This window comes from Bos indicus x Bos taurus, chromosome 12, assembly GCF_003369695.1.
Source record: "Bos indicus x Bos taurus breed Angus x Brahman F1 hybrid chromosome 12, Bos_hybrid_MaternalHap_v2.0, whole genome shotgun sequence".
In the NCBI taxonomy this organism is placed as follows: Eukaryota; Metazoa; Chordata; class Mammalia; order Artiodactyla; family Bovidae; genus Bos; species Bos indicus x Bos taurus.
Window position 1 is genome coordinate 30,535,050 of NC_040087.1, and position 72,089 is coordinate 30,607,138.

At 41.6% G+C, this 72,089-nt stretch overlaps 1 protein-coding gene across 1 annotated transcript; it reads left to right on the forward strand.

Moving 5' to 3' along the window:
- The first annotated feature begins 5,753 nt into the window (after positions 1–5,753).
- On the forward strand, positions 5,754–54,497 carry UBL3 (ubiquitin like 3). The gene is made up of 5 exons (XM_027557496.1): positions 5,754–6,853; positions 42,258–42,366; positions 46,759–46,845; positions 51,212–51,289; positions 51,590–54,497. Exons 1-5 carry the CDS (start codon positions 6,812–6,814, stop codon positions 51,640–51,642), a joined length of 369 nt encoding a protein of 122 aa, XP_027413297.1. The 5' UTR covers positions 5,754–6,811; the 3' UTR covers positions 51,643–54,497.
- The last annotated feature ends 17,592 nt before the right edge of the window (positions 54,498–72,089 follow it).

Genomic DNA, 72,089 nt, shown 5'->3' on the forward strand with positions numbered 1-72,089 from the left:
CAATGCAAAATGAAAAACCACAAGGAACAGGATTTTTTTTCAACCAAAGGACAGCAAGGAGATCCCACCAGTCAATCCTAAAGGAAGTCAACCCTGAATATTTATTGAAAGGATTGATGTTGAAGGGCTTCCCCAGTGATTCAGTGGTGAAGAATCTACTTGCAGTGCAGGAGCTGCAGGAGACTCGGGTTCAATCCCTGAATTGGGACGATCCCCTGAAGGAGAGCATGGCAACCCCCACTCCAGTATTCTTGTCTGAAGAATCCTATGGACAGAAGAGCCTACAGGGCTACAGTCCATAGTCTCAAAGAGTTGGACATGACTGCAATGACTGAACACACGCTGAGAATGCACGCAGGGATGCTGAAGATGAAGCCTCAATCCTTGGGCCACCTGTTGGGAAGAGCCAACTCATTGGTTAAAGACCCTGATGCTGGGAAAGACTGAGGGCAGGAGGAGAAGGGGACGACAGAGGATGAGGTGGTCAGATGGTATCACCAACTCAATGGACATGAGTCTGAGCAAACTCCAGGAGACAGTGAAGGACAGGGAGGCCTGGCGTGCTGCAGTTCATGGGGTTGCAAAGAGTTGGACATGGCTGAGCGACTGAACAGTAAATTAGCATACACAGTCTGGGACAGATCCAAAGTTTTTAAATGTGAGGGGTTTCCTATCTGGTTGGAGTGTGTGTGTGCGTGTGTGTGTGTACGTATGTATGTGTGCTCTTCCTGATCACCCCACCTGCTCAACTAGCCTTCACCCAGTTCAATTCCAGACACCTCAAAGCTAAATGTGCTTCATTTCCTGTGTGCTTTCCTAGTGCCCGGTGCCAGTTCCCATGGTGGCATTTATCAACTCACCACGTGGTATTTTAAATTTCACCTTCCCCACCTCTATCTCTTACTGGACTCTGAGCAAAGAGGGAAATGTCTTGAGATAAAGAGACTCGGGCTGTATCAGAGGAGAGGTCAACATCTGGGTGGCTGAATGAGCACAGTGGGGTCGGGAGGGGAGAGCAGGGCAATGGTGATTACTCCTTTAATCTTTATGACTGTGGCCACCTTTGCAAATCACAGTACCTGCAGGTTACCACTCATTATTAAGGCAAGACTGACAAAGAGAAAGGAAGCTGATCTTACCCTTGAATGAATTTTCATTGGAGTAAGGCTTCTCTGGTGGCTCAGGTAGTTAAGAATCCACATGCAATGTGGGAGACCCGGGTTTGATCCCTGGGTTGGGAAGATCTCATTGGAGTATAGCTGTTTTACAGTGTTGTGTTTGTTTCTGCTGTATAGCAAAGTGAATCAGCTATACATATATCTCCTCTTTTTTGAATTTCCTTCTCATTTAGGTCACCATAGAGCACTTAGTCGAGTTGCCTATGCTATGCAGTAGGTTCTCATTAGTTATCTATTTTATACATAGCAGTGTCTATATTAATATGTCAATCTCAATCTCTCAATCCATCCCACTCTTCTTTTTCCCCCTTTATGTCCATCCATTTGTTCTCTATGCCTGTGTCTATATTTCTGCTTTGCAAAGAGGTTCATCTGTACCATTTTCTAGATTCCACATATGTGTGTTAACGATACTGGATGCTTGGGGCTGGTGCACTGGGATGACCCAGAGGGAGGGTATGGGGAGGGAGGAGGGAGGAGGGTTCAGGATGGGGAACACAGGTATACCTGTGGCGGATTCATTTCGATATTTGGCAAAACTAATACAATATTGTAAAGTTTAAAAATAAAATAAAATTTAAAAAAAAAGGAAACATCCCTTTAAACCTGAAAAAAAATATATATACAATATTTGTTTTTCTCTTTCTGATTTACTTCACCCATGTGACAGTCTCTAGGTCCATCCATGTCTCTGCAAATGGCACAATTTCATTCCTTTTAATTGTCCCACTGTATACATGCGCCACATCTTCTTTATCCATTCCTCTGTTGACGGACACCTAGGTTGCTTTGATGTCACTGCTATTGTGAATAGTGTTGCTATGAAAATTGGGGTCCATGTATCTTTTGGAATTATGGTTTTCTCAGGGAATGTGCCCAGGAATGGTATTGCTGGACCACATAGGAAAGAGGCTGAACTTGAAGGAATTTGACTTACACAGTGTTTCTCAATTGTGGCTGCACAAGTGAATTACTTGGGTAAGCTTTGAAAGATAGTGGTGTCGTGTCTGGTTCAGGAGAGTCTGACTTACTTGTGCTGGGGTAGGGGTGGGGCATCCATCTTTTTAAATGGCTCCTAGTAATTTTTATAGGAACAGGGTTGAGAATGTCTGGTTAGGGGAGTGTAAGGTTAAAGGGCTAGACATAATTGCGACTCATGTGTAAGGGAGCTCCTCAGGAGCGAAAACAGGCCCGGCACGTGTCTGCCTGTTCCCTTGCCTTAGACAATGTAATTATTTTTTTCACATCCCCAAAAAGGCATTCACAGCACAATTCTTAAATCAACAAACACATAGTACATTCATTCTGTTCTGGAAAGAGTAAAGACTAAAGGTCGGGGGACTTCCCTCTTGGTCCAGTGGCTAAGACTCCGTGCTCCCAGTGCAGAGGACCTGGGTTTGATCCCTGGTCAGGGAACCAGATCCTCTGTGCTGCCACTAAGACCTGGCATAGCCAATTATATATATATATATATATATATATATATATATATATATATATATATATATATATATATGACTTAAAGGGAAAGTCCTTTACTAGACCAGTAACTATCAAATTATCTCCTGTTTCAGAGAAAAAGTCCTTGATCTTTTATTACGGTAGGAAATTAACATTTATTGAGGACACTTCTATGATAGTTTTCACATTGGCATTAGGGGGCTTCATATACGTTTTCTGGTGAGAAAGAAACGTAGTATACTTCTACAAAGTAAAATCTCAAACTGACTCTTACACTGGAACCAAGGAAGACCAGGTCAGCCTTGGCTAACATTGGATGGAGGTGGCAAAGGGGCTGGTGGTTGCCAGTGGCTGGAGGGAAGGGGAATGGGAGGTTGTTAACTGATTTGGAGTTTCAGTCTCATAAGATGAAAGAGTTCTGTGGATGGATGGTAATGACGGTAGTACAACAAAGTGAATGTTAATACTGAATTGTGTGCCCCAAAAAGGTTAAGATGGTAAATTTTATATTATGTATATTTAACTATAATTTTAAAAATAAAAAATAAATTCATCCACATAAAGTATGAAATCCAATGGTTTATAGTGTATTTACTCTAGAGTTATGCAGCCATTGCCATAATCTAATCTTAGAATATTTCCATCACACCTGGCTCCACCCCACCGCACCCCACCTCCAAAAAAAAAAAAACCCTTATACATGTGAGCAGTCACTTGGGAGAGATATTTTTAACAGATCATGGGTGTCATGTGTTATTCTTCTGGAACTTGACTTCACAGACTCTTAGAAGCAGCTTAAAGACTTTTAGTCCAATCTCTGCAGATGAAGAAATTGAGGCTCAGAGAAGCAAAGCATCTTAGCAAAGGTCACACAGCAAATTATTGGGCAGAGGCAAGGCTTCTGATTTCCCATGGAGTTGCTTTTCTCAATACAAAAATGCTGTGTCATTCACTTCCTTTAGATTGTTGCTGACAGTGGATTGAAGGTATCAAAAAGATGCTACCCTTTTTCACTGTGGACCCAGGGACTCTTTCTCCAGCCTCTCATCTTACCCACCTGAATCGGGAAGTACAGAGTAAAGACAGGAGAGTACAAAAATCTGCAGTGGTGTCCGGTCATGCTTCCTTATGCCTTAACACTATTAGGAAAGAGCTATAATGAATTGTATGGAGAAGAATGTCGCAGCCTCTTAGAAGAATGATTAGAAACACAGCCAGGTGCGGGGACTTTACTTTTGAAAGATGTTGCGTTTTGCTGTGGCAGCAAACAGAGCACCATGTGTCAGAGATGCCAAGGTTTTGGGCTGGCGGTGGAGGTCATTACCCCTCTTGTCATTGTATGATTATTGGGAAAGAGCTGAGGAAGTGGGTTGAGGCTTCTATACATCCTGCTCTCTTGTCTTTCTTGTCTTTCAATTACTTTCAGACTCAGCAGAGCCTTGGGCAGGGCAGCAGGTGGACAAAAGTTGGGATTTGGAGTGGGGTGGAGGACGAACTTGGTGAGCTCCTTGAAGCATCTTCGGCAGTCCTTATTTCCTGGAGGGCTGGTGGAGAGGGTGCTGAGGTTGCTACACATGGGGAATGAGGCCAGGGAGATTCACGCAGCTACAGACTTAGACATATCTAGATCAAGTCCTGAAACCTACTCCAGGCAAGGTTTGGGTCTCTTTTGTCTCCTGTCCTTTGGTCTTTCTGAGAATTTGACCTACCCTCCTCCTCCCTCGTTACCACCCTAACTCACCCCAGGATGATGTACACCCCCAGGAGTGTTTGGAATTTCTCCAGCCAATCTATTCGAGAGGTAGGTACTCTAAACTTCCTGAGAGTTTCCATCATGATAGACACACCTGACTGGAGAGATTGCTGGGGGAATGACACAGGCTCCTAGCCAATGGAGGACACTGCCTGAATTAGTCATCTTTTAAACTTCCGGTACCTCGCCAAGGACCTGGAGGGTTTGCTGAATGAATAAGTAGTAACATTTCACATCAAACGATGCATATTATTTACAAAGTGATTTATTTCCCATGCATGGACTCATCCTCACAACTGCCCCTACTTGACCCCTGGAAGGTAGGCAAGACTGTTTCACAGATGAGGTCACAGAACTGGAGGTTGGAGAGGTGGCTTTCAGACTCTTAAGTCTGTTGGCATTTTTATATAGGTATATTGAGATGGCCTTTCCTAAAACACTCGAAGCACTAAGAGAGATATGAGTCAGATAGACATTTGCGGTCTCTGCATTTTGTTCCTAAATCTGGGGAAGACATATTCTTCATCTAAGTTTCTCACCGATGGTATTATTTTCTGTTGTTTGCTAATCACTGCTGCTGTATAAGTTTTCAATCACATTTTGAGTTAAGTGGGATTTCAGGGCTAGCCTGGTAAACTTGTGTCACCCCATGTGGTTTGGAGTACGTAGCTGTTTCCTGACAGAGATTTTGCATCATACACTATTGTGTCTAACACAGTTTTTGGTTCATACACTATTGTCTTGAATGTAGTTTTGGGTAATTTCAATTAACTGGATTGTAGTTTTATGGCCCTGGGTCGTCAAGAAACACATGTTCAAACATTCTCCCTGCTTAATGATATCCTTACTCTTGCTGAACTTCTATGACCGTATTGGAAATCAATGATTGCTTCTGATCCTCCAAATGTATTGTTGAGGAGAGACCTAGATGAAATCACTATACGAAATGCTTTGAGATTGCAGGATGTGGAGAGCGCGCTGTCATTAAAATGAGTGATTCTGCTTGGAGGTAAACCATGTTTTAAGTCTGAGAGTATTTTGTGCATGAGGGAATTTCTCTGTGCAGAATCATTTTCCATCCCCCACCCCCAATAATTCTCAGTATCACAGCCCTCCTGGCAGCAGGTATCTCCCTAAACTCCTGGGCAGTCGTCCGGCTAAAGCGAGTTTTCCTCTCCTAGCAACTGTTGCTAAGAGGGGCGTGGCCTCGGAGTCCGACTAGAACGCGTTTGGTGTCCCGTTCCCCACCCCCACCCCCACCACATAGACTACATTTCCCGTGATGCTCCAGGGTGGTCTCCGTAGTGACGCACTCGGTGTTCGCGGAAAACTGGGGGCGGGGGGGGGCAGGAAGGCGGAGGCGGTGGTTGCGAGGAAGGCGGGGCGGGGGGGGACCGTGCTCTCCGCGGGTCCCCGGCTCGCGCTCCGGCAGCTGCCGCCGCTGCCGCCATGTTGGCTTGAGGGGTGATGACAGGAGGCGGCTGCGGCGTCGGGGACTGAAAAGTGGAGGAGGAGGAGGCAGAGAGACGGAGCTCTGAGAGGAAACGGTTCCCGGGCTGAGGAGAGGAAGGACCCGGCCTCTTCCGGGGTCCGGCCGAAGTCGGCGTCGCGGGGAGCTCGCGAGGCCGGGGAGGGGAGCGGAAGGCGGAGACGGTGGGGGGGAGGCACAGGCGGAGGAGGCGGGAGAGGAGCGCTGGGAAGCCGGAGACGATGCGCCCCGAGCCCCGCGGCTGCCCGGAGGCGCCCGCGGCCTGAGCCCCAACGGGCCGTGGGGGTCTCGCTCCTGGCCGGCCGAGCGCCCCGCGCTCACCCCCGCCACCGCTCCCCGCCCGGGCTCTCCGGCCCGGGCTAGCACTTCGGCTGCCAACGAGTTAAATGCCCTTGAGCGCGGGTTTCCGCGGCCCCGGCCGCGCGAGTTGAGAGCCGTTTGCCCGCTCCGGCCGCCGGGGACGAGTCCATGTGTAGCCACATAAGTTCTCTGTGTGCCGCGGCGCCTGGTCATTCTCCCGCTTCATGAGGACTCGACTCGGGAGCGAGTGTGAATCACGGCGGGGCTGGGAAAGGAGGAAGGCGATTTAACCCCCTCCCACCCCGCTCCATGTCCGTGTGTCACTCGGCTCGGTCCACCTGGCGCGGCCGGTCCTGGGGCTGCTGCTGCCGCTGCTGCTGACTTCGGCGACCCGGGAGTTGCTCCGCTCCGGCTACAGCTCTGCCGGCGATTGTTCCTCTGCGCCCGGCCAGGCCGGCACTTCGGCTCGGAAAGAACTTATTTTATTTTAAAAAATTATTTTTGGAGAGCACATCTCGAACCAATCAAGATCTTGAAGATTGATTTCTGTTAGCTTGAAGACTAACAGAAGACTCTTTTTAATTTGTTGTCTTAAAAAATTTTTTTTTCTTTGCGTAAACATCTGGGTATATGTCAAACGGCAAGATGTCCAGTAATGTCCCGGCGGATATGGTAAGTGAAGGATTAAGAGTTAACGACAGCCTTTGATTTAATTGTGGTTTCCAATCTCGTTTAATCAGAAAGGATGCAGGCGTAGGGTGAAGGTTTGCGGGGTAGGGGTGGGGAAGCCACGGTCCCGGGAGATTGTGGAAGAAGTTGGAGGGTCTGGTGTCGCTCTCGTTGAAAGCGCTGCGTTGAATACGGATCTTCTCACTTGGTTGCGTTTTCTAAATGGTTAAAGACAATGGAGAAGTTGGGAACATGTAGCAAGGTGCCTTGAAGTGGAGAAAAATCTCTTCCGCTTTGCTAGAAGCCTCTGAACACTTGTGTCTGAAAGCTTCTGAAAACGGCAGAGCTGAGGCCGGGTGTCCCTGCTAGATACAGAGGTGGGCATGAAATCGGGAATCTTGCTCTGTGACACTGGTCATGAATGCAGTAGGTGCAAGCCGGATATTTCCAAGAAGTGGGGACGTCTTATCTCGGCCAGGATTTGCTGTGAGCTTTTCGAAACGTTTGGGAGAACAAGCACGGCACAGAAATAGACGTTTTGGAATGTTCACAAATCCAGGCTGACTGTATTTTGGTACTTTTAATGAATATTCCAGGACTTTTAGTACCAAATATTTAGTAGTATGACATCACTGGACTTTTAAAGGCTAATAAAACACATTATTGATTGAACCTTGATCCTGGAATGTTAAGAACTGGAAACCAAAGTACTCTTGTTTATTGACGCTTTTCTTTTTGTTCATAAAGTAGGTTAAGCTTATGAGACTGTTGACTAACAGGAACTGTGTAGGCTTACAGCGCTGGGAAGGTGGGTTTGTGTGAGGTGAAATTACTCTTTGCTGTCTGTCTTGGGGACAAACGTAATGCAATTAACAGGAAGGGGAATAATCTCCTTTATGAAAGAATTGAAGTTAACATAGTTATGCTCATATATTCGAAGTTAACATTTGAGTGTTTGTATATTTCGGTGAAAAAACAAAATTGAACTTTGCTGAGGATTAAATTTTAAAATGTCAGACGCTTCAGTTAGAGTGAACCCCATTTACGGGCTGTAAAATTAAATTAAATGGCTCTAAATGGCATATTTTGACCTTGGTTTAAAGACATTTTGCTTGTGTTTGATTTCCCTTTCAGTGTGCTGTTTAAATGCAAAGGAACCACAGTGTTCTGTCTCTTGGGTGGCCACAGAGCAACCCAACACTCTCCTTCCTGAGTCTTAAAACTCGAGCATTGTCCTTTTAGTTTTCCTTTCCCTCCTGGGGTGCACACTGGAGCATAGTCTCCTGCCGGCTTAAGCCTAACCAGACTGGATTTCCTTCACCCTGTTGGTGAAGTTGCCTAGATAGGTCTCTGGACGGAGCAGGAAAACCCACTTTCCCCGATGGATACTCTGTGGGCTCGTACCCTCCAGCAAAGACTTGCTGTCTGGCTAAAACCTCCATTTTATATCATCATGCACAGTGTGCAGTATGATCACCTTATATACTATATATCTGTCACAGAAGTTGTTGTGCAATAGATCTGTGAGATTAAAACAGTGCAACAGCTTTCTTTATTTAGGCCCAGTGATGAGAAGGAGCTGAATGTGCGTAGCTTCACTCACAAATTGAGGTGATTTGGAGAATACCGTTTCCAAGTCAGAGAGGAGGTTTGGAAGCTAGTGTTTGGATCGGGGTGCCGGGAAGGGATGGCAAGGTTGTATTAATAGCTCTAGTTATCAAATACAACTGTTTCTGTTTTAGACTGTATTTTAAGGCCGTGATGATTCTGTGGTGCTTTGAGATCCCTTGATTAAAGGTGATAGGCAAGGGCAAAGCAGTATTATGTAATAAACATATAATTCCTTGGTGATGCTGTTTCAGAATGTGTCTAGGGTACAGCTCAGATTAGATGATTCTGAATAATTTTTATGTTTCATTTTTTAGCCATACAACTCGCTGGAGGCCTTGAGGGTTTTTTTCCAGCATTAAAACCTTTAAACCGTCATTTGCTATTACTCACATTGCATTTTTGTTTAAGAAGTGTCTTCCTTTGATATGTACCTAGAATTACAGCTTTTTGAAATATAACATGATAAATACCGGTTAGAAGTCGTGGACTCAATACTTCATGTTTGTTAAAGTTTTCATTATCAATAATTGACAGTCTGCACTTACATTCTGACTTAAAGTGAGGAAAATGTCACTACTCTTGAAAAGCATCGGCCTTCTCAGCCTCACCTCTCCACAATCTGATACTTCCCTTGCAGCATAATTCTAAATTGATTGGGATGCATATTCTTGCAAGTATGAATACATACATTTGCTAGATGCAGTAAGCATTTTAAGTTTCTCATTGGTGATAGTGTGTGCTATTTAGAAACAAATGTTACGCTTTTTCATCTGTTAATGATGCTTGTCACCTGTATAGGAAAATCCTATTTCGGAGAAGAGGTGGGGCAGTGAAATTATAATAAACCCTGTCATGGTTTCAATAGAGATAGTTCGCTCTTGAGTTCTAATAATTGCTAAAGCAGTTGTTGTTTTTGGTAAAGTCTCCTTACAGAAATTATTGTGACTCACTTTTTAAATCGATTTTTTTTTTAGCATGACTTTTTTTGTTACTGACATTGAAAATTTATTTTTAAACATTCAGTATATTTTTTTGTGTACCATAAGGAGTCTCTTTTTCTTAGAATCCAAATATAGCAAGTCAGTCTTTTAGGGCAGGGTACGAATGGTACCCCTAGTGAATGGATTTGCTATATTCTTTACAAAAAATAATTTGCAGTTGATACTTTTTCAATTAACATTCTGTAAAGATGTCCTATAAATGGTATAACAGTATTTACTTAAAACATTGGCTTTTTCTTTGCTAAAGGTGATTGAGTTTAAATTGAGATTTACTGACATTTCAGTGTAATAACTAATTTGTGAGAAAAATCTGTAAATATCCTGTCCTGAACCCAGTGTCATTATAATACATTGTATTTAAGTGATTGATTTCCCCCCTAGGCCCAAATCAGAGCTCATGATGGGGCTGTATTCATTGTTTATACTTGTAGCATGAATTATGTTAATGATTTAGGCTTTCTGAAAGAAAATGTTTAGTCTTTGTATCAGTAATAAAGCCTAAGGCTGGTTAGATAAGCTGGTAATTTTGTTTTCTGGATTTGGAAAGTTTTCAAGATGTAAATTAATATATAAAATTTATTATATAAAAATTGGAACTACTGTTTGGAGCTTTGGACTGAAATTATACTTTATGATATCTATAAAATTGAAAACCCTTTGTAAGAGAGACATTGACAGTGTGAGAATAATGGCAAAGCAGTTTTGGTTATTTGAAGCATTTTAGGTAATAAAGAATCCTGTACCTTTTTAAGCTTTGAATGTGAAATTGTAGCATATGTAACTATGTTTAGTCTGGGATTAAGTGAGTTAATGATAATTTGATTTTTTTCAGTGCTTAATGAATATTTTTATTGTAATGTCATATCTTTTCCACTTGTGAAAGAAATATTGGAGCCCTCTAGTGGACAGGAAATTATTCAAATGAATTTCTTTTCAAAGTGAAGTTTTATCACTTTTCTAAGTTTAATAACAGATACAGAGTATACCAGGGGGAAAATGTCATGCTCGAAAAAGGTTTAGAGAATAGAAGAGTTTTAACTTCGGAGAAAGAGTTATATTAAGATCCAATGCCTTAAATTTTTCTCTTTACTTACAGCTCTTTTAAATTTTTCTTTCTCTTGCTGGAGCTCTTGTTCCTAATATGAGTTGGAGGTTTTATGAAGGTTAAGGGTGGATAAGTACCATTTATATATTAATATCTGTATACTAATATATACACACACACATGCATATGTAGGTGACTTGATGAACAACATATTAAATAACATGTCTCTTATGGTATATTTCTCTAAATTGTTTTACTTTGTGTCTTAAATTTGGTATCTTGAGTTAGACAGTTTTATTGAGAAAACAAATAACACATTATTTCCCTCCATTTTGAATGACTTTTCCTTTCCAGCTCTGAATCCTATTCCAGCTCATGTCCCTCTCTTGTGAAACTGGTTTTTAGTCCATTCTAGTCCACACTGATCTTTCCTTCCTGTGAACCATTTTCTATTTCACATTCTTCAGTTCAGTTCAGTCGCTCAGTCGTGTCCGACTCTTTGTGACCCCATGAATCGCAGCTCGCCAGGCCTCCTTGTCCATCACCAACTCCCGGAGTTCACCCAACATGATGTCAAATTTACATGAATATATGTCTTGTGTTTATTATATCTACCATAATTTCTAAAACATTTAAAAACTGTTGAATGATTTTCTTGACTTAAGGCATTACTCTTTCTGTTATTTATGGGAAACATAAATATTGTCCCGTACTACTACGACTGTAGTAATGGTGTTAAGCATGAAGTCAGTGATATCTGATACTACTTTGAATATGAAAAATGCATTATTAGTGTAAGTTTTGAAGTTATTTTAAATTAGTGGATAAAGTACTGATGGCTCTACTAGTTTTCATAACATGAAATAGTAAATACATTTTAGGAGACTGAACTTCAACGTGCTCTTTAAGAATTCCTCTCTTTCTGGAGGGGGAAAATTGAAAGTGACTAGAATTCATGGTAACTGGAGACCCTGGGTAATAAATTATTCTGAATCAGTAAATTTTTTGAATACATGTTGGTTATTTTGGGGAATTTCCCAAAATACTGGATTACTGTCCTGTTTGCTTACATGTAATATGAGACACATAATTTAACTTACTTTTGGTGACTTAGCCATCATTTGAATAATATTGATTCAGTTCAGTGAAGTTCATTGACTGTTTCTTTGTAACGTACTGTCATTATTCTGAAAACTACAGCTGTCTTAGCTCAGCATCTAATACAGCTTTTGAAGCTTTGTGCCCGTTGACTACTAGTAATTGACAAAGTGAGATGAGGCAAGTCAATTTGAGAATGAAAATATTAGAACTTCTAGCTTATTTTGTGCTCCAAAAAAGAAGGAGAAATTGAACTTTTTTTTAAATTAATACATGGATTGGGTCTGAAAAAACCTCCAGGCTTCTCTAGGTCCACATTCTAATGAACATTTTCCTGAGGGACAGTATGAGAATTTTGTAATGTAGAGATAGCAGGACTATCGAGTTTCTCAAGGTTCTTGCAGTTTTTTATGACACTCTTTTATATCGGTACTTTAAATATTATTTTTTCATTTTTGGCTGTGCTGGGTCCTCCTTGCTGCTCAGGCTTTTCTCTAGTTGCGGCGAGCAGGGGCTGCTCTCTAGTTGTGCTGCACAGGCTGCTTGTTGGCTTCTCTTGTTGCAGAGCGTGGGCTCTAAGGTTCCCGGGCTTCAGGAATTGCAGTTTCCAGGCTCTAGAACACAGGCTGAATAGTTGTGGCGCATGGGCTTAGCTGCCCTGTGACATGTGGGTTCTTCCTGGACCAGGGATGAAACCAGCGTCTGCTGCGTTGGCAAGCAGATTCTTTACCACTGAACCACCAGGGAAGCCCTAGGTACTTTTTAAGAGAATCTTTGATACTTTGAATGGAAATGGGGAGCAGAGGTTCACTGTTAAAGTACCTCAAAGAGTTGTAGAACTCAAAACTGAACAACACATTTTTATTTTACTAAAGATGAATATCTTAGATGCTGATCAAAAATAGTCATATTCAGTAACAGTGCTCTTAGTGTTAAGAGTAATAGTATTTTTAGTGGTTGTGTGATCAAAACAATGTTTAACATAGTTAATTAAAATTAAAACAATAAATTTTAATTTTGTTTTAGTGTATTTTATAATTTGCATAAAATGTATGGTTTATAAATGAATATATTATATATATTGGCATTGTATGCTGAAGTATTTTATGGTTGGGATGTTCAGTCAAACTTTAGAAGCTGTAAGATGACTTCAGATTTCTAAGTATTTTGAGTTCTGTTTGATATAGTGTTCCCATCTCCTGCCTTGTTGAGTATTTTTCTGTGGTCAGTATGCCTAACTGTCCCTCTCTAACTTCATAGTTGCTGATTCTAATTTGCTGTGGGTGTAGAAATCAGATTTCCAAAGTTTATTAGGACAAAGTGTGTTAAAAATGAGTAAATGACGTCCAAGTGGGATTTTCAGGCATTCTTATGGGAAAGTGCCTAGTCTTTTATTTCATTTGGTCATGTCTATTTTGGTTGTTCAGAGTTCTGTTTACTTGAGGGGCTTATTTCCTGGCTTAGTTTTGGAGAGATGTAGATTTTTGCAGGGATGAACTAGATAATTTAAAAAATAAAATTACACGAGGAGCTTTATTTTGAGCTCCGAGGGGAGAGATGCTAATATTTGTTGTGTCCTAGCTGTTTCCCAGGCAGATGCTTGGCATTTGACAGGATAAGATTTAGTTTCATCCTTTCAGTGACCCTGGAGAAATAGGTTGGTAAGTAGAAAAAGAAGCGGCTGTTACCCGCCTGGTGAAGAGCACCAGGAATACATCTGTAGTGGAACAAGTCAAATTTACTGACTTGTAGCCACGAAGTCACAGAAGAGGGTATCGCAGAGGTTCTCGCTGGGGTTTGCCTCATGATGCTGATGAGGGAGCCGGGGAACAGGAGACTAGCTCGGTAGAATGCTGCAGACACAGAGTGGAAGTGGGTTAGTAATTGGATCTTCCAGCGGTCTTGGTTTAGGAGGCAGGAAAAAGGAAGCGGGCTGGAGGAGCTGTCAGTCACTGTGAGCCCCAGTGTGGCCCTGGGAGAGTTTATTACCTGTTGGTCTCCTGCGGGCCTTGTCTGTCTCTGTCATAGAGTGATTGTCAGCAGAGCTGTTTTTACTTTCTCTCAGCCTAGGTTCAGAGAGGGTAAGGGTCTTCTTTGGAATCACATAGCTAGGAAAATACAGAGCGAGGGTAGGAATTTGGGTTTCATGGCAATAGTGATAAACACCCTAAGCCTTTCCCCTGTGTACCTGAGCAGACAGTGCTCACCCCTCAGGCCCTCTGTTCAGCAGAATACCTGGATCCCCTCCCAACAACTTGCTCCAGGTATTTTTGCAAAATGCTGTGTAACCTATGGGTTGGAGTGATTTTAATGCAGGTGGGTTTTTCCCTGGTGACTCAGATGGTAAAGAATCCACCTGCAATGCAGGAGACCCAGGTTCAATCCCTGGGTTGGAAAGATCATCTGGGAGAAGGAAATGGCAACCCACTCCAGTGTTTTTGCTTGGAGAATTCCATGGACAGAGGAGCCTGGTAGGCTAAAGTCTGTGGGATAAAAAAGAGTAGGACACGACTCAGCAGCAAGTAACACACTTTTCTTACTGCTTAAATTCAAGGGAATTTTCTTTAAACTTGTTGGAGCTTTGAGTCCTCTTGTATATATATTATACAATAGAATTTTTTTCCTATAAACTTACCACTTTGAATTCAAAGACTGCTGCTGCTGCTACTAAGTCGATTCAATTGTGTCTGACTCTGTGCAACCCCATAGACGGCAGCCCACTAGGCTCGCCCGTCCCTGGGATTCTCTAGGCAAGAACACTGAAGTGGTTGCATTATATATGTGACAGACACATGGGTTGATTTAGTGCTTTTAGGGTATTTTGTGTTTGTCTTCCTACTAGTATCTGCTTATGTATGATGCAGATTCTTTGTTAATTGATTAAAGTCTAGCAGCATTTTTTTATGGTCTAAATAAAAAATATATATGGGCAGTCTTCTATAACTAGGTTTTCAAAAGAAAATGTTCTTTCTGTTGAGGAAAATTATCTTAAGTTAGGCAATATATCGTGTTTATGAACATAAATTAACATGGCAATTCATTATGTCTAGGCAAAATGCTCTCTCAAGACAGATGTTTGATTTTGTTTACTCTCTTCTAAAATTAGTGTTTTTGCCATAGAAATGCTCCTGATTTTTTCATTTAGTCATATATCATTAACAACTATCCATACAAATAAGTATAGAACCATGTTATAATTTTGAACGGATTCTGAATGACGTACAAAAATTGTTTAGCTATTCCATATTCATAAAGCATTTAAAAGCTATTAAAAACAATATTGTAATGCCTGTCTTAGAGTATGTCTCTGTGCCTTGTCTGATTATTTTCTTAGGATAAAATTCTTAAGAATGTAGCAGCTGTGTGTTCAGATATGTGTTAACAACTGTGGTGAGGTAGGGATACACGTTTTACTAATTTTAAAGCATCCTTGATTTTCTGGATAAACCTAACTTTTTCATTTTGAATTATCTTCTTAATACGCTACAATATATTTCATTTACATTGTTTTCAGTTTTGTTCATGAAAAAGATTGACTAGTGATTTTTAATTTCTTGTAAAGTCTTTGACATATTTAGCTGTCAAGGTTATTCTGACTTCAAAAAATGACCTGAGAAATGTTTTTTATTCTCTGAGTTTGTGAAAATTGATCTTATTGCATCCATTAATGTTTGGAGGAGTTCACTGGTGATGGAATTTGGAGTCTTCGTGGGGGGAGGGTTGAGGATTATTGATTCTGTTTCTTCAATTCATGTGGGACTATACATGTTTTCTATTACTTTTTTGTCAGTTTTGACAAGTTTTGCTTTTCAAGGCATTTATCTATTTTATCTAAATTTTTCAATGTGGCTTCAGATTTATTTTTCTTTTTTTATAATATCTCTATTATCTTTTTGATGTTTGTAGTATCTGTAATGAAATGTGCTTTTAAAATCTGATTGTTGGTAATTTGTGCTGCTGCTTACTCTCTATTGACTTTGACAGAGTCAGTTTTCAGATTTCATGTCTTGCAGGTCTTCTAGTAATAACTAGTTTTGTTTGCCTGGAAGTGTATTTATTTACCTTCATCTTTAAAGGGTCTCTTCCTTTAGCACCTTTAAATTATTTTATAATTTCTGGCTCCCACTGTTTTTATTAAGTCAACTTGTGGTCTTACTATTTTTCCTTTGAAGTTAATGTGTTTTTCTGTTTAGCTTCTGTTGAACTTAATGTGTTTGGGCTATTTTCAAGATTTTATCTTTGTCTTTGGCTTTTAGCACTTTTACTATCGTGCGCTTATGCATAGCTTTTATTGTATTCTTTATGCATGGAATTTGTAGAGCATTTTGAGTCTATGGCTTGCTATTTTTGTCATTTTGTGAATTTTCTAAGCTGGAATTCTTTTCTAATTTATTTTTTAATTGAAATATAATTGAATTAAAATGTGTTAATTACTGCTTTATAGCAGAGTGACTCAGTTATATTGATACATGTATATACATTCTTTTTCATATTTTCCATTATGCTTTTTCACAGAATATTGAATATAATTCCCTGTACTATACAGTAGGAACTTGTTGTTTGTCCTTTCTATATATACCAGTTTGCATCTGCTGATCTCTAACTCTCGATCCAAACCTCTCCCACCCCTTTCCCCTTGACAACTGCTAGTCTAGTCTCTGTGCTTGATTCTGTTTCTGTTCCAGAGATGGGTTCGTTTGTGGCATATCTTAGATTCCGTATACTAATGGTATCAATACGGTATTTGTCGTTCTCTTTCTGACTTCCTTCACTTAGTGTGAAAATCTCTAGTTGCATCCATGTTGCTGCAAATGGCATTATTTTGTTCTTTTTTATGGCCCAATTGTATTCAGTTGTATATATGTACCATATCTTCTTTATCCATTCATCTGTTGATGGATATTTCGGTTGTTTCCATGTCTTGGCTATTGTGAAAAGTGCTGCTGTGAACGTTTAGTCCACTTGAGTTCCATCGCTCAGTCGTGTCCAACTCTTTGCGACCCCGTGGACTGCAGCACACCAGGCCTCCATGTCCATCACCAGCTCCTGGAGCTTGCTCAAACTCATGTCCGTTGAGTCGGTGATGCTATCCAACCTTCTCATCCTCTGTCGTCCCCGTCTCCTCCAGCCTTCAATCTTTCCCAGCATCAGGGTCGTTTCAAATGAGTCAGTTCTTCACATCAGGTGGCCAAAGTATTGGAGTCTCAGCTTCAGCATCAGTCCTTCCAATGAATATTCAGGACTAATTTCCTTTAGTATGGACTGATTGCACCTCCTTGCAACCCAAGGGACTCTCAAGAGTCTTCTCCAACACCACAGTTCAAAAGCATCAATTCTTCAGCGCTCAGCTTTCTTTATAGTCCAACTCTCACATCCATACATGACTACTGGAAAAACCATAGCTTTGACTAGACAGACTTTTGTTGTCAAAGTAATGTCTCTGCTTTTGAATAAGCTGTCTAGGTTGGTTATAACTTTTCTTCTAAGGAGCAAGTTGCACTCACCATCTGCTGTGATTTTGGAGCCCAAGTCTGTCACTGTTTCCAGTGTTTCCCCATCTATTTGCTATGAAGTGATGGGACCAGATGCCATGATCTTCGTTTTCTGAATGTTGAGCTTTAAGCCAACTTTTTGACTCTCCTCTTTCAGTTCCATCAAGAGGCTTTTTAGTTCCTCTTCACTTTCTGCCATAAGGGTGGTGTCATCTGCATATCTGAGGTTATTGACATTTCTCCTGGCAATCTTGATTCCAGCTTGTGCTTCCTTCAGCCCAGCATTTCTCATGATGTACTCTGCGTATAAGTTAAATAAACAGGGTGATAATAAACAGCCTTGATGAACCCCTTTCCAGATTTGGAACCAGTGTGTTGTTCCATATCCAGTTCTAACTGTTGCTTCTTGACCTGCATACAGATTTCTCAGGAGGCAGGTACAGTGGTCTGGTATTCCCATCTCTTGAAGAATTTTCCACAGTTTGTTGTGATCCACACAGTCAAAGGCTTTGGCATAGTCAGTAAAGCTGTGAACATAGGGGTACATAGACCTTTTTGAATCAGAGTTTTGTCCAGATATAGGCCCAGAAGTGGGATTGCTGGATTGTATGGTAATTCTGTTTTGAGAAACTTCAATAATGTTTTCCACAGTGGCTACACCAATTTACACACTCAAACCAACTTACACTCCCACCAACAGTGTAGGAGGGTTCCTTTTTCTCCGCACCTTCTCCGTAAGCTGGGGTTCTTCAAGTACTTTTTCTATTCAGTTCTTTCTTTCTGGGACTACAAATGCATGTGTGTTAGGTCATTTCAGTTTTCATTCTTCTTCCTACTCTGTGTATCTATTTGGATATTTTTGCTGAACTGTCTTCAAGTTCCCTTATCTTCTCTGTCCAGTATACAGTTATACCCAATTATTAAGTTCTTAATTTCAGTTTTTGTATTTTCAGTTCTAAAACTTATACAGATTCAAATTCTCACAATGTTTTACCTATTTTTATTGAGTATATAAGCATTGTTGCAATGTTTCTGTCTGATAACTGTGATACTAATCCCTATCACCCATGAGCCCATTTCCGTTGTCTAGCTTTTGATCATTTGATCCTTTTTCCCAATATGCCTGGTAATGTTTTAATAACATTGTAATGAAACATTATAGTGGGTCTGAATGATGTTATCTTTCTTAACATAAAAAATATTAATATTCTCTGGGAGGTAGTTAGGTAAACATTGATCACTTTGATTCATTAGTGATTAATAAGAAATAAGCCTGAATTCAGGGTAATCAGGAAATTCAAATAGGCTTCTAACACATAGCTCTTTTGAGGTCTTATTTAAAAGTTTGAAGTGTTTACCAAGATGCTTCTTCCTTGGCAGGCCCTGAATTTTAAATATGAGGACTGATAAAAGCTCTGCTTAGCTTTTTTGGCCTCTTCGCAACATCTTTTTGAGGAGCTTTTCTGCATTTCAGTCCATGTTGTTTATGATTCAGCACATTCCTGGAAGGCAAACACTGAGCAAGATGTTGCGCTCCTTCTTTGCAGTTCCTTTTTATCTGGGATCCTCAATCCTGCCTCCTCTGGTGTAGCACAGAAGTCCAGTTTCTGCCTTCCCAGCCCGGCGGGACTGCCACAAGCTCCCGGCTCCTGTTCTGCCTGGCCTGGATGCCCTGTACTGGTAACTGGCAGATGCCTCAAGGGGAAAACGGGCCGTCCGTGTAGCTCTCGGTGGTTTTCTGTGTACCTTCAGGTAGCTCAGTTTGTTTGTTTGGTATCTTAGGTCACTTTTGTAGTTGCTTTCAGTGGGGAATTTGGTCTGATATCGCTCTTCCTCATGGCTTGACCTAATTGCCCTTTCTGTGTGTGCTTTAGTTCCCCTCCCTCCCTTTTGGCTCTAGAATTACCAAGTTTTTTTTCCCTCTCTCTTTTCTATCCTGATAGTAGCTATGAGTAGCTAAAATTAATTCAGTACTTAACTGTGTTACTTACCATGGCACCATCAGCCAGGCAGTTGCTTAAGTCAGACATCTAGGAGTCATCTCTGATCTCTCCCTTTCCCTCATCCCCCAAATTCAATCCATTTCAAACTGCGCCTGGAATTCATTGACTCCATCTCTTCTCCATGCCACCACCGCATTGCCAAGTACCATTGCTGTCTCCTGGACACGGCATTAGTCTTGCAACTAATTGTTCTGCTTCTGTTTACGTTCCCCTGTGATACACTTTCCAAAGATAGCTTAAGTGATTTTTGTGAGACATAAATTGGATCATCTTTCCTTCTGAAAAAATACAAACAGAAAACTTTAGCAGCTTTCCATTGAAGAATAAATTTCCATAGAATAAAATCACAGATCCTTAAAGAGGCCCTTTGGAGTCCTGCATCATCTGGCTCTTGCCTGTCTCTGTAATCTTACCTCCTTTGACTTCCTGTGCTTCAGTTATCCTGGGTCCTCTCAGACGGGTCACAGGTTCTTTCCCACACCTGGACTGGGCCTGAAATCCTCCTCAATGTCCTCTGTGCCCTACAGCTGTGGGCAGTGCCGTCTTGCTTCCTGTCCTCAGAGGCACTGTTCCTGCTCACATCTAAAATTGAATTCCCTCATCCCTCGATTTCTGACTCAGAACCCCACGGGCTCCCTCTGTAGCACTAGTCACACTTGGTAATTCATTAGTTTGTCTTTAGATTTGTTTTAATTGTCGACAATTCTGTTAGGTAGGTATATCTCTTTCATTGGCCACTGTGGCCAGTAAGTATGATGCCTTTTATATAGTAGGTTTTTCATAAGTATTTATGGGCTTAAGAAGTAATTATATTGTAGGCACTGTGCTAAGCTAATGACTTGAAACAGATTTAATCCTCAAAAAAAAAAAAAGAAACTCTCAGAACAAGTTTACCTACAAGGTAGGTGCTTGTGTTAGCTGCATTTTATTGATGAGGAAGATGAAAATTAATGATATTTTGTCACTTTCCTTAAGCCAGCCAGCTAGGTGGGCCCATTTTGTGTTCTTGGATATTTTTGCATTTCTAACTTTTCACCATTTTAATATCATCTTCATTATATCTTAAAGGTAACGACTGTTATTATACTTATATTCTGGTATTTCAACTTTAGCTTCTTGCATTTGCTTAACATTTTAAAATAACCAAGATTTCAGAAAGGAAATTAGAAATTTGTAATGGAAGTTGAAGAAGTATTAATAAGATTTAAATACTTGAAGTGGTAGATTTGCAGTGTGGCTACCAAGTATTATGAGTGATTTTTCAAGCCGTAAAATCTCTCTCATTATTTTGTGACTAAATAGAAAGCCTGTGTTACTATTAAATGCATATATTTAATATATATAAAAACATATATTTGAAGAAAATGGTGTTTGAGCCTTTTGTACTTAAAGGACTATTACATAGATTTTTACCTTTAGCACTCAATATAATCGATATAACTTCATGTTAGCTGTCAGTTTACTTCCATACTTATTTGTCTATGGATAATAGTCTTGCTCTGTTTATTTCTTTCTGTTATTCAGTTCATCAGCAAGTATTTGTTGAGCATGTGCTTATGCCAGGCACGTTTTTAGGCTCTGGTGTGCAGCAGTGAGTGAAGCTTGCACTTAAGTAGTAGGGAGATAGACATTAAACACAATGAAAAGTAAAATACATAGTGTGTGAGGTAGCGGCATTTTTTTCTCCAGGGAAGAATAAGGGAGAGGGTTTGGAGAGTGCTGAGGGACAGTTGCTGTGTTGCCCAGTTTTACAGAGGGTGATCGGGGAGACCATTGGGAAGGGATCTGAGGGAATTGCGGGCCATCCAGTGTCTTGGGGGATCACATGCCAGGCAGAAGGAATATGTCCTTGTTTGATTTCTTTGTTCCTTTTCAGTGTCTCTCACTGTCAGTCCTTCCCTTAAATTTTTGTGTTTCTCATAGTTTTTGTTCCCTGCCCTTCTGTGTCATCTGCGTGATCAGTATCTTCCTCACTAGTTTGTGCAGCAAGCATTTATCGCCTGCCGGTGTGCCAGATAGAATTTTCTCTGATGTCAGCACACACACAGTGTCTTTTGAATGAATTTCCTGTTCTTTATCTCCACTGCCTCCAGCCATGTTTTCATCCAGATATCATCCCCCTTTATCTGCTTCTATTTATCTGCCTTTCACCCTTTCCCCAGGTTTGTTTTTTGAAAACACAGATCTCATTACAGAGATCTCGTTGTTTAGCTCTTCTACTTAATTATGGTTGGCCAGTCCACGCCCCGCTCCTTAGGTGGCGGCATTAAGGCTCTTGGCAGCTGGGCTCCCATCTAGCTTCATCTGCTGCAGTTGCCCGCTGAGTGTGCCCTGTGTGGGGCTATAATGAACCCTCTGCTGGCCCACAGACCCTCAGTCACCGTTCCTGCTTCTCTCATCCTTGCTTAGCCTGCCCTTTCTGCTTTGGGGCACCTCCCCCCTTCCTTCTTGCTTTATTTGCACCGAAGACTTGTGCTTTGTGGCAGTGTTAATTCCTTGGTAATGCCTTAACTACTTGGTCAGGCGCTTCGTCATTCTAAGTATAGCACATGCTAGGAGTTCCAAACCAAAGGGACAGTGGAGGCACAGCTGTTTCCCTAGGAAGGACCAAGGGGAAAAAGAGTGGCAGCACGGCCTTTTCCTTCCAGGGTTGCCAGCAAGGTGAAGCACCAGCAAGTGTCCTCAGAGGGACAGAGCCAACACACATCCTGTTCAGGTTTCAGCGTCTCTGGTTCCAGTGAGCCCAGAATTGCTAGGTAGTGATGAGTCTCAGCATTACCTGTTGTACCATCATAACAGCCGGGAAACAAGGTCCAGTCCACAGGAAACTAAAGTGAAAGGATTGCAGTCCTAGCTGATTAGTCTGGAATTCCGAGGGCTGGGCCTCCCAATCAGTCCTTCTCTCATCCACGGTTTTACCTCTACTCTAGCACGTGTGAATATTTTTGTTTTGTCCATTAGACAGACTGTGTACTCTATGAGGGCAGAGAGAAGCCTTATCTTCCTCATCTCTCTATACCCCTGTTCCTATAATAGCACTGCGCCGGTTGTATAGAGAATACCAGGTGAATGTTGAGCTAGCACTGCCGCTTTGGCCAGTAGAACATTCTGCAGTGTTCGTAATATTCTGTATCTGTGCTGTCCAGTAGAGTAGCCACTGGCTGCACGTGGCTGTTGAGCACTTGGAAAGTGGTGTGTGACTAAAGAATGGAATTTTAAATTTTATTTAATGAATTTAAATATGAATAGTTACAGGTGGTATTGGACAGTGCGGTTATGTAAATTTTTTTTGGCTTGTATTTCAGATGGTCCCAAACTGCTCAGCTTTTGGTTTTACTTTTTGTAATTTTTGTTCTCTCACTGTCGGCACTTTTTGCTACTGTCATTGTGTACACTGTCATCAACTTTCTTTTAACTTTTTGGATTTTGGTCTACATGACATAGAAAGACATGTAATCAAGCTAATGGAATTCTTTTAGAAAGAGCAAATGGTAGAGGGGCCTGGGAGTCATCTTTGACCTTTCCTAATGTGGAATAAGAGGTAAGAATGTGGAATAGCCCTCAGAAAAGAAGAGAGAAGACTAAAAATATAAATTAGTGTGGGCATTAAATTGAAGAAAAAAATACCTATATGACATTACATGAATTCACGAAGAGATGAGAGAGCAGCCCAAAAGTATAGTGCCTCTAGTTACAGGTAGGATAATTTTTTAAATGAGAAAAGGAACGGAGTTATGGTGAAAAAATGTTTTTTAAAGTTTGACTCTCAGGAAAGCCATCCAAGGAGAAACCCAGGCAAGAATAGCTGTGGGCAACAGCAGAGATTGCAGGGGTGATTGGATAAGGACCAATTAAAGTCCTTCTTGTGTAATTTGGTAAAGGTTGCATGGATCTTAACTCATTGTCAGATATTTTACTGTAGTCAAAACATTGTTTTCATTATAATTCATAGAGTTTTCTTCCATATTGTGCTAGACATAGAAGAATTCAGCATGTCCACTTTTTTTTGAAGTCTCTGCAGTTTTTCAGTTTCTGTGTCCATATCTACCTTTTCTCAACCTTCTGTGTCAAAATATTTTGCTTTGCTATTATATATAATCTGGACAAGCGTTAATAATACTTGCTTTCTGCTCTGAAGTTGATCCTTTTTAATCCTGCCCAGGTCAGTCTCTCTGTTACCTGGTGGGAGGGTTGTTGGTTCAGTAGCAGCCACTGAGTTGGTGCTCTGATGCAGGGTTTAACTAAGAGGTGTTTCGCGTTTAACTAAGAGGTGTTTCGCGTTTAACTCTTTACACCCAGAGAAAGACAGGTTTACTAAGAGACTGAGACATCTAGCCTCTCCGTGGTTCTGTCAGACTCCCAGCTGGCCAAGGAAGCAGGCAGAGTGCTCTCAGACTTCCCAGAGCCCTGCCTGCCTCACTCCTGTGGGATTTAGGACAGACTGCCAATGAAAACAAAAAACTGGAAAAACATTCTCCCTAAATATCTTCATTCTGAAGTGGAGATGGGCTCATCCTTAGGTTGTTTATACTGCAGAGTGCAGATGTAAGCTTATTATTATATTTTTATTTTCGCAAGTGATATCTGAAATCTCAAGTAGCACCACTAGCTGTATACTGAAGTCTTCCTGGAATAGCTCAAGTGGCCATCACAGTCTACTGTGAATTCCCTGCACACATATACATACACCACATCGTCTTTATCCATTCCTCTGGTGATAGACTTGCAGGTCATTTCCGTGTCTTGGCTATTGTGAATAGTGCTGCTGGGAACACTAGAGTGTATTTTTTGCTTTTTAAAATGCAGTCGTCATCTTTGGGGAGTGTGTGGAGTCTAATATGGAGCACCAATGACTAGAAACACTTTGCTAATTTTAGTTCAGTAATTCCCCTAAAGTGAAAGCAAAACAAAAATTCACTTAAATCAGAATATTTTATTTCAGTAGAATCAAAGGAGGAGGCATTTGAGTTTATTGAATAATATTTGAGATTTGTAGGAATGCTTAATATCTTTCTGCTCTTAAAAAAGCTCTCATCTGTTGTTGTTGTTGTTTTTTTAAGCTTTTCCCTTCTCCAACTAGTACTTTGCTTTATCCTGTTTCTAGGTTTGGAAATATATACGTAAAGATAATAACACATATGTATGTATATATGTTTATGATTTTTTTAAAGAACCTTATACTTTAAATTTTATTTACTCTCCAGTCATCTGTCAAAAATAAATAAAAATGAGTCTCTAACTGTACTTTACAAATTTTCAAGTACAAATAACTGTACTTTACAAAATGTATACTTTTTTTTTTTTTTTGGTCTTCAGAATTCACATTTGTCTAAGATTATTGACTTACTGAGTTCGGGCTCTGCTAGTTTATAAGCTATTTTGTCTGCCACATGTATTCCACCAAGGTAATGTATTCCAGTGATGGTACTAATTATATCAAAATTAAGAACATCAACACTATTTCTCAGCAGTCCTAAATGAGATTAGATTTCTAGATCTTCTAATTTAAGTGATTTAATAAGACTGTAGAGGACCAGTTGCAATCACCTGGCAACTATTTATGAAACATTCTGAATTTCATTTAAATTCCTTGAGAGCCACTGTTAATGATTCTATTTTGGGGATTTATGTACAGTAAATTCATAACATGTATTTCTTTACAAAATCAGTACACAATACTAATATAAACTGAAAGTAAGTTTGAAGAAAGTCATAGTTTTTATTATGGCCTTGTAGTAGAGAAATACAGAGCAACTAAAAGCTTACCGGCATACTGAACTTTGCTATCTGTGGAATGCATATTCAATGAATAAAAGATACACAATAGAAAATGGTAGAAAATCCAACCAAAGAAATTAGCATGATCCTTTTGGAAAGGATTGAATCTCCCAGTTCTAAGTAAAATTTAATATCTGCAAAACAATAATAACACCATCTCTTACTTTAAGAGTTTTAAAGTTAGACCTTGGAGAAGGAATTGGCAACCCACTCCAGTATTCTCTCCTGGGAAATCCCATGGATAGAGGGACCTGTCCATGCTATAGTCAGGCTATAGTCAATGGGGTCGCAAAGAGTCAGACATGACTGAGCAACTAAACAGCAAAATTAGCCCTACCGCTTTGGCAGAATAGCTTCCTAAGCAGTTTGTTTAGTTTACCCAAGAACCATGACTGCTGTGAAATGGCATAGTATAGTTATAAATAATAAACACAAGTTCAGTCCTAATTTGTGTTGCAGTTTTATACCTCGTAGGTATTTTATTTTTCTCTGATGAACTGAGTGTAATAAATCAGATACTACAAATAATAGGTTTTTAAAAAAATCAAAAGTAACATCAGATGTATTGGAACTTTGCTTAGATTTCAGTCTCATTAACACAGTCCTTTTGGAGCCTAGGTTGATTAGCCTTCTTGGGTCGTTTCTGTTGTTTTCTATGTAAATACTGTTTATCCTAGTATTCAGTGTCCAAGCGGGCCCTGTCCCACGTGCTCCACACACATTCATTCAGTAGAATTCCCCTACAATGCTGTGAGCTAGGAGTTATTACTATCCCCATTTTACAAATAAGGAGACTGAAACATGAGAAATAAAGCAATATCTTGGTGACTGATGGAACCAGGATTCAGATCTAGGTATTCTGTTTTCAGAGCCTATGCTATGATTGTAACATCTGGAATTCTGGAAAAAGTGAGAGTCGCTCAGTCGTGTCCAACTCTGCAACCCCATGTACTATACAGTCCATGGAATTCTCCAGGTCAGAATACTGGAGTGGGTAGCCTTTCCCTTCTCCAGAGGATCTTCCCAACTCAGGGATTAAACCCAGGTCTCCCGCATTGCAGGCAGATTCTTTACCAGCTAAACCACAAGGGAAGCCTAAGAATACCGGAGTTGGTAGCCTGTCCCTTCTCCAGCGGATCTTCCCGACCCAGAAATCGAACCAGGGTCTCCTGCATTGCAGGCAGATTCTTTACTGAGCTATCAGGGAATTCTGGGGAGGTAGACTGTATTCTTCAGTACTACTGTGTGTATTAGAAATGAGCCAGTTCATTTTGTGTACACACAAAAAAGGTAGCATTTATTTAACAAATAATAGCAAGCCAGGTAAAGGGGTAATCTTTAATGTCCTTATTATGCAGTTGAGTTTATTGTTTATATCATGGTTGTAACCTAGCATGTTGATTTGGACAGTGTCTGTATCTGATTCTTTAGATTGAAAGAATGAAGAGTGGAAGATAACTCAAGGAAAAAACAACTTGAATTTAATCTTTTTAAATTTCTAATACCATTTCAGATATAGGAACCATGAATGTAAAATAAACTCTTAAGACTGCAAGGAATCTGGGAGTAGTCTAAACCTAGAATTCATTTTCTCTTACTATAAAAAGTCTGAGGACCTCTCGGTGAGGTTCTGCCTATCTCCAGTACATCTTTTCTGCAGGGTCACTAACATACCACTCACTATCTTCATTAGAGAAGCTTCTTTCCAGAAAAGAAAATGCTGAGTGTTGGGGGTACCGTAAGTTAGGCGGCATTGTTCGACGTATGCAAACAACATAAATCATTCTGTTAAGCTTTGTAGAATCTTCCACATTTCTAAGTGGTTGACATTTTATCCTCACAGTTGTCTGTAGAAAAACGGGAGGGGAAAAGGGATTATTACCCTTGATTTATTCCCTGTGATGGAGATCTCCGTTCTTTTAGTCAACCTTTAACATTAGTGAGTGTTGTTCATTAATTGTTTGTGAGAGGGTGGTCCTTGGATTCTTTCTAGATTGTTTCTCTCCAAATTGCTAATCAGATTTTTTTCTAACTTTCCTCTCTCTCTCTTTTTTTAATGGTGTCTTTTTAGTGAAAGGGCTTCCCTGATAGCTCAGCTGGTAAAGAATCCACCTGCAAGGCAGGAGACCCCAGTTCAATTTCTGGATCGGGAAGATCCACTGCAGAAGAGATAGGCTACTCACTCCAGTGTTCTTGGGCTGGCCTGGTAGCTCAGACAGTAAAGAATCTGCCTGCAACTCGGGAGATCTGGGTTTGATCCCTGGGTTGGGAAGATCCCCTGGAGAAGGGAACAGTTACCCACTCCAGTCTTCTGACCTGGAGAATTCCGTGGACAGAGGAGCCTGGCAGGCTACAGTCCATGGGGTCCCAGAGAGTTGGACATGACTAAACGACTTTCACTTTAAAACACTACAGTTATCTTTCTGATGGAAAGAAGAGTGCATTTTGTTTTACTTTGAAAAACTGCTCAGAAGAAAGAAATTGATATAATTTGCAATGCCCTAGTAGTTTAATTAATTCATTATTATAAATAAACTGATTATCTGGGATGGATTGGAAAAAGTATATAGCTGCTTTATTAAGTATTCTAACTATCTGAATAGGTAGGTTAACTTCTTCCAGATTTGTAAAAGTACTGTTATAACATCCTTCTTAGTTCACGGATTTGGTGGAATATTTTATTCCCTGGTGGCTGCATTTCTTGTTAAGTCTATAACTGTTATTCCAAGATTTCTGATATAGATGCAACAAAACACTTTACTTGGCCTTTCTCTTCCGTCTTATGCTATGATAGTTTCTCATTTTCTGTCCCAAAGTTAAATGACCAGCTTTACAGTTTGACTCAACTTCTTTAGATTACAACATTAAGAGTCCCTTAGGTAGGATTTTGTAAATACTTATTTTAAGTTTTATGAAAAATTGCAGACAAAAGTGGAAAGATAAGTATAATAAATCCCCGTGTATCCACATTGCAGTTTCAACAATTATTAACTCATGGTCAGTCGTGTTTACTTGCTCTTCCTGAATGATTTTGAAACATCATATTACGTATGACATTTGGTATGTGTGAATGAAATATACATGAGAATGATATTTTAAACCACAATAATCATTACAGCTTCAAAATTAGTGATAATTACCTAACATTATCAGCCTTACAGATGCAGAGCATATAAAGACAAGTATTTATGCCACTTTTAGTTTTGAACTGAAGGTGCTGAAAAATTTAACGTTTCAAAGGCTGTTTAACATTAAAGTGGTTTTTTTTTTTGTCTTATGAACGTTGAGACCTGAAGAAGTCATAGTATAGTAACCTTCTTTTCTAATCCTGCTGTGGCAATATTCTTAGCATTCTCAGCTTTTCTCTTACCTCTCAGAAGAAGTAGAAAATGTTCTGACTTTGCTGTCAGAATATACAAACTTAAACATTGACCACAGATTTTGAGCATAATTGCACTTATACAGATTATGTGACTTAAGAATGTTTTCAATAAATAACAATCTTTGAAATCTAAGAAAATTGCCTAAAGATGTAAAAATAGTTCTTGGACAGAGAAATATATTTCAGTTGATTGATTGGTGTTAATGTGGGAAATCATTAGGTTGCGATCTTCCTTTTTTATTGCAAGGAAAGGGAAGAAGATTGTGCTTGTACCTCTGGTCAGTGAACTAAGCGGTTGGTTCTCTTTTTTCCTTTGCTCTGTGATAGGTTAGTAGTTATTTAAATAATTGATGTTAAGTGTCTCTGAATTCCTGTGGTTCTCAGATACTATTAACTTTCTCTTCCTGACTGAAGAGGATGTATAGGGTAGAATCTTTTTTCCTTTGTCTAAATTTAGACTTCATTATGAATTAGGAAGTTTGTGAGGGTATCTGAGCTGGAGGTAAAGTATGGCTGTTTTCTTATTTTTTAGTTTTGTTTTGCTGCTGTTGCCGCCTTTTGTTTTTCGATCCTTTATGCAGTTAAGGGTGAATGGAGAGCTAAAAATAAACATTTGCAAACAGTTCACACTAGAAGTTATTTTTCTATAATCCTTGAACTGAATAAAAGCAGAAGTTTTAAAACTCTGAATCCAAGTTTCACTGGCATCCCTGGCTTACAGAGAAGGCATTTGGTTGCCATTCACCCAGCTACCTGCTCTTGTCTCAAAACCCTCACCTAGTTCTAGATCTGAGTAGGGATTGGCCCCGTGTGCAAGTTTATCCGTACCTGTGGATTTGCACTTGAATATCCCTTTTAACAAACCTGATGATCTTCTGTTGGTTTGGAGATGTTTTTTCTCCTATGATTGCTTTCTGCTTGTAGAGTTGGATCATAGGTTTACATTAAAATATCAAAAGCCTCTGGAAACCCTGTCCTTTCTAATACATTTAAACAATTTCGTTTATGGCCCTTTCCCTGTTCCTCCCCTGAGAGACCCAGTCTCTTATTACCATTACTGAAACTGTCCTTCTCAACACATACCCCCACCCCCAAGGGTGGGTAGGGGACTGAAACGTAAATCGCAAAAGCAAGCCTGAATTACTTAAATCAGGTTTTTAAAAATTCAGAGTTTCTGCTGCCTCTACAAATCTGTCAAACAGGAGATAGAATAAAACAGAGGAACTGAAATTTATTTATTGTAATTTATACTTTTATTCTTAACATTATAGTATACTGAGCTGTTTAGTAGTAGCCTTTCCCCACATTGACATTCAAACTCTAAACTAGAAAATGCTTTTGTTCTTTTATTCTAGAAAGAATAAAACAGACAAATTTGTATATCCACCTTCTACGTCTGATTTTAAAAATTGAAGTGGTTTAGCATTTTGCACTGTAGCTAGGAATTGAACAGTCCTCAGAACAAAATGTGGAGAAGGCAATGGCAAGCCACTCCAGTACTCTTGCCTAGAAAATCCCATGGATGGAGGAGCCTGGTGGGCTACAGTCCATGGGGTCGCCACGAGTCGGTCGCGACTGAGCGACTTCACTTTCACTTTTCACTTTCACGCAATGGAGAAGGAAATGGCAACCCACTCCAGTGTTCTTGCCTGGAGAATCCCAGGGACGGCAGAGCCTGGTGGGCTGCCGTCTATGGGGTCGCACAGAGTCGGACAAGACTGACGTGACTTAGCAGCAGCAGCAGAACAAAATGTTCAGGGATAAAGAGGACATAACATAGCAGCATTGCCATGGTATTGCCTTGCTCTTGAGGATTACATGCCCCTAATACAGTTTGTGTTCTGTATCTCGAATCAGGATATAACACAGCATGGGATAGATAACCCCTAATTTACCTGTCTGTATAGCGGTCTATACCGCAATAGACCGCTGTCTCTATCTCTGCTGTGTAGAGTTTAGCTAAGACCAAGAAAATACAATGAAGGCCTCCAAACAGCAAATTTTATAACCAAATTGAGTTTGGTTATAAGATTTCCAGAGGTCAGCTTTGATAGCATAGTTGCTCTTATTTTAGACACAGTTTAAAACTGATTATCTCAGCCTATAGCAAGAGAGAAGCTCTCTGGATAGCCACCACAAGCAACTTCCGTGATAAAATCTCTTTACTGTTGGTTGGTTCTAAAAGTAAATTCCCTAAATTCCGTGATTGTATTTCATAATTAGTTTCTTCAATACCTTCAGTGCTTTAACTGAGGGAAAGAAGGAACTCTATACATAGTAACATAATAACTAACATTGACATAAATAATACTGATAAAATTGCAGTATACTTATGGAGTGCTTTTCATAAAGTTAACAAAATGCTTTCATTCCTAGTGTTTTACTTAATCGATTTTTTTCTTTATTTTTTAAATTCTTTTGGCTGCATCACGTGGCTTGTGGGATCTCAGTTCCCCAACCAGCGATTGAACCCACAGCCATGACAGTGAAAGCCTAGAATTCTAACCACTAGGCCACCAGGGAACTCTAGATTATGTCTTCTAATTCAGAGAGTCTGCTGGCTTAAAAAAAATCCTAAAAAGTGGCAGAATTCCTAGCAAGCATCCTGAAAGTTTGGGGGGAAATGTCGCTGAGCATCTACCTAATAGATCCTAAAGGCATCGTTGTTTGATAAAGGATATTTATAATGGCGCCCTGCAGAGACTGGTTACTTGATGTATATTCAAAGACGATAAGCTTATCTCCCTTAGACATATATGGATCACGCAACTGTTCACGAGTTGGTCCCAGAAAATAAAGTTAAGAAGGACTATATGGATTTCCCCTATTGCCTTAAGCGAGTTTTTCAGACATCTTCCGCTGAGTGCTTCTCTCTGTGGATTAGAATTATTTAATCAGCTTGTGAATGATAAAGCCAGTTGTTTGCCCTGGTATGGAACTCACCTAGTAAACTTAGATCTCTGTGCAATTCAGGAAGCACAACTTCCTGAGATTTTCCACAAAATGCCAGTAATGTCGTCTGAATTTTTGTTTTGGTGTTCTGAGTTGAGAAGGTAGTACATATTTGGGGATTAAATAGTATTCAGAAAACTGAGAATAAAATGAAGATGTTTTTATTGCAGTGGGTTAAATATATTCCTTGGTTTCTGGGCCTCCCAAATTTATTCAGGAAATTTCTAACTTGGTAAAGTAATTTTAACGTTAATATCCTTGATTCCTTTGATCCATGGCAGATTGGCAATTCATGATGATTTCTCAAAGTATGTGCATTTATGGCTCTGTAGTGTCCAAATGAGAGGATCTCCGAAGTTTGAAGCAGGTGTATTTAAGACGTGCTTCCCCTATCCACTCTCCACAATATGAACTCCCCTGACCTCTCAGTGTAGGATAGAGCCTCCTTCTAGGCTGCTGTGCTCGGGCCTGTAAGTCTATGTTGGTGCTTGTTGGCTCTGTGTGACGGATGGCACAGGGTTTCTGCTGTAGTGCTGGGTTACCCTGGATTGACATTTCAGTTGCTGTTTAGTTTTGCCCTGGGTTGGGTCAGTTCATGTAGCTTGGGAACTAATAGTAGTATTTTACAAATATTTATTTGCTCAACATTAATTAATGGAAGGATAGACTAATTTTTATACCATTTCCATATTGAAACAAATACAGTTTCGTAAGGGTCAGTTTTCAAAAAGCAGGGTCAATTTTGTATAAAGAATTAGGCAAAACATTTCCCAGGTTTTGGGTGTTTTAATTCATAATTTTTCTAAAGCAAGAAAGAATTAGTCACTCAGTCATGTCTGACTCTTTGCAACTCCATGGGCTGTAGCCCACCAGGCTTCTCTGACCATGGGGTTTCCCAGGCAAGAGTACTGGAGTGGGTTGACATTTCCATCTCCAGGGAATCTTCCCAACCTAGGGATTAAACTTGAATTGGCTGCATTGGTGGGTGGATTCTTTACCATTGGGCCACCTGTGACAGTCTTCCGTGTACCTCATTGGTCGGAACTAGATACGTGGCCACTCCTAGTGCAATGAAGTTTGCTATAGTTCTGATGTCCTCTTGTGTTAAAGGTTGCTTCTTACACTCTTTGTGAGGAAGGAAAGAAATGAACATTGTATGAATCTCTTAGCATTGTGTTTAACTGTTACGTCACTGCAGAATTGTACTTAGTGGCATAAAAAAAAGTGAGGGGTTTACATGCTTCCTGCAGCAAGAAATCTGGATGGTGACCATGTAGGGTTAGTGCAGTGGCCTGAGGCTGCTCTCAAGGGACCAGGCTCCTCCTGTCTCTCTGCTCTTCTCTCTGTAGCCTGTGGATTTCTGTCTGGTGGTCTAAAGGTAACTCCGGACATCACCTTATGTTCCAGGTGGTGAAAAGATGGAAAGGCAAAAGGCTTTTCCTGAGCAGTGATTTATTTGAGAAGGGCCTTCCTTCCCAGGTACTGTAACCTCTGTCCCACTGACTGGAGTTGTCAAGGGCCCAGGCATGCATGGTGCTGGCGTTTTGAGTGGCCCGACAGGCCCTGATTGTGGAGGCTGGCAACTCATCAGTCTTAGTGGTGAGGGCACACGCAGCACCAGCGCAGGAACCAGCCTTTGAGACAGAGGGGCCCTGTGTCCCTGTGTGTCCTTTCTGCAGCTCCTTTCCTGTGTTGAGAGTTCTCCCTCCTAGTTTGTATTATAAGCAATGTTAGTTCAAATAAGGTAAATCATGTTCTTTAATTGAATTAAAAAATAATTCCTATGTAGGAAACTCTTTTATAGGAAAAAATGGCTGTATTTTCACTTAGTGGGAAATTAAGTAGTCATTAAATATTTACAAAGGTTGTGCACAGAATGGGCTGCATGCCCCGGAACTGTTCTAGGTCATTAGTGATCTCTAGGATATAAATCCAGAAAATGCTTTTCTGTCTTCATTGTACTTGGCCTCTCAGCAGAACTTAAAATAGGAGCGCACCTGGTCTTCCCTTTACACTTTGTTCTCCTGGCTTGCGTGGCCCCACATGCACAGCTTTTTCGTTTGTCTTCTTAGCTCCCCCCTCTCAGTTTCCTTTACCAGCTCTTGATTTGCTTTGAAAGTGTTAACTTTTCTTTGGTGTTCAGTCTGGGCTCTCATCTTATCTCATCAGCCGCTTTTTCCGTACAGCAGTCAAAGGGCTCTTCAGTGGAATTTGAATCGTGAGCCTCGCTGTTTAAAACTTTTAAATGTCTCACAGTTCGCGGTGAACACTCAGACGCCTCCCAGGCTGTGTGAGCGGATCCAGCCCCTGCGAGCTCCTCAGCCTCATCTGTGCCACCCTTCCTCGGTCGCTAGTGCAGTTCCCTGCACTTGTCAGGTTCTTCCTTGTTCCTTGAAGTCCTCATACGCGCTGAGCCACTGCCTGGAGTGTCATGCTGCCCACTGGTTCAGTACTTGTAGCATGCCTTCATTAGGATGTGTAATACGTAATGCTGCCACAGATACCTAATCTGTAAAAAAAACACACACTCTTGGCATCTCCAGCTCCTGTTTTAGGTCCTCAGCTAGGCCTTCAGTGAAGCCCCCCTGAAGCTCCCTGTTCCAGAGTCTTGGTTGTTTCATGGCACTTTCTCTCAGGTGATCTTTTGTCCGTTTGCTTCTTTTCATACCCAGTTTGTGCATAGTAGGTACTATTTTTTTTTTTTTTTTTTCGGCTGAATGCGTGGTTAATATCATGGAGAGATTCTTAACATTATTTTGAGAAAAAGAAAAATTTTGTAGAGCGTCATCATACTGTGTAAAAAATGTTAATAGTCCTCTGGTGGGAATCTGTTTTTTAAAATTAGCTTCTAATGGCAAAGGAAAACTTAAAAACTCTTCTAACTTGCAGTTTTACATCTAAATGGAACTCTAGAGATCATTGAATACAATCATTTCCTCCCTAATCAGGGAACATGGATAATAATATGCTATTTTATATTTTTGCAGAAAGTTTCAGAGTTTACAGAATACTTTCACATACTGTCTCATTTGAGCTTTAAAGTAGATTCTGAGTAGTTAGGGTATTCTCTGGATGTAAGCCCTTGTCTAGCCACCAGGCACGTGACCTTGGGTAGGTGAGAAAATGAGGGTGGTGTGAGTATCCAGAGACTTTATATAATTTTGTGAACTCTGCAGTATGAAACATGTCGGTAGTAGTTGTGTTACAAGTAACAAACCTAGCTCCCAGAACAGTGACGTGCTGGCACGGTGTCCGGGATGAGCGGTGAGCGGTCAGGCTGATAACCAGCCTCCGGCTGTGCAGTAATCTTAACTCTGGCAAGATGCTTAACCTCAGTTAAGCCTCAGTGTGCTCATCTGGAAAATAAAGATACTATCTGCTTTATACAATAGTAGTTAGCACAGTTTCTGACACATGCTAAGTAGTCAGTAAATCTTTTTGTTGTCACCACCATCAGTAACATCAAGCACGACAAAAATGACCAGAATGGTAGTTTGATGAGTAGTTTGAGTCTTACAGAGTTGTGAATTCTTTGCTAAATTCTCATCTGAGAAGTAATTCATATACACAGGTGTGTTGTACAGTAGCTGTGCTGCAGCATAGCAAGACTGCTTAGAAGTTGTTGTTTTCCACATATTTTCTAATTGTATATGCTCAGGTTACCTTATTCCGATTTAAATTACCAAAATAATAGCAGTTTAAAGACTGAAAAGTGTGTAGAGCGATTGTAGACATTCAGAGGGCTTTGAAACTTTGAAATAAGGATTGTTAGTAAGCACTTGGACTGTCAGGTTACCTCTTCAGTGTTGCTATGGCTTCTTAGAGACAACGTCCTGATCATGGTCTCTTTCTCTTCCTCTCTAATGGCCCCCTGATGATTTTATTGACGCACTTTAGGGAGCATGATTATTTGGTTCAGTACTTGTAGCATGCCTTCATTAGGATGTGTAATACGTAATGCTGCCACAGATACCTAATCTGTAAAAAAAACACACAACAAAAAACAAACAAACTGGCTGATGGTGGGAGGAAGTAGAAGGAAGTAAAGACATAGAAGGAATCCAAAGAAAGAAAAGTGAAAGTCGCTCAGTTGTATCCAGCTCTTTGCAACCTCATGGACTATACGGTCCATGGAATTCTCCAGGCCAGAATATTGAAGTGGGTAGCCTTTCCCTTCTCCAGGGGTCTTCCCAACCCAGGAATCGAACCCAGGTCTCCTGCATTGCAGGTGGATTCTTTACCAGCTGAGCCACAAGGGAAGCCCAAGAACACTGGAGTGGGTAGCCTGTCCCTTCTCCAGAGGATCTTCTGACCCAGGAATTGAACCAGGGTCTCCTGCAATCCAAGGCTTTGTGATTTCTGCCGTTGAGTTTACAATCTAATTGAAGCCATCTGCTGCTATTGCATTTGCTTTCTGTATTGTAATGCTAAATGTTTTGATGATGCTGGATTTATATTCAGTAACAACTTCAGTAACACACAGGTCTTGTGTTTTTCTAAATGAATAGCCTTGATGCATTCACGCCTAATGAGGAGCACTCCGTGATTATGTTAAAAAACGATAGACATTCTTAGCTCAGGTGGCATGTCCTGCATAGATGCAGACTTCTGTGCTGTTTTACTGGCAGTTGTACTGAACATTATGTACTGATGTAGACGCATTTATCATGTTTGCCTTTTCCATTTTCTGCTCATTTTGTGGAGTTTTGCAGCAAAGTAATTTGCCACACGAATCCTAAGTAAAACCATTTATTGTGACTTTAAAATTTAATAAATAATAAGTAATAAAGCAATTATATTCAAGTAAGAATTCACGAGTGTTCCAGAGACGTCCAGTTATAAATGAGAACCTCACTGTCAGGAGCACATGAGGTCATGGCTCTCTGGGGCACCACTGAGTGATGGGATCCCTAGTCACAGGTCGACGCGAGCCGTCTGCGAGCTGAATAAGCTTGCGGATCCAGGCGGCCGGGGACAATCGTTGTCTTCACGGCTGCCCAGAATGAGTTCTTCTTGGACAGGAGAGCTGGCTATCACTTTTGAATAATCAATTGACTGACAAACATATTGTAAAGAATAGGATGATTTTTAAAATGCCTTGTTCTTTTTTTCCCTGTTCAGGGCAACTGTTTTTCTTTTATCACTGTGGTCTGTTGCAGGGCTTGTGTTCCCTGATAATTTTACTTGGGAACTTAAGCTAGAGGACTCTTGGACCTCTCCTTTACCTATTTTTCAGAGTAGATGTTGGTGGCTCAGACAGTAAAGCGTCTGTCTACAATGTGAGAGACCTGGGTTTGATCCATGGGTTGGGAACATTCCCTGGAGAAGGAAATGGCAACCCACTCCAGTACTCTTGCCTTGAAAATCCCATGGACGGAGGAGCTTGGTGCAGGCTACTATCCATGGGGTCGCAAAGAGTTGGGCACGACTGAGCGACTTTACTTTCTTTCTTATTGAGTTTTTACTGCTACAGATTTAATAGTTCATGTACATTGGAATCTACATCATTTTCATCATTTTAAGTGTTAAAAAGAAGGTAAAGATCCCATAGGTTTAACCCATTTAGCAAATCTCAGTGTACCTTAGTTTATGAGTACATAATACAAGTAAATTCAGAGACAAAAATCCAGGTGTATTTTCTTAGAAGGTAGAATCTGTTTTCATGAATCCCTTACAACTTCTTCACAAATAGGAGCACTCCTTCATTCCAATAAAAAAGTAGGAATGCTTTCTTGGCTTCTTCAGTTATATTTTGAAATTCTTCCCTGCTCTTTGTTGAAAATGTAGTTTTATCACTTCATCCAGGGTGACTAGGTGCAGGATAATTTTTTTATGCCATCCCCCTCAAGCATGTGAGCCCAGAGTGTGTGTGGATTGGAGTGGGGCAGTGAGCATTTCAGCCAGGAGGAACAACCTGGATACAGGCCTTGAGGCAGAGAGCTTGGCAGCTTGAGGCCCTGAAAGAAGGTCCATGCGACTGGGGCATGGTGGGGCAAGAGGGGTTGGGGTGACAGAGGATAATCATGGAGACCTTGCTGAGGAGTTTGCCTGGGCCACGGGCCACTTGAGCAGGGCGGCACCCAGCGGGTATTGCTGGTGGTGCCCTAGGTTCAGCTCTCAGCCTCCCGCTTGCTAACATCTCTCCTTTCATTCCCAGGACTCTGAGAGGTGGGTGGTAGCATCAGAGTCCACTAGACTGAGTACCAACTAGGTGTGTGGGTAGTCGCGATTTTACTTCTGGCCACTGTACATTACACACCCTACCCTGGAATCTCCAGCTCACAGGTTCTGCTTTCTTTTCTCTTTTATATTCATTTAGCAAATACTTGTTGAGCACTTTGTAGCCACCCCCTCCTCCACAATCAGTTGTTTGTATGTCTCCTAGCTTCCAGGGTATGAAATCTCCACAAGTTTCATGTTAAATATTTTGTAATCAGGCACCAAGCACTGTATCAGTTTCAGAAAATGTCTGAATAAATGAACAACTAAAAGAAAGTTTATGTAATTATCATATCTAAGCACCGCAGTTATTTGAATAATTTGTTTTTTTATCAGTCCTGTGTAGAAACATGAACATATTCCTCCTTCGTTCCATTTTTCTTTAACATACAGTTAACAGAAATTCAAAACATGCCATTTAAGTCCATAGGTCTAGAAAAAAAAATACGCTTATCTCTTTTCAGCCTCATATCTTAAGTCACTGGTAGTTTGTATTTTTACTCTAGATGAAGTAGCTATTTTGATACAGAATTATTTTTTAAAAAGCACTGTTCACCTTCAGATAAAAATAAGAAAGATAAGTAAAGACAAACATATACCACCATATACATTTTTAGGAAGTCAAGCTCTTTTTAAAATAATCTTTTTGAGGTAATTATGGATTTACATGGGATAGTAAGAAATAATACAGGGAAATCCCATACAGCCTTCACCTAGTTTTCCTTAATGATAGCTAGCATCTTATAAGTAGTTCGGTAGCCTCAGGGAGTGGACACTGATGAAACCCACAGTCTTTATTCGGAGCTCTCCAGTTAACATGCCCTCATTAGTGTCTGTGCCGATGTAGTTCTGTGCAGTTACAGGCCACTTACCCAACAGCACGCATTTCAGTTCCACCCCGAGGATCCCTATACGTCCCTTTATAGACACAGCCGTGCTCTCTCTTCCCCTCTTCCTAGAACCCGGCCACCACTTCTCTCCATCTCTTACTTAGTAATTTCAAAAATATTGTATAAATGGAATCATATATACCATGTCATCTTTTGAATTGACTTATTTTTTTTAACTCTATATAATCCCCTTGAGATGAATTGAGAACTTTAAAAAAGTGATTTGCAAAGAAAGTCTAACCTCTTTCCCACTGGCCACTTACCTGTCCTTTAGCAAAAACAGGCAGGAATGAGCCCCACCAAGGCGCAGGCAGAGGCCTCCCCTTTTGATCAGTGCATTGATATCTTTGTGAAAAACAGTCATATTTCTTTCAGAGGGCATGGCCCATCTCCATAATCTCCTGTTTTATTTCCAAAGGCTGTTCCAGTTAATCCCATCTTCCATTCCCCCTCTTTCTTTCCTCTTAATTTTTTTCCCATTCTGACCTACTCAAAATAAATTGTTGAGTGAATTAAGCTGTAGATAAGATTTCTCCAAATTGATATTATCCAACAAATAGGAATCACAATCAATTTGACCGAAAATCTTAAACAGACAAACTTGAAATTACATGCATGAAAGAGCTTCTTTTGTTTCCATTGGCTTTACAGGAAATGATCATGGTAGTTCTGCTTCACTGATAGTCTTGTTTTGATTTGTTTTGCCTCCAAAGTAATTATAAAATATATATCATTCATTTGGATGGTCTAAGTGCCATCCCTTGGGTATATTATTCTGTGATAAGAACTCCATCTCCTACCAAGTCATTCAGAGTCCTGATGAACAGTTTTCTTTTTAGATGAGTATGTATATGAGTATATCACATTTTAAGCTGTAAATAAGAGTGTTGTTTGTAACCCACTGTTGATGTGTTGAGAATACCAGTACCTCACAAGCAGAGATTCTTTTAAGGTATTTTATAAATTGACTTACCTTGGCTTCAAAGAAGAAAAAAGGTCTTTCATTAAAAAGTATTTAAATAACTAATACTTAATCTTTCTAAAGAAACTAGCTCACATTTGTAGGGACTGCTATACGTTTATTGAGAGGAGCTGTAATTGACATTTAATCTGAATGAGCATGATAGATTCTACCTATACTTTGCTTGCTTAGTTGTTCAGTGGTATTCGACTCTTTGCGACCCCATGGACTGTAGCCCACCAGGTTCCTCTGTCCATGGGAGTTTTCAGGCAAAAACACTGGAGTGGGTTGTCATTTTCTTCTGCAGAGGATCTTCCTGACCCAGGGATCAAACCTACATCTCCTTTGTCTCCTGCATTGCCCTCTTTACCCGCTGAGGAAATCCTAACTGTGCTATAAGAACAATTAACTACTGACCAACCTATATGGCTAGATGTTTGGATGATTGCTTCAAGATTTACTCTTTTGTTTCTCAATTTGTAGCTCTAAGCCACTTTCAAACTGTACCAAGAATTATAAACTTAATTTCTGTGGCCATCCAGGTATAAGTGTATAAAGCAGACCAGTGTGAGTAAATTGAGAGTATATGTGTCAAACTGAAAAGTTCATGTCCACCTGTAAACGTTTAAAACAAAAATTAACTGTGTCAGACACATCTACAGGCCAAAAGTTTTCAACATTCTGATCATCTTGACAGACATAAATTTGTCAGACTGTTGATTTTGAAATGTGAAAGAGCTTTTTAGTGACAGTGATTGTATCAGGTTTAAAATAGGAAAAGCCAAGAACTTGGCAGCATGAATGCACTTAGCATTATGTATTTATGAGGTGGAGGTGTGTGTATTAGTTTTTGTTTAATACATTGTGGATGTCTTTCCACATCAAGTCATATAGGTCTGTGTCTCACGTCATTTAACGATTGTAGGAAGCTTCCATGATGAGGATGCACTATCATTTATTTTTCCATTTTCTTGCTGAGGGATATTAGGGAAAATTTAAAGTATGTGTCAGTGTAACCTTTGCGGAAAATAATGGTTAAGTCCTCTTCTATTTTCTTCGTTATTTTAAAATACTATAACTTGAATAAAAGCTCAGTAGAAATTAATTTTTAACTTAAAAGTTGATCCCAGGAAATAGTAAGTTCCTATCATTTGCATACCTCTTAGGAAGCCTGGATTTAATTATATTTCTTTCTGAGTGAAGCAGACATGTGGCTGACCCATTTTGAAGGGCATAATTTCTTGGGCATTAATGGCTGAAGGGCCCTTCCGCAGTAGTTTGAAGCTATTAAAAGATTCCTTGTAAGTTCAGAGCAAATAGATATTTACCCATATTCACACATAAAGAGACAGTGTTGAATAGTTATGTATGTGTGAGAACTGAAACTCACACCGTATTATGTAGACGGTAGGCTCCTTGCTTTAGCAGTCACTCATTACTTATTTGTTGTGGGAAAGAAAGAAGGTGGTGCTTTCTTACAACTGAATCATTATTGTAAATTCTTCCTTGAATTTTATTCTAATGGAACTTAAGGTTCCTGGATCAAATTACTTCTTTCCAACAGTGTTGTTTCATCAGACCTCTTCCTGTATTAAGTTCTTTGGTATAATTTCATTTTATTTAGGAAAGGCAGCAAAAAATTCGCACAGGTCATATCGAAAGGGCTTTTCACCTGAAATATAGACTTATTTTTCTTTTATCTTTTGAAATACTTTACAAATTGAGATAATAGGGTACATAGCAGTTAGAATACAGTTTCTAATATGGAACCTGATTCTCCTCCATCTGCTGTGAAATCCAGTTACATCCCGTTGAATGCAGAGTTAGGTGTATATAGCATTTTGCTTGAGGAGATATTTTATAATTATGAGTACATTTTCAAAGTGGCGATTTTGAGGTCCTGGGAATAGCAGTGGCCATGGTGGTGGCAGATAGTAAATGAGTGACCTGGTATCTTGGTGGTGCTGCAGTAGATTCCAGTTTATTCGTTGTAGACTTTGTCATCTTACAGACTTACTGTGTTTTTTTTTTTTTTAATAATAATAAAAAGATGTTAGTAACTGAGGAGGAGAGCTTGGGTGACCTGGTGCATTGGCAGTCTCTGTGCTCTGTGTGTAGAGAAACTGGGCTCTGGCTGTACCCTTCTTTTTTAGGAAGATATTATTTCCTCTCATGTAACAGGCCTTATAGGTATAGAAAACCTCACCTATATATAAGGGAGATGAATGAATATTGTGGTTGAAAAAAATGGTTAATTATGGACAAAGAAAAATTTTAAAGTGAACATTTTGGAAACTGTATTAAGAATGGTATAAGCAAATCTGTATTGACTTGGAAATGTAAATCCAGTGGCTCTCAAAAATGTTAATTCTACTGTCCATCTTAGGTGTTCCACTGAGGGTGAATCTGTGTTCTTTGTCACACAGAGCTCCACGAAAGTGAATGATCATGTCATTGGGATTAAAGGAACTACTGTTACTGACTCTTCCAATTAACTCTAATGAAGTTCTTCAAAATTACAGTTTCTGGTTAATTTGTTTAGGTTTGAATGATTTTTATAGGATAAAAAGTTGTATATAGTTTACTTTTTCTCTTCCTTTTTTCTAAGAAGCATATTAGCAACTGAATTTTTTTTCCTATTTAGTGATGTGATCTGCAGGGTAACAACTTGTATTAGCTGTTCAGTGGAAAATTGCTGAACAATTACAATGAACATTATAAAAGCATAATGAATTTTGGTTTCCCTTTGTTCATTTATATGGTAAATATATCCTCACACACACACACACATACACACGCATTAAATAATGAAAATCATGTCTCAAATTCTAGACCTTTAAAAAGAATCTTTTCAGAATTTAAGTAAATAAAAAACAGAAAATGGCATTATTACTAATTGAGAATGTGATTGAAATGAAAAGTTGTTATTTTACTTTAAAAATGTTGACTTTAAAAGAATCATTGTCTTCTTTCAGATAAACTTGCGCCTCATCTTGGTGAGCGGGAAAACGAAAGAGTTCCTATTTTCTCCTAATGATTCTGCTTCTGACATCGCAAAGCACGTGTATGACAACTGGCCGATGGGTGAGTAGTGGTTTTCTCTTGAGAATGAATAATGTTGATTCCTTGTGCCCTGCCTTGTTTCACAGACATTTTGAAAAAGTTGTAAGTAAAATATAAGAAAACAAGCGAATGATTGAGGGTACAAGGCTTAAAGTTGAAGGGGCTGCTGCATCCCTGCTGGGTTTGGCCTTTCAACTCCCTCACTGCAGAATGGTAAAGGAGCCTGGGCATCAGGTCGCTGGGTGGCCTTACAGCTGTTTTAATGTAAAAGAAAATTATTTTTTAAAGGAAAACACAAGGTAGCTAACACACACACACACACACACACTTCATATCAGTAACTCTCTTTACACCAAAGCACAAAGTAAAAACAAAGAAAAACTATCTTTAACAAATTGTAACACATTTTTAAAATTTTTGGTCTATTCTGTACACAACCTGCTTAGGTGGCATTTGACAGAAAGTGAATGTTTGATTCATGTCACTTCCTTTGTTTTCTGAACTACTACATGATCAAGAAGGTATAAAATCCATTTATGCTTTGCATTTTCAAGCCAATATCCATGACAGAATTTTGGAGTGTGTGTGTGAGAGAGAGAGAGAGATCCTTTCTCTGGTTTTTTTCCATGTAATAAGACTCGTGCCATCCTCAAACGAGTCTTCAGCTTATGTTCTTCCTATGAAGCTAACCCAAGTCAGTTTGATCCTCTTAATTGCGTGTACCTAGTGATACGACTGTTTGTGCTGATTTCACTAATTTTACTGGACTTCCCTGGTGGCTCGGACGGTAAAGAATCCACCTGCAATGCGGGAGACCTGGATTCGATCCCTGGGTTGGAAAGATCCCCTGGAGAAGGGAAAGGCTACCCACTCCAGTATTCTGGCCTGGAGAATCTCATGGACAGAGGAGCTAACCAAAACAGTTTGTACTTCTTAAAGCACAAGACTTGTATTAACAGAGAACACAGTGTATACAAAATGAATCAATTAGATCATACTGCTCACCCTAAAATAATGTTATATGAAGCTCTTTTAGAAGAAACTCTTTAATCCTTATTAACTTCTATACAACCATAAAACTAAAACAGATCTATAAAGAAAATGCAAATACAGCTCTAAAACCAGTAATGTTCAAATTAACAACTTTAATGTGCCAGGTGGCATATTTTTGCTAACACTCACTCATTGCTTACCCCATGAATATGGTACTGTGGAGTATGGTGTGCCTCCTCTCCCGCTGGCTGTAGAGAACCCAGTTATGTGTGGATTTACCACAGACCCTTCATGCACACAGTGTACCAAATTGTCATTCAGCCTTCACTGACAGGAACATGTCATTTATGTATTAAGTCAACCTTTGTTCTTTTCTGTTAACCTCTTGACAATTAAAGAAGTACTGCTTGGTACCAGTACAATCATAAGCTTAAACGCATACATGAGCACTGAAGTCCCAAGGCTGTACTTGGTTGTAAGGTAATACTTTGAATTATCTAGATAATCTCATCCAGGTTATCAGGTTAAAATGAAAAGACAATCTAAAAACTCTTGATGAGGACTTTCAGACCCAAAGAACTTGTCTTAAGGATTCATATACCTGAGTTTAAGAAATACTGCTTTAGACAAATACTTTGAAATGACTGGGTCTTTCTTCTTGCTGATAAGGAACAAATCAGTACTAGCTCCTGAATCAGAAAGAGACTGGAGCTAAAGGTCATAGATAAGAAGGAATTTCAGAAGAGCTGAAGTAACTAAACTTAGAATACTAGATTGTCTTCACAGCCAGGCAGGATAGATAAGTAAGACTGTGAAAAGCATTTTCAAATGTCTGAGAGTGATGTTGTTTGTTTAGTGGCTAAGTTGTGTCCAACTCTCAGACACCATGGACTGCAGCGTGCCAAGCTTCCCTGTCCTTCACTATCTCCCAGTTTGCTCAAACTCATGTCCATTGATTCATTGATGCCATCCGACCATCTCATCCTCTGTTGCCTCCTTCTTCTCCTGCCCTCAATCTTTCCCAGCATCAGGGTCTTTTCCAGTGAATTGGCTTTTTGCATCAGGTGCCAAAGTATTGAAGCTTCAGCTTCAGCATCAGTCCTTCCAATGAATAGTCAGGACTGATTTCCTTTATGATGGACTGGTTGGATCTCCTTTCAGTCTGAGGGACTTTCAAGAGTCTTCTCCAAATCCAAAGTTCAAAAGCATCAATTCTTTGGTGCTCAGCATCTTCATAGTCCAGCTCTCACACCCGTGTATGACCACTGGGAAACCATAGCTTTAACTATGGACCTTTGTCAGCAAAGTGATGCCTCTGCTTTTTAATATGCTGTCTAGGATTGTCATAGCTTTTCTTTGGAGGAGCAAGTGTCTTTTTATTTCATGGCTGCAGTCACCATCTACAGTGGTTTTGGAGCCCGAGAAAATAAAGTCTGTCATTGTTTCTATTGTTTCCCCATCTATTTGCCATGAAGTTATGGGAGTGGATGCCATGATCTTAGTTATATTTATCCTGGCATTCTTGATTCCAGCTTGTGCTTCATCAAGCCCAGCATTTTATATGATATACTCTGCATACAAGTTAAATAAGCAGGGTGGCAGTATATAGCCTTGACGTAAAATCCTTTCCCAATTTGGAACCAATCTGTTGTTCTATATCCAGGTTCTAACTGTTGCTTCTTGACCTGCATACAGGTTTCTCAGGAGGCAGGTAAGGTGGTCTGGTATTCCCATCCCTTTAAGAATTTTCCATAGTTTGTTGTGATTGACAGAGTTAAAGGCTTTAGCATAGTCAGTGAAGCAGAAATAGATGTTTTTCTGGAATCTCTTGCTTCTTCTCTGATCCAGTGGATGTTGGCAGTTTGATCTCCTGTTCCTCTGCCATTTCTAAATCCAGCTTGTACATCTGGGAGTTCTCAGTTCACCTATTGTTGAAACCTAACTTGAAGGATTTTGAGCATTACCTTGCTAGCATGTGAAATGAGTGCAGTTGTGTGATAGTTTGAACATTCTTTGGTATTGCCCTTTTTGGGGATTGGAGTGAAAATTGACCTTTTCCAATCCTGTGGCCACTGCTGAGTTTTCCAAATTTATTGACCAAATGAACAATGCTAAAAGAAATATTCTATTCACAATAATCTTGGGTGTGATGAATTCAAAGTAATCCATACCAAAGTGTTAACAACTCGATTTTCCTTCTGGAGGAGAGGGGCCTGGGACCATGGGAGTCAGAGGGCACTGAAGGGGGATGGATGGGGGAAAGGCTGGGGGCGGGGCGGGGGCTCGTGTCTCCTTTCCCACCATGCTGAGTCACCCACAGGCACTGGTGGTATCAAACTCACTTCATCATCTTGAACAGTCAAAACAAGGCAAAAGGGAGAGCCCTCCACTCACCTCCTTTATCTTCTGTCACTTGCTCTTGAGAGTCTTTTAAACTAGTTTTTGTGTTGACAGTTATCTCATGAAAGCAGGAACTTCTGTAGGAAACACACACATGATGCTAGAATTCTTAAGAAAGGTGATGATGGAATTTTCAAATCTCTATCAAAATCACAACTTTAAATTCTATATCTACAAGGTAGTGAAAATTACTAACCCCATACTTTGTCATGATACAGTGTCCTCAAACCACTGTTTTGACAGAATCATATTCCGTATTTTACCATAATAAGGTAAGGTATTCTCTAAACTGAAGTATTCTGTTATCCGTCCTACACACCAGTTGTATTTCCGTTGTCTTTGTACATTATCCTAGATTTCATACTTGTATATATGGTACCTTGTGATATCTGTTGCTTTTCAAGTTCATTCTGAGAATTTTTGGTAAAGTGAACTAAAATTGTATCTTCTGTAATGTTTATCAATTGGCTTTAAAAAAGCAATAAAGTTATCCACATTATGAAAAAGTAGACACTGTTTTGCTTTTTAAAATTTTTATTTTCTAGTTACTGAGGTATATTTTTTTGTTGTTGTTATGCTCTTTACCAATATACTAACGCTTTAAAAATCTTTGTTAAACCTACTGTTTCCAGCCTCAAATACATGTTTTAACAGGTACAGATACCGGAATATTGCGATGTTTTGTTATTTTGATAATTAAAATTAATTTTCAACTGACTTCTTTTTAACTAGGATTAGACTTTCCCCAACTCATTTATTTTAGTTTTTAAACTTCAGGACTGTTTTCTGGCACATTTTGGTGTTCTTTAAGAAGCAAAGACTAACCTTAAGCAGTTCCTGCTGTGTAGTGAGAAGCAGTGAGAACAGTGCTTGCGAGAGTCGTGATTATTCCAGTTAGCAGGAAGCTCCAGGTGTCCTCTCTGATACTCTTCATCTGAATGGGATCAGAATTTTAGAACAATGCGGTAATACCTTAATTTTATGTTGAAATGCACCTAACAATTCCCTGGTTCTTTTCAGACTGGGAAGAAGAGCAGGTCAGCAGTCCAAATATTCTACGCCTTATTTATCAAGGAAGATTTCTGCACGGAAATGTCACCTTAGGAGGTAATGGCCACCTTTGTAATGGGACTTAGTGCCTGTCTTGCAGCAGCATCACTCGTTTGTTTAGATGCTCATGTCTGGTTTTGCTAAAAACATACAATTTCAAACTCTATAAATTTTGCCTAGTTTTTGGTATGTCTACCTTTTTACATTTTGCATTCTAATTTCAGCTCTATGCTTAAGTGTTTACCACCTTGTAAAATAAACTCTTAAGCCATTAGAGATGGGAATCCACACTTATTATTTTATAAATGTAGTGTAATTTTACTTCTGGGTAATATAATGGCACCCTGCTCCAGTACTCTTGCCTGGAAAATCCCATGGATGGAGGAGCCTGTTAGGCTGCAGTCCATGGGGTCGCTAAGAGTCGGACACGACTGAGCGACTTCCTTTCACTTTTCACTTTCATGCATTGGAGAAGGAAATGGCAACCCACTCCAGTGTTCTTGCCTGGAGAATCCCAGGGACGGTGGAGCCTGGTGGGCTGCCGTCTATGGGGTCCCACAGAGTCGGACACAACTGAAGTGACTTAGCATAGCATAGCAATATAATTTAGATGTCATATTTTTAAGTTAAATCCAGACACACAAACTTGGCAAAGTTTATGATGGTGGATTTTCAGATATAATATTGAAGGGATGTTTTCATTTTGACTGTAATTGATGGAATTGCTAATCATGCAGAAGTACAGGTGAGTGAGTCATGTTAGAGAAACAGTGACGTATAGCGACTGGAAGAGCAGACCTTAGAGCCACGTTGTCCATGTCGGAGCTTAGCTGCGCTGCGCACTGGCTCTGTGACTGTGCGCCGGCCACTTGCCTGCCCTCTGTCCTAGTGTGGTTTCTTCATCAGTAAGGTAGAATGGCCACAGGGCCTCAGAGCAGCGCTTGCACGCGTTACACACTGTCAGTGATTACTGCTCTTCACGTGTGAATGAAGAGACGTGGCTCAGCAGTGCCCCCTCATGGTGGTGCATTTTCAACCATGAGCAGAATTTGTTTTTAAGTACGGGTATTTCAAATATATTGTGATAATTATCAACAGAAATTTGTAGTCAGAGGAAGTGATCTACTTTAGTGTATCTTGGTATACATATAGTCATGAGTTTTTTTCTCTAAACCTAACAATTGAAATGTTTAATCTGATTTTCCTTAAAGATAGGCTATTTTCATTCATTCACTCATTCATTCAGCATCTGTTTATTTCTTATGTGACAGTAGTGCTAAACAGTTAAAGGTACAGGATTGAAAAAGATAGAATCTCTTCCTTCAAGGTACTCTGGTATGAGATAGTAGAAGCAGATAAAATTCACTGTTAAAATACTGTGTGACGAGGGCTGGAGTAGATGAATGCAAATGATTATTATGACAGACAGATAGAACATTTCGGTATGTAATTACAAGTGTTGTCCTTGGCTGTATTTCACATTCATTGAAAATGGGACCGTATTTTAGCTTTTCTTTGGTTATCTGTGCCTCAAGTAACTCTTGGAATGTCACTGGGAGACGTGGCCTGAATTAACCTATTGACTCCACGAGTGCATCTTGAGACTCCACTTCCCTTTACGTGTTGACCTGTGTGAGCATTTTCTCACCTACTTAATTTAATTACCTCTCTGTTGTGGCCCTAAAGCTCCAACTTCATGTTAAAGATCATAGAATTTGTGTTAAAATCAAATCATTGATTGTTTTTTGGAATTTGTTTTTGAATGATTAATAGATTGACTTACATTATTTCTATGTTACTGTCAATCTTTTTAAAACCAACCATCTCTCCGGTCTTGTGATTTAGACAAATAACATGAGAATATAACCTGGATCCTCTAAGTTGATCAGTAAATCTGGGTAATGACATTCAGCCCTTGAGGGGCTTTGGTTACTGTTTTTCTTTGTCTCCTATATTCTTGAATGTGAGTACTGAGGAGACAGTGCACAGGGTCATGCCGTTGAATGGCCAGCGTGGAGCAGGCCTGGGCGTGCTCTACACGGCTTGAGGGCTGCTCTGTACTATAACCCTGCCACCCCGTGGGTGTCGGAATCTTCCTTTAAATGCAGATTTCTGCACACCCAGTCCCCCTCTCCGTCTCCCTGCCTGCTAGGGCTGTGTCGCCCCCAGTGGTTCCTGTGTGAAGTGTGGGGACCTGTGTCCTGGCTGCTGTGCACTGCCACAGCAGAAAGCAGAGCCCCCACAGTGAAGGAGAGAGGGCGTCTTAGGTCTCGTATCCCCCTTCCTTTTTCTCCTCTGATGCCATTAGTGTCAGTGTCTGCTCTTTTGAGTTAAAATTCAGATGGAGAAGAACAGTAACTGTTCCCATTAGTCAGATGTGTAGCCTAAATGGGTAAGCCCCTCAGCAGCTTCCTAGGCCTGACCACAGTGTTTCTCCACATTTGCATCTCAGTTTGCACACCTGTTCTCTGAGACCCATTTTTCTTGCTGCTCAGAAAGATGATAATGGTGATGGCAATAAAATTTATGGGGTGCTTCTTTGGGCCGAGCCCTGTGGTAGGCACTTCCCTGGATTGTTTCTTTTAATCAATATGGTGGTAAGGGGCGGGTGCTCGAATTTGTCTCCCAGTTTGGGTGGGGGAAACTGAGGCATCAGGAGGAGGCAGATGGCACTCAGAACCCATCTCACAGTGAGCGAGTGGCAGGATGTGCTCTTAATGCAGGGCTGGCTGCCTGTGGTCAGGAAGCGGTGTGAGAGTGGTCCACAGCTTGGTGTGTGGACGTTGCAAATTCATTCAGGCTTTCCCAATACATTTAGTGAAATGTTTGGTAATATAAAATTTTGTTTGCATTTCAGTGTTAAAGCAGGCCCAGGAGGTTATCCAGTAAGGGCACTCTTGTTTCAGCCTACTGTGTATTCGGGGCCGTTAGGCTTCACTTCAACTTTGGAAGTTAAGAGAATAGACCAAATAGTGGCTCAGTTCAGTTTAGTTCAGTTCAGTCGCTCAGTCGTGTCCGACTCTTTGCAACCCCATGAATCGCAGCACGCCAGGCCTCCCTGTCCATCACCAACTCCGGGAGTTCACTGAGACTCACGTCCATCGAGTCAGTGATGCCATCCAGCCATCTCATCTTCTGTCGTCCCCTTCTCCTCTTGCCCCCAATCCCTCCCAGCATCAGTCTTTTCCAATGAGTCAGCTCTTGGCATGAGGTAGCCAAAGTATTGGAGTTTCATCTTTAGTATCAGTCCTTCCAAAGAACACCCAAGACTGATCTCCTTTAGGATGGACTGGTTGGATCTCCTTGCAGTCCAAGGGACTCTCAAGAGTCTTCTCCAACACCACAGTTCAAAAGCATCAATTCTTCAGCGCTCAGCCTTCTTCACAGTCCAACTCTCATATCCATACATGACCACAGGAAAAACCATAGCCTTGACTAGATGGACCTGTGTTGGCAAAGTAATGTTTCTGTTTTTCAATATGCTATCTAGGTTGGTCATAACTTTCCTTCCAAGGAATAAGCATCTTTTAATTTCGTGGCTGCTGGCTAGCATTAAATAAGATGGAAAGTCACCTTGATCATATGAAATATTAGGAATATTGAAGATTATTAGGGCTCTTCTTAACCATCATCCTATAGAGAAGATTTAAACAGCGGGTGGCAGGAGGGCTGAGCTTGTTGGGTACTGATCTGAGCCTGCCTTCAATTCCAAGTGAGGGGATAGATTGAAACTCGGAACTAGAACGTTGCAGCTGCAGAAACAACTCCAGGCCGTAGCTCCACTGTCTCCTTCTCATTTTATACACAGAATGACAAAGGGATTTACTTTGTGTAACTGGTTCATAGATACATGGGTGTATTATATTACTCTTTCTGAAATATTTCATAATAAAAATTGTTACTTATAAATGAGAAAAACCTTTTAAAGGCTTGATTAGAAAACAGTGATTACTAATAATGCCAAACAGTGATTCGTTTAAAGTAACCTTTTAAAGAAAATTGTTTTCTAATTAAGAATATAAGGTTGAAAATAATAAAATTATGTATTATTATTATGTTTAAAATCATTAATATGTCATTTCTTCTATTTCTACATTGTGGTGACCTCTTTGATGCAGGAATTTTATTAGGTGACTAAATAAAATTAGCTTAAGCAATTATGTATTTTCTCTTTCCCCTTCCTTACACAGTATGTTTTTATATGTCAGACTAATAGTCATAGCTAAATAATTTCTGAATTATAAAAATTGCTTCTGATAATATTAACCTAATTTCATTATGTAAGAAATGCTGTATCCGGTAAGAAGTGCTATCTGTTGAGGAAGTCATACAGAAAGCAGTCAATTTTTAAAGTGGTCTCAATTCTGGTGAGTGATTCCAACAGGTTGATGTATATGTAACAAACTGTCTTCTTTTCACACAGCATTAAAGCTTCCTTTTGGCAAAACAACAGTGATGCATTTGGTGGCCAGAGAGACCTTGCCAGAGCCAAACTCCCAAGGTGAGCTGTGTGCTGGGAGCTTTCTGCCTTGCACCACAGAGGCAGGCATTCACAAATGGCTCCAGTTCTCTTGGATATTCTGGGGAAAGGATGTTTTCATAGTTTATGGTCAGAGCTCGCTAAGCGGATAACCAGGCATTTTGGAGACAGGCTAAAACTAAAAGGGTATTTATTATAGCCTTTTAATTTTAAAAAATGCCAACATTAAGCAAAAAAAAAAAATCTGTTTCTTATTATGCTGGAATCCCTCTGCTTCCCCCAAGCATCTTTATAAACCAGGCTTCTCTTCACTTTGCCTAGGTCAGAGGAATCGTGAAAAGACTGGAGAGAGTAACTGTTGTGTCATCCTGTAAGCGGTCTGCCGGGCGCGGTGTGGCGTGGTCTTTGTCTTTCGTGCTGCCGGGCCAGGGGCGACCCGGCATCGCTTCAGAACCTTCAGGAAGAGTCTGCCTGTAGACCCATGGACCTCAACCACCACGTGAAAACTGTCATCTTCTCTCATGAAAGTAAAAAGAACCAAGGACATTTTTCACTATGACTTTTTATTTCTAGTAGCTTTGTTTATGTTAAGCAGTTTTAAAATATAAATTGATTTTTGAATGCAAGTCAATCTCCAGGGGAAAAGTTAACAAGTGATTTTTCATAGCAGAAACCATTTTGCTGCCACAAAAGTTTTCATCACCAGAACTAACAAATCAAGTGTTCCAAATACAGTTTTGCACTAAAAACGATTGACAATTATTTTCTTCATCAGCAGAATTTATAACATGGTTTATGGTACCTAGAAATACTCATATGTGTAAATCCACACTGGAAGACACTCAGCAATTAATGAAGTTAATTGCTGGGCCAACTTGAAAGGAAAAAATGGAAAAGAACCTAAAATGTTGGGTGAATTCTACCGAAGGCAGCCGTGGCGGCTGCACTGGCACAGAATCCTGCCCTGAGCGCGCTGTTCTCACTGCGACAGATGAAAAGACACAGTGTGCCTGTTGCTGGAGGTGCTCAGCAGAGGCTCGTGACGCTAGGTGTCTTTCCTTCACACGCGCACTCCAGGCAGACTGACGGGGGCTTGTTCACACAGCACAAGAGGGCGGGCGCGCGTCTTAGCCTTAACGTGGGGGGAGTTCCAGTCACTCGTAGATTTCCATGATTGCACAGAAATATTAGAAAACCTCATGGATTCACCACTTTTATGTATTTGAATATCAGCAAATTCAATTTTCCGTAATTATTGCTCATCTCTGTGTCCCGTGTCATACTTGCTTATTAATGAGAGCTCAGATGAATTCTTAAAATTAAAAATTCTCCATAGGACTAATTTCGTTTCTATATGTAGTTTGCCTTGGGTATTAGTGCTTGCAATTGTATTAAAATCGAAAGCTGATTTTTAAGGCATACTTGATTAAGGATGCCATTCTTTTGTTTTGTACCAATAATTTAAAAATTGATATGCTAAAAACAATTTGCACAGCACTAAAGCATGAGCTAGTTTCATCTAAACCTGTAAAAAAAAATATAAAAGATTTTATATTTTTTCACTGGGAAGAAATTCTTCCTGGGTGAAATTGCGAATATGTGTAGAATATATTTAATAAAAACCTCATAAAATACCTAACTATAGAACTTAAATATAGATTGGCGTGTAGTATATAGAATAATATTCCATATAAATAACTCTAGCCTTTATAAAAATGAAGTTGCAGGCTGACATAATGTTCTGTACTGAGATGAGCGTCCACGGCCCTTCCAAGCAGTGAGTGTAAATGGCTTCAGTCAGCTTCGTTGAAAGGTAATCAGGTTATTTTATTCATTGTTAATGCTTTGATGAAAAGGCTTTATATGCAGTAGGTCTACAAAAATATTGTTCATACTGATCAGAATTAAATTTGTATAGAGCAGAGTTTTAAAATGAATGTAAATAGCACTAAACATTTTCTTTCTGCAACCTGTACTTATAGATTCTTTCTGTACACTAAATAAAAAAATATCATAGTGCATTTTGGTGGTAATTTTAAAGGTCTTTGATTAGGTTGATAGTTGTTTAAGTACTGTCTCATCCATGTTATAATTGTTCAATTTTTATTTCTGAATCTTTAAGAAAATTTGTTGAATATTCTATTGTTAGTTTTGGGAGGATTCCCAGTGTATCTCTGATATTTAACCTGGTTAATTTGTGCACAGTCATGACAATGGGTAGCAGTACGTAGTCTCTGTTATCACTAAGATGTTCTATTCAAGAGATGTTAAATATTTATATGCTTTGTTGACTGGCTCAAATGTGAATTCTGTTAGTGTTGACTAAAGAAGAATCTAGTTACTTAATTGGGCAATTAAGCCATTTATGGCTCTATTCTTTCCTAATATAAACTACTGGTAATTATTTTTAATACTATTTTAATTCTAATTATTGTTTTTCCAAAGTTAAAGACTATCAGTAAATTATGATTGAAATTTTATGATAGCTAACCACATTCCCTATTGGTTTTCTATGTATTTTTCTGTGTGTTACCACGTTATAAATTTCCCTTCACAAGACTTGGAGTTTGCAAAATGGATAAACTGGATCATTAGTAGAGAAAGAAATGTGTCACTTAATACCTAATATCATTGTTGTGCAAAATGAAAAAAAAAAAAAAAAGCAGTAAAATTATATACTGAAAACACCAAAAATTTAGATGCCTTAATAGTGTATACATGAAAATACTCAACTGTCCCTTTTTGAAATAGTTCTTTGGACTGCTTGACGGTTAAAATCAATACCACATCCCAGTGAAGATCCCTCTGCCAGAAACAGTAGCTCACGCACGGAAAGGCGAGGGCTGCAGAGGTCCAGTCCTGTGAACACAGCCTGAGTTATGGGCCTGAGGCCCTCCTAGCACTTGGTATTTAATTCCTGTCTTTTACCTAAATTGTCCTGGATTTTAAGCGTTCTGGGAAAGGCAAAGCTTTTCTTCTTTATTAAAACCTCAGCATGTCTCCTTGATCTGACTTATTTACTTTCTATTCAAGATAAATTATATCTTATCATGGAAAAGTATAGTATCTGACATCATCACTGACATTAAATGAGGTTTCCTCATAACAGGCATTTATCCTTAGTTTTATGTCATCTTGACCAATGTTACAGTAATTTCTGTTAGCTGATTGTGGTATATGATGTTTAATGTGAAAAGAAATTAAAACTTTCTTCATCTGTTGTAGAATATTTCTCTTCTTTTAAATGACTAATGTTCATAATTTTGGTGTAAAAATTTTGTCTGCACTATTTTCCTCTTTTTTTCCTTCAGTTTATTTCATTACATTCTTCAGTAAAAGCAGTATTGTGTCAGCCCTTTATTTTTCTATGTTACCTAAACCAAAGAGAAAGTGATCAAGTAAGATGGAGTACGCCTTCACACTGTCCTTATTGGTAACTGTCACAGGCATTTCTTTAATTTTTTTTTCCCATTATTATTTTGTGATATAGTCACTGGTTAGCCAAACCAGGTGATTGGGGGTGGGAGGAGGGCTTGAAGGAGCACGCATAGCCTATACTTGTGGTTGAAACCAAACCACAGGCTGCTGGCCGTCTCCTCGGCAGTTTCCCTGTCCTGGCAGAGTGGGCCTCTTGGCCGTGGCAGTGGGTGTTGGCAGTGGCTCCCTCAGTCTATCGCAGCCGGCCTCCTGGCGCACTTTTCTTCAGAAGACTCTTGGTACATGAAGCCCTTTCACGGACTGGGCGACTGGAGAGCTGACTTCTGAAAGAGCTCATGGACAAAATCAAGTCAACATCTAAGTCTTGGTAAAGTTTAATCCAGTACTAGGACATGAGAACATTTCATTTATTAAGTTACTTTGTGACTCTTGACAGTGACATCAAATGTCTTGTGATATTTTTTATAATTCTGCCTCTTTTTCAAGATGACAACTTTAAAGAAATACACAGTAGGCATTGTAAATTAATGCTGTGAAAAGGGGGGTGCCAGTCTCTCCTTTGATTCCACCAATTAAAAGCAGGAAGTGAGGGCTTCCCTGGAAGTCCAGTGGCTAGGACACTGCTTCCACTGCAGGGTCTGAGGTCCCATCCCTGGTTGGGAGATCTCTCACGCCACCTGGTGCGGCCAAAAAGAAAAATACACACATATTTCTTAATGTAGATCTAGAAGTACTGTACATTCAGACATTCAGTATCTGATTTGTATTTTCTACAGACATCTTATTTTGATGGACAGGGAGTCTACATTGCAGTAGAAGAAACCTCATTTTAAGAAACGGAGCAGGATGTAGAGGGGAACAGTGCTGACCGCATGCAGGGCTGTAACCTCCAGGTTTAATCCATGCTGCTCTTTGGTCTGGCCACATGTTCCACGTGATGATAAAAGAGAGGGATTTATTTCGTTCTCAGCTGTCTGCTCAATAAGGTGGATTTTCTGGCATTCTGGAGCCTGGCTCCTCTCATAGTCCCTGCTTCTTGATCACGCACCATGCTTTTCTCTTGCGGGTGGGAGGTGGGGTTTCTTAACAGAGCTCCACTAATCAGCGAGCTGCTTTCTACCACTGCTTCTCAGGCATTTTTAAAAATTTGATATTTGATACATCTCCGTCCTGACTACCCCTGCCCCTCAGCTCTCAGAACACAGGATACTATGCAGGAAAACCACAGGACTTCAGGGTCCAGTTCCTTAACCTTTGGGTTTTGGTTGTTTCATGTGTAGATTAAGAATAATACCTATTTTGTAGGGTTGTAAGGATTATTTTAAGATAAATAGAGCACTGATTGGACAAAGAACTTACCCGACCAACCTGCAACCCTGTCAAAGGGCCTTCTGTTGGAAGTAGAGGCCAGGCACCCGCGTGGTTCTAGATGTCCCGTAGAAGTAGATTAGAAAAAGGAGAGAAAAAATGAAAGTTCGGCATGCAGATCTCACAAGTAAATATGACCATATAGTCACAAGTTACTGTGATGAGGAAGGAAAAAAGACATTGAGAAGGTCATCGAGGCAACAAGTCAGCTCTCCAGCCTCATAACTTAGCACGAGCAGACCGGGAGCTTGGCCACATAAATCAAGGGTGCGTATAGTAAATGTCTAACACCTCGGAGAATGATGTTCGCTTGGAATGAGCTGGGTGGAGAGGAAATAAGAAGTACATGTTTACTGTGTTTAAAAAGGACAGGGCAGCAATAACGCTGCTGGGTGTCAACCCTGGTTGCATGCTGGGACCACCTGGGGAGTTTTTACATTATCATATTAATGCCCGGGCTTCTCACATCAGCTGAATGAAACCTGAACGCTTGTGGCTCGGAATGGTCACCTGCAGATGGCCATAAACTGAACCACTTAAATACCAATAACACAGGAAAACAGTGGGAAGACTACAACAAATGGAGTTGAAATGGAAATGGGGTGAGAGGCTGGGGATGGAAATGAGGAACTTGGCCGCCTTGGGTTCAAGTCACCAAAGCCGGATGGACATACTGGGTAGGACTGTAGGAGCCGTTGTGCACGCTGGCTGAGCAGTACCGCCCCCTTGCCCACCTCCCACCGTTGCCCCAGACCCCCTCCCGGGGCATTGTGTCTGGGTTCTGTGCTGGGCCCACGTTTTAAGTTTCAGTGACACACCTGAGTGTGTCCAAAGGTGACCGGGGTACCGAAGGAGCTGGAAATGATGTCACCAGTGAGCTATTAAACCCCCCAAAGAGAAAGCAGAAGCAGATAACCTTTCACATGTTTGAAGGTCTGTAATGCAGGAAAGGCATGGTACCTCATGTGAGCCGCTGCGGTGGTCAGAACAGAACTCAGGGGCAGAAATTGCAAGTAGGCAGATTTTGATTCCGTTTGGTTCTGAAGTGCAGAAATGAAAGCAGCTCTTTTTGAGTAGTGAGACTGCTGTTATAGGAAGTGTTCAAGCAGAGGCTGTCAGAAGGAACAAGGGCCCTTTCGTGCAGGGAGGATGCAGAGGAGAGTCATGCGTTGGGTGCAAGAATGGATTAGTTAACAGGAGCTAAATCTGACTCCCTCCTGAATTTCTCTGTTCCTTTCTGTCCTCTGCATCAGGGTTATTCTCTTACCACCCCCCACCACACCCCTCATTCATTTCTAGGCACCCACCCCTTCCTCCTCCCCTCCAGTGTAGCCTTTCTTACCACTGAGGATGGTCTTGGGACCCCTACATAATTACTAAGACTTCCTTAATCCTCAATGTCTCCAAAGAACTACCATCACATTTTAGCTGAAATGTGACCATCCCTTAGTACAGTAAGTAAGTCCCTTACCTACATACGAGTTCCATTCCAAGAAAGTGAAAGTTGCTCAGTTGTGTCCGACTCTTTTCGATCCCATGGACTATACAGTCCATGGAATTCTCCAGGCCAGAATACTGGAATGGGTAGCCTTTCCCTTCTCCAAGGGATCTTCCTAACCTAGGGATTGAACCCAGGTCCCCCACATTGCAGGTGGATTCTATACCAGCTGAACCACAAGGAAAGCCCTCCATTCCAAGAACGTGTTTGTAAATCCAATTTGTCCGTAAGTCCAAAAAGTTAGCTTGGGCACCCAACTAACACAACTGGCTGTGTAGTATTGTACTGTAATATGTTCATAGTACTTTTCACACAAATAATACATAAACATTTTAGACTGTACAGTACCTTGAGAAGTACAGCAGTGCAGGATCCCAGCTGGCACTTCTTAGCAGTGCCAGCTCCATCACTACTTCCAGACATCCTGCCAAGGCTTGAAATAAAGACACTGAACTACTGTACTCCGTACAGTGTTGTTGTTCAGTCACTAAGTTGTGTCTTTGCAACCCCCTGGACTCGGCCAACAGGTTCTTCTGTTCTGGGGATTTCCAGGCAAGAATGCTGGAGTGGGTTGCCCTTTCCTTCTCCAGGGGATCTTCCCAGATGAGGAACCAAACCTGTGTCTCCCTTCTTTTCTGGGGATTTCCAGGCAAGAATGCTGGAGTGGGTTGCCCTTTCCTTCTCCAGGGGATCTTCCCAGACCAGGAACCAAACCTGTGTCTCCCTTCTGTTCTGGGGATTTCCAGGCAAGAATGCTGGAGTGGGTTGCCCTTTCCTTCTCCAGGGGATCTTCCCAGACCAGGAACCAAACCTGTGTCTCCCTTCTGTTCTGGGGATTTCCAGGCAAGAATGCTGGAGTGGGTTGCCCTTTGCTTCTCCAGGGGATCTTCCCAGACCAGGAACCAAACCTGTGTCTCCCTTCTGTTCTTGGGATTTCCAGGCAAGAATGCTGGAGTGGGTTGCCCTTTCCTTCTCCAGGGGATCTTCCCAGACCAGGAACCAAACCTGTGTCTCCCTTCTGTTCTTGGGATTTCCAGGCAAGAATGCTGGAGTGGGTTGCCCTTTCCTTCTCCAGGGGATCTTCCCAGACCAGGAACCAAACCTGTGTCTCCTGCATTGGCAGGTGGATTCTTCACCACTGAGCCACTAGGGAGCCTCACTCCATGCATACTGTACAGGGGAGTACAGAAAAGCACAGCCACACGCATGGTTGCAGAGGATGCACACACGTGACAATGTGCGCCAGCCTCAGGAGCTAACTTACCTGACTGGGCATGAGGCCACATGTTTGCATCTTTAAAATTTGAAAGTTAAAGGTTCATATGTAGGGGACTTAACCGTATATATGTCTGAGCTGAGGTCCCTAGAGAGTAGAGACTGAGGCAAAGCCTACATGCTTTACTGGTTGTTTTCACCCCAGGACAATAGAAATGAGAAAAAAACAAAATTAGAAATTTGGTGGGCAAAGGGGGAAGGTTACCTGAATGGTAGGGAATCAGAACTGGTTTGGGGAGTAGACAGTGTCCAAGTGGAATCATAAAAACGAGAAGGATTTGCAGGTCAGTGTTCATAGCAAGATAATTCACAGTATCCAAAAGATGGCAACCACTCAGGCAGGTGACTGCTGCTGCTGCTAAGTCGCTTCAGTCGTGTCGGACTCTGTGCGACTCCATAGACGGCAGCCCACCAGGCTCCCCCGTCCCTGGGATTCTCCAGGCAAGAACACTGGAGTGGGTTGCCATTGCCTTCTCCGAAGCAGGTGACGAGAGAAGCAAAATGTGGTATTGTCAGACAACAGAACCTTTAAAAGCATGGCAATTCTGACACGTGGTGCAACATGGAGGAGCCTTGAAGATACTATTGTAAGTGAAATAAGAAATCACAAAATGACAAATAATGATTCCACTTAGTCAAAGTACCTTGAATAGGCAAATTCACAGAGACAGAAAGTAGAATAGAGGTGACCAGGAGTCGGGGAAGGCAGGGCTGGGGAGATAGAGACTCAGTTTCAGTTTGGGAAGACAAAAGTGTTCTGGAGATGAATGGCAGTGATGTTTGCACAATACGATGAATGTATGTAATGCCCGGACTGCACACTTAAAAATAGTTAATATGGTAAATTCTGTCTTACATATATTTTACCATAATAAAAAAAAAAAATTTTTTCCCCCAGAAATGTGAGTAGGCCTTACCCAGGAAAAGGAGCATGGTGGAGGGTCAGAGAGAAAGGTCGGGGTTGGGGGGGCAGTGATTCGATCAAACGGAAATGCAAAGGCCCAGACACAAGAGTGGGTGAGCTGGCCAGGAAACTGTGAGTAGCCCCGAGGTGGCTTAGTGGTAGAGTCCGCCTGCCAGTGCAAGAGACTCGGGTTTGAAACCTGAGTCGGGAAGATCCCCTGGAGGAGGGCATGGCAACCCACTCCAGTATTCTTGCCTGGAAAATCCCATGGACCGAGGAGCCTAGTTGGGCTACAGTCCAGGGGGTGGCAAAGACTTGGACACGACTAAGCGACTGAGCATGCACACAGTATGTCTAGAACAGCGAGTCCCTGACTTTGAGGGGGAGGAAATGAAAAAGTAGAGCCTTGAAAAACCAGCCAGGAGCACAATGTGGGGAAACTCAGCAGCATTCCCCCCAATTCTGAAATCTGGACTATTCCTGCAGGGGGTTGGAGCAGTGAGATCACCCACATCCACACCCCCTAGAAGACACTTGGGCCCTCCAGCTTTTCTACTGTAATAAATTATGAATTACCAAACTGCTTTTGTACTTTTAAAAAATACTTTTTTTATAAAGAATTCAAAGAAACCTAAAGATGAAGAGATGAAAAGTGTTTTTTCACTTCTGTTTTACCCGAAGTCCATCACACACAAATAAGAAGGTGATCTGGATATTACAGAATGAAGTAGGTCAGAAAGAGAAAAAAAAATACTGTGTATTAGCACATACATGTGGAATCTAAAAAAATTGGTACAGGTGAACCTATCTAGAGGGCACGAATAGAGAATGGATACATGGACAAAACGAGAGAAGGAGAGGGTGGGTCTAATTGAGAGAGTAGCACTGACATGTATACGTGACTGTGTGTGAAACAGCTGGTAGGAAGCTTCTGCGCAGCACAGGGAACTCAGCAGGGTGCCCTGTGATGACCTAGGGGATGGGAGGGGGGAGAGGAGCACAGGGAGCTCAGCAAGGGGCCCTGTGACGACCTAGGGGATGGGATGCGGGAGAGGAGCACAGGGAGCTCAGCGAGGGGCCCTGTGATGACCTAGGGGATGGGATGTGGGAGAGGAGCACAGGGAACTCAGCGAGGGGCCCTGTGATGACCTAGGGGATGGGAGCGGGGAGAGGAGCACAGGGGAGCTCAGCACGGTGCCTTGTGACGACCTAGGGGATGGGATGCGGGAGAGGAGCACAGGGAGCTCAGCGAGGGGCCCTGTGATGACCTAGGGGATGGGAGGGGGGAGGGAGGGAGGGAGGTCCAAGGGCAAGGGGACGTGTGTATATGTATAGCTGATGCCTGTGGTCGTACAGCAGAAACTGACACAACACTGCAAAGCAATGATCCTCCAATTAAAAGAAGAGGAATATCCAGGAGAAAAAAAAAAGGAAGCACAGAAGTGGATTGCCTTTATGTTGGAATGACTGCAGACTTACCCAGTTTCCACCTGCTTGACCTCTTTCAGCACTGGTTCCATACACACACACACACACACACACACACCCCTGGGCCCAGCCTCATGTGTCCTGGAAACCCAGCACCGGTCCATTCTTTCTGACTCTGGCCTGGCAGCTCCTTGGAGTCCAGGTGTCCAGGCCCTGCTTCTAGATGCCACTCACCTCCCCACGCTGCCCACACACCTGGACACGTCCCACAACCAAACCCACACCAGCACAGCCTCAGTTTCCAAGGGGGGAGATTCAACAGTTCCTGACTGGTGGAAGACCTTAGACATCACCTGGTTGACCCCATGATGACAGAAGGTCTTTGCAGCAAATTTCTCAAAAAAGTGTCTTCTTCATGAATTGTGTTGACCTAGCTATCAGACGAGAGCCAGCAATCCGTTCCTTGGTGCTAGAAAACTCTTAGCTCTGTTTTATACCCACTGGCAGCTGTTTATACCCGTAGCCTCCTTTTCCATTTACTGTCTACACAGCTGTCCAGGCTCTACATAAGCCCTGTAGGTGACATGGAAAAACACAAGCCCTACCATCAGACGGCAGACGTGCTTTTGGCCCCAGGCCCACCATAAATCAGTCTGACGAGTGTGGGCACAGTTTCACTCCTTTACACATCATTTCTCCGTGTGAACAGGGATAGAACACCCAGTCCCAGTGGTTGGATGATTGCTGAGCTAATATCCACGCAAAAACCCACACATGTAAATGCTCAAAAGATGTGAACTCTCTTGCCGCTTCTTCTTCTTTTTTTTTTTTAATGGACCCATCCCAGCCGTTTCTTGCTTCTGAACACATTGGGAGGTAGGCCAGGTATCCGTACTGAACAAAGAAATAAACAAGAAGATAGGGGCTCTGTGGAGCCTGGCCCCCAGAGGCCAGGACACCTGAATTGCAAACAGGAGGACAGTCAGACCTGGCGTGGGACAGGAGGGGGTAAGTGCATGAGCCACGAATGCAAATTGGTTCTCTGTCTTAGTTCCCCAAAACGGCTGTGGGGATCTCCAAGACGAGTTCCCAAGGAAGAAATGCAGCCATCACTGTAAACAGTTGAGAACGGTCTCCAAGATCGTAAACAAGTGTGGGAGCCAGAAACCAACATCGCAACAGTTTGTGCCTAGCCTGGGAACAGAGGCTGGGCTGCTTAAAAATATGAGTCTGCACATAAGTTTGTGCTGGTGAATTTGGGTTAGAAAGCTCATTCCTTCTCATCTGAGCCCTTGTTTTGGATGTACTTTCCTCTGGGCAAATGACGACTTCGGCAGCTCTCAAGAACTATTTGCTGCATCCGAGACAGATAGGGGACTGTGTGTGCAGCACGGGAAAACAGGTCTCCTTCCAGTCACTTAAGAGCCTTATGCAGTCTTGTCAGGAGGAGACACAGTGGAGAGGGGACAAGAAACTGAACAAACTCAAGTCCAACAAGTAATTTATAGGAAGGAGAACCACGTGGCCCAGTGATGCCTGTTGTCTGGATGCCATGTTTTTTTCTTTTTAATTTTATTGAAGTATTAGTTGATTTACAATCTTGTGTTAGTTTCTGCTGTACTGGGTACACTTCTTTTTGTTGTTGCTTAATTTGGCTGTGCTGAGCCTTGGCTGCAGCAGGCAGGAGCTAGTTCCCCAACCATGCACCCTGTACTGGGAGCACAGAGGGTTTCTGTTTGTTGTTCCTTGGAGGACATTTATTTTATATTGTTATTGGAACATAGTTGCTTTACAATGCTGTGTTAGTTTTTGCTGTGTAACAAAGCGAATCAGCCACAGGTGCACATATATCTCCTCCCTCTGGAGCCTTCCACCTCCCCACCCCCATCCCACCCCTCTGGGTCATCACAGAGCACGAGCTGAACTTGCAGCAGCTTCCCGCTAGCTATCCACTCTATACATGGCAGTGTGTAGATGTCAATGCTATGCTGTGCTCAGTCACCTTAGCTACGTCCAACTCTTTGTGACCCCATGGACCGTAGCCCACCAGGCTCCTCTGTCCGTGGGATTCTCCAAGTAAGAATATGGAACTGGGCAACCATTCCCTTTCTTCTCCAGGGGATCTTCCTGACCCAGGGATTAAACCCAAACCCCCTGTGTCTCCTGCATTGCAGGCAGATTCTTAACCACTGAGCCACCTGGGAAGCCCGATGTCAATGCTACTCTTTCCATTTGTCCCCACTCCTCCTCCCCCACATCTGCATCTCTATTCCTGCCCTGCAAGGAGCACAGAGTCTTAACCCCTGGGCCACCAGGGAAGGCCCTGGCTACACTCTATTAGGGCTCCTTTTCACTCTGTTCATTGATCCTCACAGTATCAGCTTCCTAGAAGTGCCCTAACAAAGTACCACAAGCTGGGTGCCCTAAACGCTGAGACGGTATCATGGAGGCCAAAAGTCCGAGACCAAGTTGTCATTGGGCTTGGCTGGAGGGGATAACTGTTCCACACTTCCGTCTTGGCTTCCCCAAGGTTACGAGCTATCTCTGATGTCCTGTGGCTTGTAACAGAGTCTCAGCGTCTGTCCATCTTCGTAAGGTGTCTGCATATCTGTGTAGGACACCTGTCATAGTGGATCAAGGACTTGCTCCACCCCCCATTCCAGTGGAACCTCACCTGAACCACTTACATCCATGATGACCTGTTTCAAGCAAGGTCACGTGCTGAGGTACCAGCAGTTTCTCTGGTTGCGGTGTGTGCGGGCTCCTCTCTGGTTGCGGAGTGTGGGGGCTCCTCTCTGGTTGCAGTGTTTGTGGGCTCCTCTCTGGTTGCGGTGTGTGGGCTTCTCCTTGCAGTGGCTTCTCTGGTTATGGGGCACAGGCTCTCGGCACACACGGGCTTCAGGAGTTGTGGCACAAGGGCTTAGTTGCTCCTCGGCACGTGGGATCTTCCCAGATCAGGGATCAAACCCGTGTCTCCTGCATCGGCAGGCTGATTTTTTTTTTTTTTAACCACTGAGCCACCAGGGACGCCCCTGAATCCACTTATAAAGTCATCTTTAGTGTATCCTTAGCCTTTCTATAGTGTAAAATCATATGGTTGTTAAAATGAACATATTGTGGCACATAAGCCATCTGGTCTAGAATTTAAAATAAAAATACTTCAAATTTTGAAGGATCCATGGTCAGATCATAATTTTAGTTTAAATGGTTTAGAAAATTCACCCAATTAAGTCTGTTATTGGTGTTCAGATGTTCACGAAAACGTGTTCTCCAAACGTGGTTTATTAAAATTGTGCTGTGTTTAGTAATTCCCATAACGTAAGATAAAGCAAAATAATAAAATAAAAATACTGAATTGTGGCTGACTTGTGTCTGCCCCCAGATTCCTATGCTGAAGCCCTAATCCCCAATACCCCAGAGTGTGACTGTACAGAGAGAGTTGACCAACAAACAGGTGATTAAAGCTAGAATGAAGTCTTCAGGGTGGGACCTGAATCCAAGATGGCAGGTGTCCTTATAAGAAGTGGGGATCGGGGCAGATGGGGAGAGATGCCTGGGATCCAAACCCACATGGAGAAAAAAGCCGTTTGAAGACAAAGGAAGAAGGTGTGGTTTGCAAGCCAGGAAAGGGGAGCCTCAGGGAACCAACCCTACCAACACCTCAACTTGGACTTCCTGCCTCCAAAACTGTGGGAAAACAAAATACATCTCTGTTGTTTAAGCCCCCCAGTCTCTGGTATGCTGTTGTGATGGTCCTGGCAAACTAACACTCACTGTTGTGCTGTGCTCAGTCCCTCAGGCATGTCCAACTCCTTGTGACCCCATGGACTGCTGCCTGCCAGGCTCCTCTGTCCATGGGATTCTCCAGGCCAGAAGACTACGGTGGGTAGCCATTTCCTCCTCCAGGGGATCTCCCCAACCCAGGGACCGGACCGGGGTTTCCTGCACTGCAGGCCGATTCTTCACCAGCTGAACCAGCAGAGAAGTCTAACACACAGTTAGTGGTTTACAATCCTCGGGGTTTGCTTGTTCGCCTGTTGGCGTTCAGTTTGGTTTTCCTTCTTAATGTTTTCAAAATAGCACACACAGGGACTTCCCTGGAGGTCCAGTGGTTAAAACCCTGAGGTTCGACTGCAGGGTCATGGGTTCGATCCCTGGTGGGGGCACTAAGATCTCATAAGCCACGTAGCATGCCCAAAATAAACAAGAAAATAATACACACACCTCCCTTTTCTATCCCATCTGCATCTCCTCGCCCCATGTAGCCTGTATTACAATTTGATGGGTGTATGTACATGTGTGTATGAGCTGAAGGAGTCTTTTTATAAATATTATGGTATTTTACATATTACTTTGCAGCTTTTTTTTTTTTACTTAATTGTATGGCTCTGAGATTTTTCTGTATTTTACCATATTCCTTACTGATATACTTTTGTTTCCAGTGTTTGCTAGTAAAGTCTTTATTTAAAAAAAATAGTACTTCCAGTCCAGTTGGTAGTTTCAATAGTCCAGTGTCTTTAAACTTGTACAGAGAATAGGAACAGTCATGAGTGAATAAACTGTAATGCCTTTGAAGGACTTCCTTGGTGATCCAGTGGTTAAAACTTTGCTTCAATACAGGGGCACACGTTCCATCCTTGGTTGGGGAAGTTTCTCACGCTGCTCTGTGGGCCAAAAAAAAGAACAATGCAAAAATAACTAGAGCTCGAAGTTTCTTAAGAATTCAGCAGAGCCATATTCCTTATTGTGATGGTTTCAATGGAAAAAAAAAAAAAAAAGAAACTCCAATAGGACAATGTACTTATTTCAGCACATAGAACTTACACCCAAACTAGAAAGGATTTCTGATTTATTAGCATTAAATTCCTTAAAACGTCAATTGAATGTTGCCTGTAAGGCCTGGTGGGATGGACTCCGCTTTAGCCTTTAGTTGCAGCCCTGGGACTGTACGAGGCTCGATGAACACTTGCATTTTATTGCAACTTATATAGATGGGGAAACAGTGTAAACTGTGTCAGACTTTATTTTTCTGGGCTCCAAAATCACTGCAGATGGTGACTGCAGCCATGAAATTAAAAGACACTTACTCCTTGGAAGGAAAGTTATGACCAACCTAGATAGCATATTCAAAAGCAGAGACATTACTTTGCCAACAAAGGTCCATCTAGTCAGGCTATGGTTTTTCCAGTGGTCATGTATGGATATGAGAGGTGGACTGTGAAGAAAGCTGAGCGCCGAAGAATTGATGCTTTTGAACTGTGGTGTTGGAGAAGACTCTTGAGAGTCCCTTGGACTGCAAGGAGATCCAACCAGTCCATTCTGAAGGAGATCAGCCCTGGGATTTCTTTGGAAGGAATGATGCTAAAGCTGAAACTCCAGTACTTTGGCCACCTCATGCGAAGAGTTGACTTATTGGAAAAGACTCTGATGCTGGGAGGGATTGGAGGCAGGAGGAGAAGGGGACAACAGAGGATGAGATGGCTGGATGGCATCACTGACTCGATGGACATGAGTCTGAGTGAACTCCAGGAATTGGTGATGGACAGGGAGGCCTGGCGTGCTGCAATTCATGGGATCGCAAGGAGTCGGACACAACTGAGAGACTGAACTGAACTGATGAATCCAAAATGTTTTGAGTTAAAATCAACCCTTGGGCAAAGAAAAGCTGATGAAATTTATTTTAGACACAGAGCAACATACCAGATGTGACAGCCCCTCCAATACCTTTGAGAGATTTAACTGTTTTACAATAGTTTTGGTGCATCCAATTGTTTTATTTCGTTTCCAAAGGATTTTTACTTTGACTATAGCTATGAATGCTTTGTTAATTATTATTTGTACATTTTACCCATTAAATTTAGCAGCAAATAGCTTGTATTTGAAATCCAAAATGAAAGCAAACACAATAATCTGAACAGATGTGTGCTGGTTAAAAAACATCTCTGGGGCTACCCAGCAGCATTTGGGTCATGCACACATGTGTGTGCTCTGTCCTTTGAAAAGAAATCTATGAATTTTATTTAAAAATCAGTTTGAGGCAAACAGTGTACAGAAAGTCCTGATGTAAGTAAACGTTAAGTACCTATTGGTTTATAGTTAGAATATCCAACTTTAACTAAATAACAGTGATAATTTAAAGATAATGTGTTCAAATATTACAGTACCAATTACAAATGTGAACTTTGTAATTCTGAACATAAAAAGCAAGTGTGTGTGTGTGTGTGTGTGTGTTCAGTTGTGCTCAACTATTTGAGACCCCATGGACTGTAGCCAGCCAGGCTCCTCTGTCCATAGGATTCTCCAGGCAAGAATACTGGAGGAGATTGCATTTCCTCCTCCAGGGCATCTTTCCAACCCAGGGATTGAACTTACATCTCCTGCATTTGCAGACGGATTCTTTACCAGTGAGCCACTTGGGAAGCCATAAAAAGCAGTAAAACTTCCTTATTGTAAATTGTCATCAACACTCACAAACCTCTCTCCAAAGCTCCATCACACCCTGGGAGATGACAGGTCCACTGGGAAGCTGCAATAGAAGACAATGGAGTTAGATCTATCAGAAAACCTAACCAGTAGAATAATATTAGTGGTAGCATTAACAGCGATAGCAGGAGTATTTATCATCCAACTTAATACATGAAACATCGGCAATTAAACTCTTAACAGGATTTTGGTATTTACAGGAATTAAAACTTGAGAAAAGTCTGTGTAGGTATTTTCATAGATGCGGGTCCCCTCTCTCCTAATGGGTTAACCCTTCTTGGAGGCAAGAACTAGAAAGAGAATAAAAACCCTTCTCCAGAGTGCGTTCGGCTAGGAGCACATGCAGAAGGTGGGGTGCTACCGCAGGGCAGCCAGCTCACTTGCCGGGACCAGTTTTTGCCCTCTGCAGCCCTGGGCGTGGTTCTGAAATTCCATCCCGGTTCTAGCACTTCACAACCCCACTTGGTGCCTTCACCTCTTTCTCTTAGAAAGCCGGGAGCTGAGTTATTGCCAAAGCACAGTTTCTGGTGGTTTCTGCCATGGGGTTGGGAGGCTGAGTGGAATGGGTTTTGGTGTCAGACCCGCATAGGCTCAGCTCTTGGTTCCTACTTTACACTCTCTAGCTGTGGGATCTTAGGGGATTTCTGTAACTTCCTTAAGCCCTAGTGTCCTCAACTGAAAAATATGAATAGTACCAGAACTACTCAGCCATGCAGTTATTGTAGTGACAGAAGCAATGCATGTGTCCTGGTTCAGAATAACAACGTGGTCACGTCAGCATCTCTTTAGATTTATTGTGAAATACTGCGGTTCTCTTTCACAGATATATTTATGAGTGTGAAATTTACCAAGTTAAAAAAGAGTGAAAACAAATATTTGCTCATCAGAGAAATTATAAACTTAATGCAAATACTAAGGAAAACTTTTATAATGGTTGTATTTTATCATGCAAACATAAAACTTTTAGACAAACTTATTAAAAGTGAAGTGCTTGAAAAGTAAGCAAAAGCTATGTAGAATGAAGACTATTTCATGGTAAGTAATGAAAAATAAAGCAAGTTTATTTGACCTTTTTATCAGAGCTCAACTTCAAAAAAAAAGAGGGGGTTCAATGGTACCATGGTTTAAGGGTAAGCTTATTTTTATTGAAAATTTTGCAGCTACTGAAAAAGCTCTCCCCCATCTTTCTTTTTCTTAAAGGAATTGCGAGGAGGTAATTACAAGATAAGGGGCTTCCCTATTCAGGAGGTAAAGAATCCACCTGTCAATGCAGGAGACTTGGGTTCGATCCCTGGGTCAGGAAGATCCCCTGGAGGAGAAAATTGCAACCCACTCCAGTGTTCTCGCATGGAGAATCCCAAGGACAGAGGAGCCTGGCAGGCTACAGTCCATGGGGTCACAAAAGAGTCGGACACGACTTAGCAACTAAACAACAACAGATCTGGTTCCACGGTGGAGAGTGGAAATGCAAGGAGTCATGGACGGATCCCAGTAACCAGAGGTAATAGTGACGGGGTGGGGGTGGGGAATGGTGCCTCTTACGAGTAGTAGGAGAGGATCGGACTTGACTGAAGGAGGTGCTTCTAGGGCTTTGTTTTGCGTGTTGAGTTTGACACGCCCAGGGCACATCTAAGTGGGAATGTTCACCAGTGGAACTGCTTCACGAGAGGACACAGAGACTAGAAGAGGGCCCAGGACCCAGCCTTGAGCAGATCTGACATCTGGGGGACCAACGGGGAAGGCAGAGCCAGCAGAAGAGCATGAAGGAGAGGCCAGTGCAGGAGGAGAAAACAGGGACGGGCGAACTGGAGATGCCCAGGGACTAGCGTCTCAAGAAGGAAGACAGGCGGGGCTTCCCTGGTGGTCCAATGGCTAAGACTCGGGGGTCCCAATGCAGGGGGCCTGGGTTAGATCCGTGGTCAGGGAACTAGATCCCACATGCCGCAATTAAGACCTGATGCAGCCAAATTAAAAAGAAGAAGAAGAAAGGTCAGGTGTGTCCAGTAGAGTGCCCTGGTGTTGGCATATGGAGGTGGGGTGATCAAGCCATGCACAGCTCCAGGGTAGAGACCGGCAGCTGGAAGCTCTGCTGGTGAGAAAGTGGATGCAGGTCTTGTAGACAGCTCTGCTGCAACCTCTTCCTGTTTGCCAAGTGGGGGAGTCAGAACAGGACCCCGAAGAACCCTGGGGCAAAAAGATGATGATTTCCCCTAATTAACCACCCTCAACCCCTGAGCCCAGAAACCTTCTCCAAACAGGAGAGCATCTTCCTCCAGCTTCATCCCCACCACCCTCATAAATGCCCAGCTGAGGGTGGGTGTGCGAAGGGACTACTTGCTTTGGGTCTCAATGGGGAGACGTCTGCTCACTTTGTTGCCAGGCCCCTCTCCCCTCCCTCTGCTAACAAGCCCACCCCCTCCCTCCACACCTTTCCCATTTGGGCTAAACTCCCGATGAGTTTCTATCACTTACAGCCAAGTGACCCTGACTAATATACTTTTTCTTCTGAAACAGTCCAAGGTCAGCTCTCCTTGACTTTCTCCCTTCGCCAGCAGTGAGGTTGGAGGACATGAAAGAAACACTGGAGGGTAGGAGATTAAAGAGAACTTGGAAGAATGCAGTTGTTCTCACAACGTTTTGATTTTTCAAATTTTATTTTGTTAAACTAACCACATTATGGGAAATTGCCAATAGAGGAATATTGATTTTTCAAAGCATAGCAGTGCTTTAGGAAGCGATTACATGGCTTTTATTGAAATTGCAGAATCGCTGTATTTTGTACGTGCCGTCTGTAATGGCCTGGTGGTGGGGGGGTGGGTGGAAGAATGTGTAATATAAGAAAAGGAATAGAAGGGATTTCACTGAGGGTCAGATGCTAGAAGAGGCAGCTCTTACGTAACTGGAGAAGGGTAGAAATCGAAAACCAGGAACAAAGGGAAAGAAGAGAAATGAAATAAGATGCAGCAGATTTAACTGACTGTCCCACCTCCAGTCAAACTCTCCTCTGCAGACTAGACACGTTTTCTCTATTTGTAGCAAAGCTTCAAACTACAGGCTGGCTTCAGGCCATCAGAGTGACTCCAACCACAATGATGACACTTCCTGGAGTCCGGCTTCCAACCGGACTTCCCAGTTGGAACTTCCAACGTCCCCCTCTCCCCTCATCTTCCCACGTCCTGGCACCAAAAATTTTAGAAGATGGAAAAGGAGAATATTCTTTCCTTTCCCTTTCGATGCTTTCTGTGATTCCCAACAATATGGTCCCCAACTGTCCCCTGATCCCCACCCCTGCCCCACTGCTTCCAGGCAGTTTCAAGCCAGGGGAGTCTGGGTGGGCCCGATGAATGCATGTCTTTTTCTCTAAAAGACCTTGTGGGAAGTCCCCACTATCCTATGTGGTAAAAACATGGTCTGTTCTGTTCATTCTCTATTTCTAGTGCCCTGCCCGGGGCCAGGCACGTGACTGACAACCTTTCTCTAATGGTGAAAAATAGATAAATGTGCTTCCAGTTACCTTGAAAGGAATTTCCCCTGTTTGTTTTTGTACCCTTGTCACTTGGGGCAAAATTCAAAACAGCAATATGACTTTTCGCAGGGTCGTGAGGCTTTAAAGTCAGAGGATGGGATCTTGGCAAATCTGAGAAGCTGACTCTTAGAGTCTCCCTGGTCGTCTGTCCCCTTTCCCCACCTCTCATTTCTCTGGCTTCCCCATCCTCCTTCTCCTCTCATCTCCAGGGCTCAGCTATGAATTCTGCTGCCTGAAATATAGCCCTAGAGGACTGAACTTTCCTAGAATTATCGGAATTTTAGTAAAAGCTCTTGAGGAACAGCACAAAAGAAAAACCCTAAGCGATAAAATGTCCAGTGGGTGGGACCAAGTGATTTAGGAGGACCTGAATTTTCTATTTCAAACCCAAACAGGCAGCGAATGTTCCAACCATTCATCAGGCTGGGTCTGTTCTCTGATGAACCAAATTGGATTAGGACCCAGAGATATGAGATTGCCTTTAACCAGTAACTACCACCCCTGCATCCATCCGTTCATCCATCTATCCCATTCACTTGTTCATTCACTAAAGAAAAACTCATGATGAAAAAGACAACAACATACTAATTCTCTCACAGCTTACAGACTCAGGGAGAGACAGATGGTGGCCAAATAACCCAGCAAGTGAAAGAAATTCCTCAAAAGGAGAGAGGCTATGGGAGTTTATCACAGGGTCTTGCCTGGTGGGCAGGGGAGGGAAGGGGCTGGAGGGGTAGGGGGTTGGGGGGTGGAGGGGTGGGAGAAGGATGGCGAGAGGGGCTTTCCAGACGAAGGAGAACTCTATAGAGGAGGGAGTGTGGCTCCTTCGAGGCCTGGAAAGCGGGCTGGAGGAGCTGGAGGGGACGATTAGTTGGAGGGGAAGCCGGAAGCCAGACGGTTC

Bases quoted from the DNA above. Each gene is read 5' to 3' on its own strand.
- UBL3 (XM_027557496.1), top strand. From the start codon at position 6,812: ATGTCAAACGGCAAGATGTCCAGTAATGTCCCGGCGGATATG. The intron at 42,367-46,758 runs GTGAGTAGTGGT...GGTTCTTTTCAG, and splicing joins GTATGACAACTGGCCGATGG to ACTGGGAAGAAGAGCAGGTC. The intron at 46,846-51,211 runs GTAATGGCCACC...CTTTTCACACAG, and splicing joins CGGAAATGTCACCTTAGGAG to CATTAAAGCTTCCTTTTGGC.